Source organism: Prunus dulcis, chromosome 6 (genome assembly GCF_902201215.1).
Source record: "Prunus dulcis chromosome 6, ALMONDv2, whole genome shotgun sequence".
NCBI classification, from domain to species: Eukaryota; Viridiplantae; Streptophyta; class Magnoliopsida; order Rosales; family Rosaceae; genus Prunus; species Prunus dulcis.
Window position 1 is genome coordinate 29,425,096 of NC_047655.1, and position 69,417 is coordinate 29,494,512.

Sequence of the window (69,417 nt, forward strand, 5' to 3'; positions counted from 1 at the left end):
GCCAAATGAATAACATGTCATTCGATTTCACAGACTAGGATATAAAATAGAAAAAGTACAAGTATCATCATCATGTACTGAAACTTGCATGATTTCGGACTCATACTTACTGGTCCACCAAGATATTGATATCCAGCAAGCTCAAGCTCCTTCAAGATACCTTCCTCACCAATCACATAAACCTATAAAAGGCTCGATCATCAGTCTATTATCATCTAAATTCATGATTAACATGCACCCGTTAATTCATTTAGTGCTAATCATGAGGTACCAGATGCAAACCATTCCCTTTTACGAAAATCCCACTTTTAGGCAAAGGGAATTGAAACAAAATTTTCAGCTTTCATTTATTTTTACCAACCAGGCGCATAGTTACCTTTTTATCTTTAGGGAAATTAATGGACTTCAAATAGGCAGCTGCAGCAAAAGATGATGCAAAAATTTCCTCCTGAAATTTTTTAAGTGTGATTAGAATTACTGACGTGCTGAAATTGGTGAACATGGAAAGAAAAAAAAGTGGCACACTGTCAGACTGACCTCATTGACATTCAGACCAAGTGTCTCGAACTTTTTACCATATTGCTTCCGAGACTTTGTTGAGTTGTTGGTAACGAAAACTAATCTTTTGCCCTGAAGGAAAAGACAATATGCAAGTGGTTTGAGGCCACATAACAATGCTTGTCTCTTAAAATTATGTCCCTGTCTTTTTGCTGACAAAGAAGAGAAAATTATGCTACATTTGGATCCAAGAGTAAGGGTAAAGAAATAGTTAAATATAATGTATGAAGTAGAATGATTTTGCTTGTCATATGAATGTGTACAAAACTAGTACAAATACATGACCGCATTCACAGAGAGACCTTAGACCGTAGCAGATCAAGAGTTTCTGGCACGCCATCTATGAGCTTATCTCCTTTCCATATAACTCCTGCAGTTGTTTGGTGATGAGTTCAAACATTAGTAATGGAGCATTACATCCAAAACATAATGAACATTATAAGATTGTCTAAGACATTATTCAAATTTTAATGGAACATGATTGCGTAATCCTAGTTCCCCCTCAAATTTATGTCACCCAATTAGCAATATTTATAAATTGGGTAAGCAACATCCCACAAACACGACACTTTGTTCTGAATATATTGAATTTTCCTTTAAAGAGGTAACCATACAAAGTGGATATCAGATTCAGATAAATGCACAGGAAATCAAATCAATACAATTGCGTTTCATATTTTAAGATCCTAAGCCTAACAGATAGATTAAGATCACCACACAGGAAGCACCTCATCTCAAACATTAACCAACAAAATTATCACCTCTAAACAAACAAACAAAAAAAAGAAAGAAATGCAATTTACTTGAAATGAGCTAAGCCAAGCCAACACACACGGTTAGTACTTGACGCTCAGTTACTTGAAACGATCACACTTTCAGGCCTCCGATATCAAATTTAATCAATATCAATCTAAGTATAAAATAACGAGTTTGGAGTTGAAGGACGAGGTGGGCAGGGCTCACCATCGCAGTCGAAGATGAAAGTCTGGACAGAGTCTATGAGCTCATCAGCATTCGTGAGGGGCTGCGGCGATGCCCGGGTTGTGAACCTCTCCATTCTTGACTTTGTATACTTACTGTTGTTGCTGGTGTTCCATGCGAAGCTCGCAAAGTTGGAGTTGGATGATACAATTACAGGGTTTGAAGCAGTGTAGGAGAGATTGTTGTTGAGCCCCAACAATCGAGAATAGTTTGATTTTGATGGGTTTGCAGAACCAGCAGAGACTGAAAGAGAAGCTGCTATGACTGTTGTTCTGCTCAGCATCTCTCTTTCTTTCTTCTTTCTTTATTACAGAACAGATAGAAATATAGAAAAAATAAATAACAAAAGCTTCTTTCTTTTTCTTCTTTCTTAGGTGTTGGTCGTTTGAAGCCGTTAGCTCGCTTTTCCCTTTGAAGGAGTTGTTTGTCGCCGCGTGGTGGTTTGGGTGGCTGAGCTTGCATTCAATCCGACTGGATGACACTTGTGCCTTCATTTTATTTTATTTTCTTTCTTTTTTTGGGTTATGGCTTTTCCACCTTCATCGTGTTATGTTGAGCTGAGCTGGGCTGAGGCCCTCTAGACTAGTTGTAATTTTTTAAGGGAAAAAGTACACAAAAGAAAGAAGTGTTTTGCTTCGATGTTAATTTTGTGTGTCGTGTGTTTTGGGGTTGGCTGCAACATGGAGCATTTTTCAGCCCAAAAAGAAAAAGGGCCAAGGGGTTGGGAGCCCTATCACATCCATGTATAGGATTTGATATAAGCCCGTTAAAGAAATGTGAGAAGGCCCTTGTCATCTGATCTGAAGTGGGCCTTGTGTAGTTATCAGAGAAAGTTATTTGGAATGAGTGAAATTAATATAAACCACATCAGGGAATAAAGGAGATAATAATAACTAGTCTAACTATTTCCTAATCAATTAAATTCCAGATTTTTCAGATATTAAATCCCGAATTGTAATGTCTATGTGACACATTACATATATATATATATATTATGTTAATAAATAAATAAATGGCAAGTGGTCTCGTTCTCGTCTTATTTGTGTTGATTCTGTGTAGTTGTGTTGTCCCCTTCGGTTCATAAAAAGTGAAAAAAAAAAAAGTCAATAATTGAAATAATTGAAATGTCGGTTCCAAACAATTACAAGATGGTATTAGTCTCACTTGTCACTTTGTCTGCCATTTGCCATGGTTTGCTTTTCCTCTACGAAATGTCAAATCACATGGTACTTGTGTCGTTGTAAATACCAAAGTCAAGCTTCACATGGATGCTTCAATGTTGGCCGTCTAATCTTCAATTGATCGTTGCTTCTGTTTAATTGTGGAATAGTGGACTACTGTATAGAAAAGAATATAGATCATATTCGTATTGGCATTAACACCGAAAAACTTAGCTGGTTTTGTGATAGAAATCGGAAGCTTTTAAGCTCAGCCAGGCCTCATAATATATAGTTTTGTCTCTGTTATGCGGAGTTGTTGTAATTGAACTGCTGATGACCCTTTTGCCTCTACTACTGAGAACCCAAATGGTCCCTTTGTCAATAAATTTGATGTCCACCACATATATCTAAATATAACAATTAAGGTCCACAAAATATTATTTAACATTATATATATATACGAATAAATATTTATTCATACATTGCTTATATCATATCATACAAAAGTTACAACTACAATAAACTATCGCTACTTAGATCGTTATCGTATCATTATCATATGTCTATCTAATATGGTAGTTTGCAAATCTGAAGATGAGTCAATCAATGTCACGATGTTTATCAATTATATATTGATTAAACTAAATAACAATAAGTAATTATTATGTTCGATTATATAAAAAAAAAAGAGTAATCATTATGACATGTTTACATGTTAGTAATAATAAAAATATATACAAAGTCTATGCTAGAGTAAAAACGCTAAAACTTTAGTCCCCTCTCCCTCAAAAACCATTCTACAAACGTTTTCACTTTAAGGAAGGAGGAAGCCACTATTGTTCCTCCCCTCTCTCATTCTCCTTTCCTAAGTATCTTCTCATATACCCCCTCCCCTCTCCCCCACACACCCCCCACCCACCCCACCAACCCCCCCCCCAAATTTTCAAAGACATAAGGTTTTCCTTATTTGTCTTCATTACATAAGGTTTTTCTTATTTGTCTTCATTTTGTAATGATATTCCTCCACTCATCAAAGACAGATACATCTCGAAGCTAGATCTCCACATGCATTTCGGTGTCGGATCTCTATCACAATCATTTTTGCAGTTTCTTTTTATTTGGAATAAGTCGCATAGACTATTTGGGTTATCTATGTAGTTTTCATCTATCCTTTTGTGAGAGTTTTTCACCTCTCATCCTTTATCAGAGCATTCCACATATCCGTTGTGAGAGTTTTATTTGTATTGTTATGGTTTAGTTTTTTCAAGATTTATCTATTATTGGTTATTATGAGTTTGCACTCTTAGTTGGGATGTCTATGCTAAAGTTTCTTCAATCATGCGTGATCGTTAGTGGAGGAGCTCCAGATTGTTTTAATTTTGATGTTAGATCGCTCCGTTATTGTAATGGCCCTTTGTGGCTAATTTGTATTGGTCATTTGTGACTAGTGTTTTTTTGGCTGAATTATGAATACAATTCCAAAATTTCTCCACAAAAAAAAAAAAAAACTAATTGTTTAATGGAGGCGCACCAAATTATCTTAATTTTGATATTAAATAGCTCCATTATTGCAATGGCCCTTTGTGGCTGAATTATGAATGAAATCCTAGAATTTCTATAATAATAAAAGACTACATGTTTAGAACTATTTATAGAAATACTAAAACCAATATAATTTCATATAATCAGACTCGTTTCTAGCATCGTTTTTCAAGATTTACACTTGGACTTTTAATAAAAATTTGAACATATTTATAATAAAAGTATTTTCAACAAAAACGCTTATATAAGATAGGTCAACAAAGAAGCATTGTTCAAGGAAGCTATTCCTACCAAGAGTGGAGTTGTATCATTAACTTTTGAATTTGCCGACTTTCATGTGTGGAAGTGGAGAAAGAGTTCCTTATTATGCTAGTTCCAATTAATAATGTTTTGTTATATGTGTGGAAGCGTTATTATATGTATCATAATACTATTAGTCAAAAATAACAAAATAGTGTTATTTTCATTTAAATTAAGGTTATGTTTGGTTAACGGAATGGATTTGAGGGGAAATCATTTCCCATGTTATTTATCAAGAGATGAGATAACATGAGAAGTGATTTTCCCTACTTTCCCATGTACCAGACAATTATTTCTCATACTCAAACTTACCAAACATAGAAAAGTAATTAATTTTCCATCTTCAAACTTCCTTTCTCATGAACCAAATGGAATCAACTGAGATTTTTTGGAGGGGGGTAGGTGGGTAAGAAGATTGTATGTACTAGATAAAGCGCTAAAGGGCAACCCATGCATATGGGGGGCCACATGGTGAAAGTGCAGGCGGATAAGGAAGATGGATGGATGCTTTATTATTTTGTTTTCTCTGTGGCATATGTGGAGCTTTTGAAGCCTATCAAGCATGCTTTGAATTATTTATGCCCTGACCGACGGGCCTGATATCAAACATATACAGTCCATACATAATGGAGAATCGGATGGTTATCCATGCTTGTAGAGGCAAGGCAGGGAAAGCTACAAGTATACATATATACATGACTCATGAGTGATGAGATGTCAAATTGTCAATGTCGGAGATGATACTTTTTGTTGTATATTCACGTGCTTGAGTTGGATGATGGCTCTCTTCTTCATCAACACGCAAAAGATGGACGCATCACCTACAACAGCTACTGCCAATAAATTCTATGCAAATATGTGTACAAATAATTAAAATTTCAAAACGGCGATGCATGAATAACATTATTGATGATGGATGGTGAAAAGCAATATTTATTAATTAGCTGATGAAAGTGGTTACGGAAGTTAATGCCGACAGCTCCCATTTTCATATAAAGTTTAAAAGTTTAGGGTTTTATTTTATACGTTGAGCAAAGGTCTGCCAGTCCATTATTTGATCGTGATTTGTTGGAACCACGACTATTGATTATTGATATCGACTCAGACTACATTATTGTCTAAACAAGAAAATTAATGTTACACAAATGTGGGTGTAGTAATTAGTCTGACTCTGAATACTGTTTGTTTTGCATTTGAAGATGAGATTATGATTTACAAGTCATATACAGTACGTAGCACTCTACCCTAGCTGCAGTCTTTCATTAAAATCGTCATATTATTATTTGTCATCAGCTCTTAAACATCTTTAATTAATTGGTGCGAAATCATATATATAAATATGAGAGTCGGTTTGATGGATAGATATGATCAGAATCCTACAAGGCAAAAGACAATATTAATTAAGTGAAACATGGGAAGTTTCCATGATCAACTCACTCTCCTCCAAGATCTCAAGGTCACTGTCCACCACTCATGCCTGGTTTTCCCATCCCAACAAACACAGAAAAAAACCGTCTTCTTATCAAACATAGACCAAGTTCTCAATTTCGATGTCCAAACCGTCCATTTCTTTGGCGCACACAAAGATTTTCCTGAATCCCAAATTGTAGCTGAGAAAGTCAAGGATGCCCTTGCCAAGATATTGGTGCCCTATGATTTCTTGGCAGGAAGATTGAAGTTGAACCCCAACACAAGTCGCTTAGAGATCGACTGCAATGCAGCCGGGGCAGGCTTCGTGGTGGCCTCTAGTGAGTATGGTTTAGATGAGATTGGAGACTTGGTTTATCCTAATTCAGCTTTTGCACAACTGGTTTGCACCGCTATGGATTCTCGTATACTGAACCCTGCTGCTGGCGATGATCAGCCACTTTTTATTCTGCAGGTATTAATTTTTATTTTGATCACCATCATTTATCGTGCATAATTCAGTGCCATTTGGTTTTCTATACTTGCTGGCTCATTGAGTGATGTTACACCTTTCAATCTACCACAATATTTATATGAGCCATAATATGTCGCTTGTAAAACTTGGTCTTTGATATTCATCAACCTATAGGAGACTGACAAATATGGCATCCCTTCACTTGCACTGTTGCACATGCATTATTATGACTTTCCGTCCATTGTAACATACACGGGCCATTTCAGTATATATAGAATTAAGAGATCTATATATTAAGCCATTTCAGTATATAACTATATATTTTTTTCACCAACACACGGTAGTTTTGGATATAGGCTAGCTCCTTTGCCGTCAGTTTCTATATGCGTGCACACCTCTCTTCCCTCTCTCATGCTTCTCCATTTTGTTTCGCTTCCTCCTCTCACAGAAAAATTACAAAAAATTAAGTCCCAAATGATCCATGGTAAAAGATTCACAGGGTAAAAAATTCTTTTGACCACTCACTCCTCAGCTGAGTTCAAAGGCTATTTACCACCGGACTACTGAATTTGCGGATGTAGATTGGGCTCCTCACCTTATTGCCCTCTCTAACTCTGTAATAATTGAAAGCTGTTAAGATACCTACAACAAAAACTTGTCGCATTTTTATTATTATTTAAGAACCTTCCTATTGAGAGAGGCTATAGTATACTAATTCACACACACTACACATATGCTAGAATTCAAACTCAGAACTTTAAAGAGTAAATACTCCAAACTAGTACACTAGTAAGTCCTTTACAGTTAATATGTTATATATATATATATATATAGGGAAATATTCAGTCACTGGTGCTTTTAATTAGTTAGTTTGTGGTTTGAACTTAGATTGAAGAATTAATTAATTATGAATTGAACAGGTGACAACATTTAAGTGTGGCGGATTTGCGATGGGCATATCAAACAACCACGCAACATTTGATGGTTTAAGCTTCAGACTGTTCTTGGATAATCTGGCTGCCGTGGCTGCGAACAAGCCCTTGGTAGCCATTCCTTACAATGACCGTCATATCTTAGCTGCTCGATCCCCACCCCATGCCCCATTCCTCCACCCTGAGTTACAAGAGCTCAAGAATATGTCCACCCTCGATGACTTAAACCCTACAGTGTTTGAAGCCACCCAAGAAGAGCTTGACTTCAACATCTTCCGGCTCACTGCCACCGACGTTGCTCGCCTCAAAGACAAGGCGAAATCCACCACTGCTAGTAGTAGCTTTAACGTGGTCACGGCCCTCATTTGGCGGTGCAAGGCACTATCATCGTCATCATCATCAGACGATGACGAAGATGTTAATTACAAGAGGGCGGCAAGTAGTAGTAGTAGTAGAGAATCAAGGATTCTTTATGCAGTGGACATAAGGCCGAGGCTGAAGCCTCCGCTGCCAAAAGCCTACACCGGGAATGCAGTGCTGACTGCCTACGCTTCTGCCAAGTGCAGGGAACTGGAGGAAGTGCCCTTCTCCAGAATGGTGGAGATGGTGTCTGAGGGAGCAACAAGGATGACAGATGAGTATGCAAGATCCGTCATCGACTGGGGAGAGCTACACAAGGGCTTTCCTCACGGGGAGGTGCTGGTCTCATCCTGGTGGAGATTGGGCTTTGCTGACGTGGAGTATCCTTGGGGGAAACCCAGGTACAGCTGTCCCGTTGTGTATCACAGGAAGGATATCATTTTGCTCTTTCCTGAACAACGAGATATGCATGAATATTCATCCTCAGCCTCAACTACTAGTACTACTACTATGGCTGGAAGAGCTGGTGCTGCTGGGGTTAATATTTTGGTGGCGCTTCCTCATAAGGAAATGCAAAAGTTCCAAGCCCTCTTCCACAAGTTCTTATTAGATGATTGAATATATATATATATATATATATATATATATATATAAAGAAAACACATAAATGTTGTAAATAACATGCTTGCATGGAACCATATCTATATGTGTGTAACTAGCTGGGTATTGTATATTGATTACGATTTTCCGAAGATGGAGGCTAAAGTTTAAGAGAAGAACGACCGTGTGGTATTGTATTGTACGCTATATAAGCCTTCTTGAAGCAAATACACATATAATAGTAGATTTGGCTTACCTCCTCCAAATTGAATTTTCCAATTCATTACTTTTTGTTACTGTTACTAAAATCCGTTTTTTTATAAGTAAAAATCCATGACTAGGATCCACTTCATCAAGTTACCTTATCAAGTTCAAGATATGATTTATTGTAATTTTTATATTCCCAAAATACCCCTACATATTTGCAATTGTTGTTTTCTCCATTGATTGTGCTGAATATACTTTGAACATATTTGCTGCAATTCAATATCAGTAATATTCAAATGGTGTTTTGTTGGATAGGAAAATGGTTTTTTAAATTGGCTTAAATTTAGGAATTTTTAGGGTAAGTTTTTTCTCTTTTAAAAATAAAATAAAATTTCAGTATCTAAAAAAGTCACGTTTAGGGCCTATTATGAAGAAACATTTAATATACCTATAACGTTTCAAAATAAAATAATGTACCTTTTTTTTAATGAATAATATACCTATTTTTCGTACTGCATAAATTTTGATTACACAGCGTACCTATTTTCTGGCAAAAATATTTACATATTTTTTAATTAGCATAAATAATGTACCTATTTTTAATTTATAAAATATTTACAGAAATTTCAATTACAAAGTAACGGATTCTTTTTCTTTCTTTTTTAATTTGTAAATAAAGTACCTATATTATATACATATTTATATTTTTTTATAGGTATATTATTTATTGGATATCTAATTTAGGGATTTTTTGTTTGTTTTGAAATTTTGGGGATTGGAGATGTGTAGAGGGAATGCCAACCAAAATAAATGGGGTGATTGATATGCTATTAATAGGAAGTATTAATTATAATTAATGTAGTTAATGACATGGTTGAAAATAAATTATAAATAAAACATACAGGTAGGTGGCATATAATGTAATTTAGTTAATAATACTATGACTGTAATAACCAAAACCTTAATTAATATTTAATTATTAATTTATTAAGAAGAAAAGACAATTTTGCCCTTTAAATAATTTATTACAGAAAAGTTGACTTTTTGACCGAGAAGGAATTTGACAATTCCACACACACCGTTGCGTAGACCACGACGAAACGACTCCGTAGACACGAACTGGGCGCGAATCAGAGCTTTAACGAAGAAAATACGGTCAAAATACGTAGAAGGGCAAAATGGTAATTTGGGAAATCATGATTTTTTTGTTAAAACCTGATCTTCTACTTCTCTCTCCCTCACGATCGCGACACCCCCTGTTTTGTAGCCATCACCTTCTCTCCTCCATAGCCACCGCCACCCTTCCCTCCGAGCTACGAGATCGGACCCAACCGAACCACCGCCGCTTCCTCTTCCTCTCCTGACCGGTCTTTACCCTTGGAACCACCGGTTTTCGCCGGAAAACGTCCGAGAACGCGTCGGTTTTGGCAGATTTTCCAAGCTTTCAAACTTTCTCCTCCGGCCACCAAATTGGTCGAGTAAGGTATGAATCTTTACCTATTTTTCATGACTTAGCTGCTGGTTGGGTAGGATTGGAACGATTTTTAGCCTAGATAGATCAAATCACGAGCCAAAGTTCCACCGGTTTTTAGTTTGCAATTTCGGCCACTTCCGGCCAGTTTTTGGGGTAAGTCCAAGAACAAAAGTGGTTCCAAATAGGGTGTTTTATTTAGGACAGGAGTTTGGGCCAGCGGTTTGGAGATTTTCCGACCGCCAGAAATTTATCAAGCCACCCAAGCGCTGCCGACGTGTGGGCAGTTTAGTGGAGCTCACTTTCGGTCCTAGAATGATCCTCGTGTTGTCACGAGTGCGTCGGAATTCGCGGATCTCAATTTGGATACCGTTTGAACCTCGAATAGATTTTGCATATTGTGCGATTTCCGAGTTCAATATTGTTGAGCCGTTGGATCGTAATCTTTTTCAGATATGTTACTCTAGACAATTCCAGAATCGTATACGATTTGACGGATCGTGAATCGGAGTCCCGGATATTCTGAAATCGCGAATCCTAGGGCTAGGGTTTAGAAATCATGCGAGTGTACGATCGTGATCAATTCGATCGTCCGATCGAGATCAAACCCGCGAGACATGTGTCCTAGGTATATTGGAATTTCTAGAGGCTTCCGGATCACGCAGGGTCCCGGGTTGACTTTTTGGGACTTTAGCGCTTTTTGAGTCCCAAGATACTGCTAAACTATTCCAAGTGGAAGGAAAACTTTTATGGGTATAGGAACAACTTTAATCTAACGCACGTACTTCTAGGAGCTGGGGGTCAGGGTTTTTAACTTAATACTATATTGAGTATTGTATTAATAGAATATTATGGTAATTGAATCACGCACCCAAGCACCAGTTGACCCGCAGGAGGGACCTTCAAGAGGTCCAGCTAGCACAGACTACCAGTGAGTGGACTCTTTATTTTTATAAATGAATTTAAGCAGTTCAGTTACAGTATTTGATCTTGAATAAGTTTATTTAAGGATTAGTGTTTTATAAGCTGTTATATGCTTTTAAATATTTTGTTTTGCATGTTGCTGAGTGGAATTTCTTTTAAAGGATATTGGAAAAGAAATTCTAGTGAATTATCAGATTATCATATAAATGGCAGCAAAATTTTAGAGTTTACAGAAATTCAGTTATTCAATAGAGTTTCTTCATAAACTTTATATTTTCCGAAACCACCTTAGGTACCCAAATATACAATTGTTGCCTTCGAATTTTATTACCGCCTTCTGTTTAGTCAGCATGCTTGACAGTTGACACACGAGTTCTTTGGTACTCGAACTCGTGTGGAGCGAGTAATGAGGATCACACTGACTACGGTCTCCTGAATCTTGCTAGTTGCGGCTCAGACTGACTTGTGTCATTGAGACTTGCGAGTACGTGTCACCCTTTGTGATGCAAGGAATTGACGGATATTAAGAATTGACGGAAATAAGGGGTACACCTAGGTGGTAGTTTTAAACTGTTTTCAATGCCTTAAGAAATTAATGTTGACCATGAGTATGATTGGCATATATATGTAGAATTATATGAGTGCATTGATTTCAGTACGAATAAAATAAAGAGAATAATTTAGTTGTATAACTGGTTTTACAGTGGGGTTAGTATGTTCTTATGTATTTTCTAAACTTGTTTTTGGGTCCACTCACCCTTTCAATGTTTTGCACCCCAGGCAGTAGGCGTGCACAGTGATCCACCACCGAGCCATTTTCCACCTTCCGCGCTTTCCTTTCTGATGTAGGACTTTTTGTTTTGTAAAAGGATTGACTCCTTTGTAAATTCTTAGTAGTCGCTATGATAATTTGCCATATAATCATAATTTAACTATTGGAATGTATATATACATATGCTGGCAGTTGGTTATATATATATACTTGTTTGGCATGTGTAAATGTTTTGGTATTGATCCAGTTACAAGGGGGACTCTGCCGATTTTTTTGTAGGAGTCAACCTTGTTATTTTATCGTGCTTTGTATAGAATGGCAATTAGGTCATTCGTGCCCGACATCCGCCAGGTGTCGGACACACACAGGGTCCGGCTCATATTCCAAAGCGAAATTTAGGTCGGGTCTTGTCAATGACAGATCTATTTCACATAGAAACCTATTTTAAATTTTAGTTTTCAGTAAAATTTTTAAAATAAATAAGTATATAACTAGAATATAGTAGTTATAAGGATCTATATTGGAAGAACTCTACATATAATATATTTGGGCAAAATGTGCATTAATTAAGAGTGCTGCTAAACGAACCCTAAAATTAACTGAGTACACCCTATAATTTAAGTTAACCCTAATATTTTAATCAAAATGTAAAATTAACTAAGTACACCATATTTAACTACCAAAAATAGCCCTAGTACAACACTCTAATACCAATCCTAAACCAGGTTTTTCTTTTTACATGAATTTGTGCCATCTTTTCAGGTTTTGGGTTTCATCAAAATCTTTAATTTCGCAATACCAATCATAAACCAGTACTCGCTACGTTATTCGTGAGCACCAAGCAATATGAAGACTTTTCTACGTCTGATACAAGTTGAATATAGTGAGTAAACCCTAAACCCTAAGGTGTACTTATTAAAATTTTATTTGTTTCACAATTCAATATATCTTTTTTGGTCATTTTATATTCGGGTAAATTAGTAATGCAATAAATAATTTGGTAGTAGGGTGTACTCAGTTAATTTTAATGTTCGTTTAGCAACACTCTTAATTAATGGGTTAATTACAGTTTAGTACCATATGATTACACCATTAAGGCATGTTAGTCTCTATCTTTTCAATTTTAACAATCACATACCGCAGTCTTTTAAATTTGTTACAATGTGGTTCCGCCGTTAGGGTTTCCTTCTGATCTCTCTGTTAGTTGTCTACGTGGCATTATGGGTCCCACATTTTTTACATTTTTTAATTTAAATAAATTAAAATATTAAAAACCAATAAAAATAAAAATTTATCTCTCTCTCTCTCTCTCTCCATTCTCCCGATCAAGCCTCTCTCTTCCTCAATGTTTGTCGACAACCACAAACACTAATCCCTACACTCTGATTCCCAGCCACCACCTCCATCACAACCTCCCTCACCCTCATCCCCAGCAAACCTGTCTCTCGTCTTTGCCATATATTTGGATGGGCCTCCGATTGGAAAACCTCTCAACACCGTGGGTCTTTGCCATATATTAATCTTGATTTCTTCCCCCTCTCCTCTCCATGACCACCACTCGTAAGCTCCAACCTCCAAACTCATCCCACAACCATCCTCCACCCGAGCCTACAACCACGGCCACACGAACCCAAACCCTAGCCCGCAACTACTTAGACCTCCTCCCCCTCATTTCTTCCAATTTCTTCCCCCTCCTCATTCCTCCGATTTCTTCCCCCTCCAAATACCAATAAAGATCTGATCAAACAACCAGTTTTGAAATCACATTAGCCGATTTCTTCCCCAGTTCCTCTGTTTTGATTGTGGCTTGGATGTTGATTTTTTGATGAGGAGAAGAAATCGGAGGGTAAGGGGAGAAGAAATCTGGGTGGGGGAAGAAATTCGGGGGGAACGAAGAAAGCTGGGTGAGGGAAAGAAATCGAGGTAAGGGAAGAATTCAAGAGCCCCAAACCCCGAACCCGATTTCTTCCGTTTCTTCATTTTTGCAAAGTCAGTGTTTGGTTGGTGAGAAAGTGAAGGAAAATGGAGAATCTTTTAATTTTTGTGTTGTATGCTGATCTAAACTAATAGATTAAAATATGTAAATTTAGAAAATCACAAGGGGTGGAGGGAGAAGAAATCACATAGGGTGGGGGAAGAAAAAAATTGCAGGGGGATGAGATATGTGGCTTTTGGGTTCGTCAGGGTTGGGGTTCTGAGTTATGGGTTCGTGGGTTGTCATGGGGCAGGCAACTAAAAAGAGAAATCTGACGAAAACCTAACGGCTGAACCACATTGTAACAAATTTAAAAAATCGGGATATATGATTGTTAAAATTGAAAAGATAGGGACTAATATGTCTTAAAGGTATAACCACATGGTACTAAACTGTAATTAATCCTTAATTAATATATATTACATATAGTTATAGTTTATTTATTTTGCATGGATTCTTTTACAACATGTATAGACGGTAGGTGAACTGTATGGAATGCCATACTGAAAAACATATATTTATTGTGTAAATATATATATATATATATATTTGAATAATTTGCCAGATTCGTAATTGCGTGTTTATTATTATTAGCTAGGTATGACCAAAAAACATATTTTGTTGGTGTTAGTCAAACTAATGGGATGTGAGAATTAGTGGGAATTATAGTGCAGAAGTTGGCACTAATGGTGCCTGAGCTGACCGCAATGTCGTCTGAGTAGCACTAGACGACAACATGTTACATGCATGGAATGGAAAGTACATAATAATTCATCATTCGACAATTGAATTGATCTCTATAATAAATATGGAAAATATAATATAATATGAATATTTGATCGACACTTTTGTATTTATATGGAGTCGACATCCCCTTAGACCGAAGAAGAGAACTTTGACATTTACTTAATTATTATTATATATATAGCTAGTCTTGTTAATTTGAAAGTGGAGACGTACGGATGTAGTCTCAAACGAGCATACAACATGCTGTGCCCTGGTGCCCTGGTGCCCTGGTGCCCTGGTGCCCTAGTGCCTTAGTGCCATGGCATGGACTAGCTAGCTAGTAGGAGATTGATTACCACTAGCTAGCTAAATTATTATTACTATTAGTTTCCACGTTATATATATATATAGATTAACTAGCTTCCTCAATAATATTACAAGTATAACCTGCTTAATAATATCAAACTTAATTATCTTCTCCTTCCTCCAGAGCCGCTCTCCCTTTGGCAGTTAAAATAGACGGCAGATACCGGTAATCCAAGATTGTAAAGCTCCGCAAAGTCTCTAGTATTAAAGTTTTGGCGCCACCCCGGAGCATACACTGTTTGCCTACCCAATTGCCGAAATAACACCAAAACAAAGCGATGAATCCCCACCGTTGGCCGTGGGCTTTCATAACACACAATCTCTTGCCCTACATCAATAAATGTACGTATATGGGGTTTCATTATAAATTGGTCATGCATCCAAAAATATAATCAAATGTTAATTAATTACGCCTTTGTAGATTAGACCAATCGAACATTTCTTTGAAAATTTTATGCACACCTGTCACATTACTATTGGTAAGAATGTAGGAGTTCCTACTTATATGGTAAGGAGTGAAGTATTCCCCCCTCCCCCAAAAAAAAAACCAAGAAAAAATGCCCAGTAACTAGAAGGAAAATGCTAGATTTATCACGTTTTTATACCACATTATGTACAACCTGTTTAATAGATGTGGGCCCCATTGTATTGGTAGGCTCACCTCTATTTGAGAGGTAGTACACGGTGTGGTATAAAAATGTGGTAATTAAGCCTAGCATTACCCTAACTATAATATAATAGGAACTACTCACCAAAGCTTGCCGCCGTTGTTGCTGGTATATCCGTAACCAACCTGAAAAGTTGGCACAATCAGAAGTATAAGACCAACATTTAACTGATATTCCGAAAACAACCAGGAATAAATGAATGAACATTCTTCTTTTTCCTAAGCAAATCCTTCTTCGTCTATATATACTCTTTCTCCAATACATATTTGATCGAAAAATAGATGAAGATTTGAACTCGAAACCTCAACTTTCATGGCAAATTGCTTAAGCCAAAGGGGGAAGATATAGTCAATCCATATAGCTGGGATAGGACAAATTTCTACTGAAAAGAGGGAGAGAGAGAGAGAGAGAGAGAGAGAGAGAGAGAGAGATGTCTTTATTCCTTGGGAGAGAGAAGCTACAAATAATACACACCAATGCAAATATTCCTTTAGGTTGGGGTCACTTGGGCTGGGTGCATCAGGATCCACCATGACCTGCAACAATGAATTAATGTATCATATGTAGTGGAGAGTTGATAAAAAAGCATGCAAGCAAGAGGATGGATTGACCCCGTACGTATGCACTTAATCATGCAAAATAAGATGGAGTGGAAGAAAGTAGATAGAAAGAGCTAATTATAATAAAGTAGTAAAAGTATACTAAACGTTAATTACTTCACTTACCAGAGTGTAGAAAGTCCTAAGATCATCCCCACCAGTATCAACTCTAGGTTGTTGGACAACTTGGGAAGGTTTGAGCTCGCAACCATTGTTAACCTCCTTCATACCGTAAGTGACCCTGAGAGAAACAGACCTTGTAAACGGGTCTAAAACATCACCTACCACTCTTCCAACAACAAGCGGGTCCCTGTCCCTAGGCATTTTCTTCCTTTCTTTCTTTTTATCGTTTGACGAGTAAATATATATATATATATACACGAAGCTCAAACTCGAACTCAAACACAAAGTATCCAAATAACTAGTTGTATTGGATATTGAGAAGATCGAGTTGGTTTGGTGATCCAATTCGAGAGGGCCATTGGCTATTTATATTCTGCTGCCCATTTTGTTTTTCTTCTTGTGCAACCAGTAACTTAAAAAGATATTCTGATTGCTCCGTGGAAAGCTTTTGCCTTTTGCTCGATATTTTTATTTTCTTTTGATTCTTACTAAGTTCCTCTCTTTCATCAACCTGTAAAGTCAAGTAGTGGACCACCACTCTTTATTCTCCAATTCATCAGTTTATGCGTTGTCGGTCCAAAAAGCTCCCCCATCATCGTACATGTTGTCAAAATCTGCTCTTCCCCTCCAGAAGAAAATTCTAGCTACCTGGCAATCTCAAATTATTCAAATTCTTTTTTTCATTACATATATGTATATAATATGAAATAGTCAGCGATTAGAGACTTGTAACTGAATTGGTTAAGAATAATAATTATTCTTACACTTGAGATAATGCTATCTCAAGTGTGAAAGTGTGAGGGGATAAAAAGAGAAAGAGAAATAAACATAAATGCAAATTAAAGCCTAAGTTTTGTTATTGGGTTCTGTGGCATAGGCGAGGCAGTGGCAGATCGCTTTCTCAGGGAATCTTGGTGGATTCAAACAAAGTAGCTAGTCTGGAATGGGTACGTGTGTGGATGTGATGAATTGAACCAAAGGGTTTAGAAGAATCGCGTGAATGTGGTTAATTTTGAGTGTGGACATACATGATTTTATGAGATTCGAAATAGTTGACGATGATGAATACATACATATCTTTCCTCCTTGGAGTCCTTGTATCTGTAGGTGTAGCCCTCTAGCCCTGTAGCTGTAGGCTGTAGTTGGTGGTACTTGTACTATTTGGTAGCTCATGAACTCAAAACTGTAGGTTTCACTGCACACTGCCAACTCGTAAACTATATATTCATCGTATCATCATATCATATCATGTCACTGGTTTATATACATACTTATATATCGTCAGTAGGTGTGAGCAGTGATCAGTCAGTCTCAGTCAGATATATACATCATGAGCAGCGAACTACGCATGCACTTAATTACTGATATCTTCAGGGGGGGATATATCACCCCACACCACCATCACCTAGTACCTACGCATGCACTTCCATTCCATTCCCCACTATACATCGGTTGTCCTGTCTGTCTCTGATCTCATCTGCTAAATATAAGAACGTACATATATTAGTATTATCAACTGCCGAATCTCTCTCCTTTAGAGTGTTAGACTTAGACCCAACGATCCGTCTCCATCTGGTGCCGTGCTCATTTGGACAGGTCAAAAGATCACGACGATCGAGCTATATGGCAGATATTTTCATTACTTTTTTACAACCTTTTTTTCTTTCTTTCTTTCTTTCGTCCTTTCTCAACTGATTATATAGCCCTTGTACGGACTTCTCTTGTCTTACCTTCGCATAGTTATTGTATATATGACCTCATTCCTTCCAGATATATATGTACCAAATTTTCCTTTACTTAAAGAAATTAAAAAATATATATTAATTTTATTGTGATTGAGAGGAAGCAATGAGCAAAGGGCCTTCCTTGCATATTGACAATTTGACATTGTGGTGTGCGCTTGTTACTTTTTTGGGTGTGAGAGTGAGAGGATGAGGCCGCACAAACACAAGAAAAGAAAAAGAGAGATAGAGATACAGGAATTGACTGATGAGCAAGAGAGGGCCTTAGCCCGACTCTTTTTTAGGTACTAGTACTAGTTGTTGAAAGCCCTCGAGTGAATTGGGATCATTCCATTCCATTCATTTCATGATTTCATGATTTCATTATTCTTCTTCCAAGTTCCAACCGATCATTTTTTTAAAATTTAAAAAAAAATTAACCAAAAAAATAAGGACAAGTGAGTGAATCAAAGCTGGACAAAGACTGCGTGCGTCGCCAAAAAACAAAGGAACAAAGGGATACAGAATCGATTTGGATTGGATGTTCAGCAATTGTCGCCCATCAATATATATACTTCGATTTCTCGAGATACATAAAGCATTGGTCACCAGAGAACCTTCCAAATAAGGAAATGATTCGCTTTGTGTTGTGGCCAAACCACAACTCCCTTCTCCTCCTCCGCCTCTCTAAACCTATCCATCGCACACATAAAGCAGGCAGACCGACTTGTTTTTATCTCTTGTAAGTTTTGTCCCGCGTCTTCTTGCCAATCAAATTCCACATATATGATTATAATATAAAACTTTCGCACGTAAATACCATACATATATCATCTTCTTTTTCATGGAGGCGGACACAGAGTCCAGTCCACTTACAAAAGATAAGTGAAAAGCGATCGAGGTGTGCCAACCACCCTTTTTCAAGGTCCAGCACAGCACGGCACCTGATTTTCAATTCATGAATATATTACTATTCTGCAATTTCCAGCTCCTAGTTCTCAAATGGGCCAAACCACAGCAACGGCGACCAACGTATGAATGGGCTTCCAAGCCACAATCACTGAAAATATTATTTCACCTTTTGTTATAACCAAGACAAATGTTTGTTTTGCTAAACAATCAATCTATGGTAATACATTCAAGCAAAAATTAATATGATCAATGAACTAGCCTCTAACTCATGGCATGTTTGATTCAAGGTTTACAAGTTTGAAAAACAGTATCAAATTGCATTTCTATATTTGGCAAGTGCACTATTGAGAATACATGTCATGTGATCATTTTTTCTCATATATACGTATGAAGGAATGTCATGCACTTTTTCTTGTGCTAACTTACCCTTATTCAAATTTTCAAATACCACTTTTCATTAATAACTTTAACAAAATGAAGGGTAATATTGAAAAATTGAACAACTTTTCATTTCTAATACTACATAAATCAAACAAGGGAATTAGATAAAATGACACTTTTCGGTCCTCATTTCTCAGGGTTGCTAAACATATGAGTGAACATCTCCTATTAATACCATCTCATATTAGACATGAGAGTTTTATTCTCAATAAATTTATTTCATGAACCAAACCAACTTTTAGTGGTGTTTATCTTCAAGAAACTACAAGGCCATCTCCAACCAAAATTCCACCATCCAAAATACAACTATTCATGTATTTTTCATACTCAAATAGTTTTTTACTCCAGCCATGCACACTCATAATTTGAGTCCGCAACTTTATTAAATTGTTCAAGAATGGTTAACCTCTAATTTTGTTCTTTCGTTAATTTATCTTGACATTATTTTTGTTTAAATATTTGCGATTTAATTTTATAAACATTTTAACCTAAAAAAATCCAAAATCTAAAGCATAATATAATTTCACTTAAAATGAAAGCAACATTGGATTTGAATGAAAACAAAAACAAAATGTGTCTTGAAATGTAGTCGTTGGATAGCGACTACTTCACTTGATCTTGCCATGTGAAGCCCACTAGTGTTGGTCGATGTCAGTGCTTGCTTTAGACGGGGCCCTCTTTATTCACTTGTTCGTGTGGGCTACTTTTCTTCTCTCCGTGGGGTTCACCAGTTTTCAGTCCATGCAATCCAGTAGACAATATCTAAGCCCATCCAATACATGGGTTGGAGAAGGTTTTTAGGCTAAACCAAAAATGTGACGTTTAGCTCGTTAAAGTTGGAGATGGCCTAAGCAGTGAGCTAAACCCACAAATTTAGTCATTTCACGCCTAAAAGTCATCTCCGACAATTGGGCTAAACATGCAATATCATTGGCCCAAACCTAGTTAGCATGCCAAAGAGGCAAATTGTTGGGCCAAACTTGGCATGATTCTTGGGTGGGCTATTTCAGGCCACTTGACGTCAACTAGCCATTATTATTATTTTTCAAAAAAAAAAACCTAAAAATTGGTTTTTTTTTATATGAAAAAAATCTATAAAAATCCAAATTTTTTTTCTTCTATAAACACCAACCTCATTTCTACATAATTTCCCACGTTATTTTCATCCTTCTATCTAATTTCCTACATTCTTTTCATCCTTCATTTTACATACTATCCTTACTCTTTTCATCATTCTACAAAATTTTCCACAATTTTTTCATCATTTACCTATTATCCTTCCTCCTTTCATACAAAAAAAGTCCCCTCATCTAAAATGTATTTTGAATAGTGTATAAATAATAATTTAATTAAATTAACTAATATATTTAAAATTAATAAAATATTAAGGGGTTATGATTTAGTCATGCACTGGTGGAGACGATAAAAATATAGCCCAATACTATTCTTTAAAAAACTATAAATAATGAACTAAATTTTATGGATTGACTATGTTTAGGCCTCCACTCCTGGAGATGGCCTAAGGGATCCAACTTAGAATATTTGAATCTTCACTATTACTTATTAAAAACAGAAGTAATGAAAGAGGTCCGTTGAGGCTTTATGTTGGTAGACATTTTGAACATAAGATTTTTAAAAAATAAAAATCTCTCTCCCTGTTTCTTGCTATTCTCTTTCTTATTAGTCTTTGACATCCAACAAAACCAGTCTACCTTCGAGTAATAAAGGGAAAATTACTATAAAAAAAGACACATTTTCGAAAAAAAAACATAAATATTTAATTTCAATTATTTTGTGGCAAAATTGTTAACCTTGTTTCTAAATTGTTCTGCGTGGAATTTAATTATACTATCTTCCTCAGGCGCCACGAGTACTGGCAAATGCCATGCGTCCCCCCACGTGTCTCATTTTCCGGTGTCCCGCGCAAACGAACACCAGAGGCGCGAAAAACGAAAATCATAAAAAGCGTTATTTTCGCAATTTTGGAGGCAAACCTTTTTGGCGGGAAAAATAAAAGTATGGCAACCCTTTTGGTAATATTATTCTCCAAGAGCATTTTATTTAATTATTTATAGAAAACAGAAAAAATAAATAAATTTGTTTCGTCTTCAAAATTATTCATAGCTGTTGGAAAAATTGTTACTTTATATATCTGGTTGCCGCTCTGTCTCCACAACTCCCACCCATCTTTTCAGTATCTCCAAGAATTTCTTTGTTTAAAAAAGATAAAAGAAGAAAAGACGGTGAAGATATTTGGAAAAGCCATTCTCTCTCTCATTAGGGTTTCTGAAATACTCAGCTGTTCACTTGTCCTATTCGTTTTCTTCTTAATCCCCCGTCCATTGGACCCAAGCAGCGTCGTTTTTCCGTCTGGTTCAGATTATCTAGGAGTTCGGGCTTTTGATCTGTGAATTTTCATATGTGTTTGAGTGAATCGGACTTTTCTAGCCCTAGAGTTTGAAAATGATGTGTGAAGTGGTAGCAATTGACGGCGGAGATAACCCAATTGGCCGGAAATCCAACGACCAAGATCGAGCGAGGAAGACCCAGAAGCGAAAGAGGGTTAGCTTCAGCCCAGAATGTTTGGGACTTGAGGCAAAAGAGGCTCAGATTGAATCTTTTCGCAAACAACTTGATGGGTTGTTTGGGTTCTACATGGAAGTGATGGGTCAGAGAGTCGATTTAGATGTGAAGCTATGTGGTAACAATTTGAATTCGGTCATTGGGGCTTTGATCGAAGAGAGTGGGCTGCCATTGTCGAAGCTTGTTGAGGAGGTTTTCGAGAAGGTCAAGAACGGAAATGAGGCTTTTGGGAATGTGACTTTGGCCTGTGTGAAGAGCATTGTGCTCTTTGTTGGACAAAGAGTGATGTACGGTGTGCCGAATGTTGATGCTGATGTGTTGGAGGACGAGTCCGAGTCGTGTCTTTGGTGTTGGGAGGTGATGATTCTTTTTACTATTGAATTTTTATGAATGTTCAATTTGTGCCCATTTGTATTGGTTTTGGTTTTTTGATAACTGAGTATGTTCAATTTATGTGATTTCCTGAATTGTTGATAGATTTGTGAACCTTGGTTGTTATGTTTTGGTTAATTTTGTTTAGATTATTGTGCTTCTTTTGTATGTATAGGTCTTCCTCTAATTGCAGTTCTATTGTGGGCGTATTTAATTTGGCGCTGGGAGGGAATACCGAATGCCCCTGTCAGTTTGTCTTTGTTTCTTATTTTCTTTTCTTTGTTTTTGAATACATGAATATTTCATGTTCTTAATTTGATTGCCTTTGATGTGTGTATAAAAGGCTTTTGTTTTTTGACCCACATTTCTTTTTCTTTTTCTGATATGTTGAGTGTTTACCGTTTTCTTGCTTGCATATTTTGTTGGGCATACTAATCCTTGCTGTTTGGCAACTTTCTGTACTTCACTATTTACTTTATCTTTGGTCTATTAAGTTTTTATCTTTTCTTACCTATTGCATAGACAAGGGATGTAAAGTTGATGCCAGCACCTGTGCGCGGAGTGTTGAATATTAGGCGCACTTGTCGAAGAAAGATCCATGAGAGGATTACTGCAGTTTCTGGTACATATATGCTTCCTTAATTAAATGACTGGTTTTGGGTGTCTTGTGCATTACATAATGATGAGCAATAATGCTATGGATTTGTTTGTCTATTTTACTTGTGTTATAATTGAATCACATGATAGTTGTATTGTCATCACATGCCAGATGGGTTTCACCTTAATTCTGATTGTCAACATAAATATTGCCTTCATTATCATTCTCAGTCAATACATCACCAAAATATTTACCTCCATCCTTGAAAACCTTGTAACATGTTACTGCTGTTTGGCTGAAACAGAAGAATGCAATCTAGTTGATTTCCTTGTCCTCTGTTTTTTGTAATTTGAATGCTCCCTGAGACTATATACCAAGAGAAAAATCATATTTTGCTTTGTCATATGCACATGATGCATCTGGGGAGCATTGATGTTCTAACTCAATGCTTACTAGTTGTGATGTGACTAGCCATGCATAAACACCTCTTGAAGCAGAAATAAGAAAAGGGGTTGGCTAGCCTTTCATTTACTTTAAGTTGATTAATGGAAATGTAGAAAAGCAAACGATGCATAGAAATTGAAGAATAAAGACAGGAAGTGACTTGTTTGCTCTAGATTGATGTTTCCAATCAACAATCAGAAATTCCAAAATGCTTCTTTGGGAGGGGTGGTGCCACATTGTTACAGATTATCTTTGTAACTTATATTCAATTTCTTTTATCTTTTTTGGGTAGTGACATGCAATGGTAAAAAAAAAGTCTCTTTATGTTGGGGAAAAGGTTGTTCAATGTTTCCAAGGTCTGAGTGGCTGAGAGTGTGGAGTAATTAAAGGTGGTGCAAACTGGAGTCCTATTCTCTTGTACGCTGATGTGACAAATCTTTTATACCTTTTGACCATGTTTCTTTAAGTTTTAGAGCCCGCATCTAGTGTCTTGTTAGTTTATACACTGTGTACACATAAATTCGGCTCATTGATGTATGTTTTATCTAATTCATTTTCATTTGACTATGAAAAGAAATATAAGTTAGTTTAGTGGTGTCCATGATCCTGACTTGAACATTCTGCACCTTTAAATACTACGTCATCTTTGTTACATTCATTTAGTTTTGGATTGTGAGGTGAGTTACTGACATTTATGTTTGTGCTAGCAATGGCAATGGCATTACAAAAGCCAGAGAGCGATCAAAATTACATACTTGACCTGATGAAGGCATCCGAACAGCTTGATAAAGCGCTGTGCGAGGCAAAGATCCGCTCATTAATGGATCGCTTATCGGTGAAAAATGGTGCAGACATGTATGTATATTCAGTGAGTATGAGTAAAGAGTATATCAAAATTTCAAATTTTTTGTTTCCTATTAAGGTATTTTTTTTTTTTTTGTTTGACTGTTGTCATAGGGCAAAGAAAGAGGCTAAAAGAGAAGAGAAATTATTAATCAAACAAATGGAGAGAGATAAACGAGTGTCTGAGAAAGAGAAAAAAAGATTGGAACGTGAACGTCAAAAGGAAGAATGGTTAAGTGTAAGTTATTTGTTGACACCCTCTGGGCTACCTAGTTTTCTTGTCAGGATTAACTGTAGAAGTATTTCAGGAGAAGGAGCTAAAGCGGCTTCAAGGAGAGTCAGAAAAAGATGAAAAGCGTCGTGAAAAAGAAGAGTCTGAAATGAGGAAACTGCAGAGGAAGCAGCAAGAAGATGCTGAAAAAGAACAACGCCGTCGAGAAAAGGAAGAAGCTGAGTTGAAAAAGCAACTATCCATAAAAAAGCAAGCTTCAATCATGGAACGTTTTGTCAAAAGAAGCAAAACCATCGTGGCATGCCAGAGTGACCAATTTCCAACTAAAGCAACTGTGTCTGATTTGTTGAGTAAAAACAGTGAAAATATGCCTGAGGTAGTCACCCAGTCAATGGATCATACTCTTTCATCTAATGAGGAGATTATTGCTGAGGATATCCGCAGGTTGGCATCATTAATGTTCAAACCATATAACCATTAAAGATGCATTCTTCTCAATTTATAATGATAATTTCTTCATACATTGCAGGTTGCACTTGTGCTCCTGGCGCCACTTAGGCCATTTTATTCGGTCAAACAGAAACCAACACTGGGGCATACGTCAGAAGCCTAAGACTGAACTATTTAAGGAACTTAAGCTCACAACCAGTAAAGGACTAGTTCGTGGTGATGATTTAAGCACAGAGAAACTTGTAGATAGATGGAGAGAACATGTTTCCGATGATAAATCATGTCAGGCTAATACAGATTTTTCTCTTACTGATGTTAAAAAGTGCAAACGGGGAAAGCAGTTGTTACAATTTGATAAGAGCTGTAGACCTGCATTCTATGGTATATGGCCTAAGAAAAGGTGAGTTCATCTCCTTCATGAATTTTAGTTGTGGGAGAGTGAGACTTAAGTGAGATATATTAAGCCCAAATTGTGTCTGAAAGGAGGTGGTCTAAAATAGGCACCCGCAAAGAGTCCACTATTTGATCAGTCAACTTGGACGACTGCTTGAAGTTTAAGAAAGTAACATATCATTTGTCAATTGCCAAGTAATTGGTTGGAAACATGCCATGTTTGTTTATAATATCTGGTAGCTAGGTTACAATAGTAAAAGGGGAGCAAGAAAGTAAAGCATTTGAGTGCTTTACATGTTTTTGTTTGTCTATTTGGATCTGAATTTACACATTGCATATTGTTGTGAATGGGAATTTTCTGTTGTCCTTTTATGCAATAGTGGAATTAACTCATAACACTTTGTGTTATGTTTCAGTATAGGAAGGTTTTTTTTCCTGGTTGCCTAGCACCTAGAAGGCTCGACTAATTGCGGCGGAAATATTAGACTGATTGTATTTGTTATAATGTGGTTTTCAGTCATGTTGTTCGACCCTGTCACCCTTTTAGGAAGGACCCGGACTTGGATTATGATGTGGATAGCGATGAGGAGTGGGAAGAGGTAATATGTGACTCTTTTTCATACCATGTAGTTGATATGTAGGCGATAATTGTCAGTAATGACTGTGTCATTATCCAGGAGGATCCTGGTGAAAGCCTGTCTGATTGTGATAAAGACGATGAAGAGGAAGGCTTAGAAGAAGGGTGTTCAAAAGCTGATGATGAAGATGATAGTGAAGATGGCTTTTTTGTACCTGATGGGTATCTCTCAGAAAATGAGGTCAGTAATTTTGATGATTGAAGTTGCGAAGTTACTTTTTACCCTTGTGATAATGTTTTGGATGATCATTGAGTATGTCTACAAATTTGGTTGGTGTGCTATGTGTGTAGGCCATTGTAAGAACTAATGTCATGGAGTAACTCTTTAGGCATAACATTTTCCTCTCTAAATTGTTCTACTTGTTATTAATGAGTGAAATCTTGTCCCTTCTCATTCATAGAATAAAAGGTAAAGAGTGGTTAATAGTTGTATTTCAGTTTCATGGATGAGTTTTCATTTCGTTACATAATTTTCAGACTTCTATAGGATCGAAATGCTCATAATTCTCATCTAATTGTACTCAACTAGTATTGTACGGAGATATCTAAGTCATTCACATTTTCATTTCCTTTCCTTCTAGTCATTTACAGGTACAATTGGTGAGTATAACGTGAATGATTTACTTTGCAAAAATATTTTATTTGGTGCCTACATTCCTTAAACTTCTTTTTGCTTATCCTAGCTGACTTGTGTAAGCCTTGTGTTTGTATTGTCTTAAGCCATTTGCAAAGTTCCCTTGTCAAATGGTTGAACGTGTCCAACTAAAATTAATTGTTTCAACTCTCCCTTGTGTGATGTTATGATTAATAAAAAAAATCTAATTTTAGCTGACATGGATTCATTTATGTTTCAGTCCCTCAAAAAGAGATTCATGTGTATTGGTCTAAAAAGGTCATAATTGAAACATTTGAGCTGTTCCTTTACTTTCAGAGAATGCCCCATGTAAAACGCTTTTTGGGGCAAGTTTATTCCATAGCTTGGAAATACCTTAACTCGTTACTATAATATAATATATGTACAGTGGGCTTGAGTTGCGGTTCCTCATGTAATACTATTTGTGGGTCCCACTCTGCTTATAAATTGATTATCCGAACTGTCTATTTTTTGAAGTCCATTTAAGGATATTGTTGAAAAAAAGTCAGCCTGACTGGAAACCACTGAGGCATCTGTGTTTGATCAAATAAATAGACGAACAAATTGTTAACGATTTGGCTGAAATGATCACCATGTAATCAAAAAGTCGAAGTACCTATTTATGAAACTTGCCCTTTTTTATGCTTGCAGGGAGTACAAGTTGACAGGATGGAAACTGATATAACATATGAGGAGACCAGAATCTCACCTAGTTTTACGCAAGATTTAGAGAGCGAGAAATTCTCTATTTTGCTTCGACAGCAAAAATATTTAGGAAATTTGACAGAACGCTCTCTTCAGAAAAATCAGCCTTTAATTATATCAAATTTGATGCATGAGAAGGTCTCTTTGCTAACAGCTGAAGATCTTAATGGTATTCTTAAGCTCGAACAGATGTGCTTGCAAGCTCTTAGTATGCATGTATTTCCTGGCAGTTCACCTGTGGAGATATCAGTTGATGGCTTACCAGAAGAAGACCAAGAAGTTTGCCTTTCAAATGGCACGCCCTGTGTTAAATCAATTTCCTCTGTTACTGTTATACCAGAATCGGATTTGCCTACAATAGTAAGTAGTGTTTACATCTTGAATCAGAAACCTTTGTGTGAGGTTTCAATTTTACATGAGCTGTTTCATTAATACTGCATCCAATTTAAACTTAGTGATAGTATGAACTATAAATAGGGAGAGCGTTAGCTTCATAAATATTTTGCTTTGCTTTGAATTTCTTTCTTGTTGACAGTGCCAATAGTTGGTTGCTAAGAATATTATAATCTTGCAATTTTCAGGTGTCTGCCATTCAGTCATGCTCACAGGGCATCAATAAAGTGTTACAAACTTTGCAGAAAAAGTTCCCAGATATGTCGAAGTCTCAGTTAAGGAATAAAGTGCGTGAGATATCAGATTTTGCAGATAACCGATGGCAGGTTAATGACCATAACTTGGTTAATTGCCATTACGCCTCCACACACACACACACACACACACACACACACACACACACACAAAGTCTTGAATATTTGAAATCTCAGAGTTTGGTCACTCAGGAGTGGAGATGTAAAATGGTTTGTGCTGCCATCTGCGTGATATTTCAATTAGGCACAATTGTTTATGGAATTTTTATGTGCCTGTGCCCTGTGGTGCTCTATTGTGTTGAGCTTAGGCCCAGAACAAGCACATTTGGTAGTATCGTGTCTTAAAAAAGGGGCTCATGTAGATACTTATCTTTTTTGCTTAGTTACAATTTGTTATAAAATTTAGTTACTATAGTGGTTAAGGTAACTGTTAAGTTTAGTAGCAATTGAGTTGCTTTGGCTGATGAATGGAGGATATACAACATACAGTAATCTATGTTTGTAGAAAGTTGTGGTTTGCTTAATACATGTTCATCTTGTAATGTAGGTGAAGAAAGAAATTTTGGACAAAGTTGGCTTGTCAATATCTCCTGGTATGTTTGACCTGACCATCCTCAAATTACCGTAATGAATCTGGTTCTTTAAGACTAATATTCCTTTGTGATTAACAGAAAAGAGAGCTGGGCAGACCAAGAGTATTGCTGCATTTTTCTCGAAAAGGTGCTTGCCGCCTACTGGTAAAAGTTTCAATCCTAATGAAAAGTCACCTCAGCCAGCTGTGAAGCCAGGTTGTTTTGGACAAGGGCAGCAGGGTTGCGCATATGAACGCCCGTAGATTGCTGTTTCGTTTTGTTTTTTCTTTTTGTAATATATGGAATGGATTTATGGGCTGTTTTTTCGGTTAATAGCATAGCATATATCCGCTGCAGATACCCAGATTGTCCCAATCCAAATCCCATAGAGGTTTGGTGTAAACTCTTTTTTTTTGTTTGTTTCAGAAAGTAAAACAGATTCAATAGGCTAGGAATTTCTACGTCTGCTGCTTGCTTGATATCTAACTATCATTATACGATTACAAAGACTGACTGACTGATAGACTGACTATGAATGATCAGACTATGTCCTTTTTTTGTGTGTTTTTGGTTGGATACAAAGTATGCCTTTATTAAAGAGCAGCAATTAGTTGTTGAAATAAACATCTACACGTGACTTTTCAACGTAAATTGGCTTTTGGCTTTTGGGAAAGTATCTTGAGTCATTTGCATTTATATATATGGGTACGTTATTGGTGGAAAAGCTTTGACAAGAAACATTCAGGATTTTGTCCATAGTTAATATATATATATATATATAAAGTAATCATGGTTGAAATTATTCCAAACTGCTCTTATTCACCAAATGTTCTTTAAATACTTTTTCTTTATTTTAAAGGGACATACATAAAACAAAAATAAAAGCTTATTGACATTCACCTGAGAGAACTAATTAGACAATTAAAACGGAAGGAAAATATAGGTGGGAGATTGGTTTATTTATTGGCTGTCCTTGCCCCTTGCCCTTGCTCTTGCTTTTGTTCGTAATTCATAGGGGCTGTGCGGGGTGGTGGGCACACACCCAACCCCTAACCTAAAGCTTGGCTTGACTGATTGCCGAAACTAAAGGAAAATGTGATATCACACACACACACACACACAATTATGATGCTGTGGGGATTCGAATATGAGACATAAGATCTAAGCATGTTAAACTAACATATGCTTTTAAATGTCACTAATTGGGGAACTTGGTTCCTTCGTTCGTACAATGTTTAGTATTTACCACAACCATCCATGTCCATCACCATGAAAATTTCTGCTTACTTGCCTTTTGTTTTTCTTGTTACAGTTTTGCTCCTTAAAATAATTTTGTTTATAAAGAGACTGAAATAAAAGAAAAGAATTTATAAAAAAAAAAAAACATCACATTGCATCTCATCTCATATGAGATGTGACAACAAAACGCAAAGAATCAGAGGAGATGAATATTTACTATTCTATTCATTATTGGGTGTCACCTCACCTGGACTGGAGGATATGATACGAGGCTATTGTATTTTGTATGCTATGCTATGCCTTGCACTCTCTGCTGCAACAACCAGCAAGTAACGGATCCATGTGGGAATATTATTTCTTGAGCTTAATCTTCTTTCTTGTTTTGGGTCCCACCCACCGCACCCTTGAAAATGTAGTGGTGGCTGCTTCTGGCTATCTCGGATTTTGTTTACGGAAAAAACAACACATTAATTCATCGGTTATCTTCATCTCACCACATATCTGTCCCTAATTCCAGCTTAATTTACAAGCACGCATCTCCAAACGTTTTCAAGTCATGGATTTACCCCTTAAAGATTTACACTAATTATTGTCAACAACCAAATTAAAACCCCCACACACAGAGACAGACACAGACGGATATATATTTTATGAGCCTTATATCAATCAACGGAAAACTCTAAACTCGAAACATACATGGTGGAGAAATGGAACTGAGAATTGCAACCTGTATTCTTTCTCGGCTTTGTTTCCTGCACTGCTATGTTGTATTATTATTTGAGATTTTTGTTTTTCTGGGATATATATTTGTAGGGGTGGTTGCGATTCGGTAACCGCGAATTTTTGCCTAAACTACAAACCGACTGACTATTTGCGGTATGATGATTTTTGAAACCGCAAACCGAGCAGCAAAAAACGGTCGGTTACCGTGAATTAGCGATTTAAAACTACAAGTTCTTTTTGTGTCATAAAAATCCAATTTTTCACATTTTAGGCCGAATTTTGATGCTTTTTTTAAAGCCTTTTGAGTTCAAGCATACTTTAACCCAAAAATATAAATTCACAACCTCAACTTCTCAAGCATGTATAAATTCATAACCTCCTCAACTTTTCAAGCATTCACAACCTAAAGAAAATTAAAGTTACACTTCCAAGCATTCCAATTAAAGTTAAACTTCTCAAGTATTCACAACCTCAACTTCTCAAGCATTCCAATTCCAAATCTTTAAAGTTACAAACCAAAAGGAAAATGCAATGCAAAATGAATTAAAGTTACAACCCAAAGGAAATATCCAATTCAAAGTTAATTAAAGGTACAAACTAAAAGGAAAATGCAATGCACCAATGTTACAAACTAAAGTTACAAACTCAAGTGTTGGTGGTGGTGAATGGATTTGAAGGATCCTGTTGTGTTGTTTGAGCACCAATGCTATATACAAAATGCAATTAAAAAAAAAAAAATAGTCGCGATTTGCAGTAACCTCAAGTTTTGAAAATCAAATACCATAACCGCAACCAGGGGCGGACGCAGCAAGGGACAAGAGGGGTCAATTGACCCCTTGGCATGCCGGCGTTTGCTGTGGAGCTCGCAGGAGAACAGTTGCAGACCCCTTGGCCAGCAGCTTGTTGACCCCTTGGATGCACTGAACGTGCTCGATGAAAGTCCCCAAAGACAGAGAGAGAGGTTGGTTGATGGTTCTGTTTTTCTAGTGTTATTTTCTTCTAAAAAAATTTCGAAGTTTTTACGCAGTGACCCCTTGGCTCGAGAATCCTGGATCCGCCACTGACCGCAACCGCAAATGCGGTTCGGTTCTTCATACCGCAAATGCGGTTAGTTTTCCGCGATTGCGATTCCATTACGGTAAATTATCGGTTAATTTTTATGATTTTTCAATTTTTGGGTCTAAAATGCCATCCCTAGATATTTGAGATCTACACTCTACAGAATGTAAGACTAGATTTGGCTTGCGTTTCGGCAAGTCGCAAGAAAAACAAAAATCTAAACAATAAAAAGAAATAATCAAAGAAGCAACCAAACCAAACCGACCAAAAATCTAAGTGGCAAGTAACGTAATTAGGTTGGAAATGACTGGTCCTTATGGGAATACGGCAACTTTAATAATGAAGTTTCCGTCTCTCTCGCCAAGCATTTCCTCGTAATCATATTTTGCTTTGTCATATGCACATGATGCATCTGGGGAGCATTGATGTTCTAACTCAATGCTTACTAGTTGTGATGTGACTAGCCATGCATAAACACCTCTTGAAGCAGAAATAAGAAAAGGGGTTGGCTAGCCTTTCATTTACTTTAAGTTGATTAATGGAAATGTAGAAAAGCAAACGATGCATAGAAATTGAAGAATAAAGACAGGAAGTGACTTGTTTGCTCTAGATTGATGTTTCCAATCAACAATCAGAAATTCCAAAATGCTTCTTTGGGAGGGGTGGTGCCACATTGTTACAGATTATCTTTGTAACTTATATTCAATTTCTTTTATCTTTTTTGGGTAGTGACATGCAATGGTAAAAAAAAAGTCTCTTTATGTTGGGGAAAAGGTTGTTCAATGTTTCCAAGGTCTGAGTGGCTGAGAGTGTGGAGTAATTAAAGGTGGTGCAAACTGGAGTCCTATTCTCTTGTACGCTGATGTGACAAATCTTTTATACCTTTTGACCATGTTTCTTTAAGTTTTAGAGCCCGCATCTAGTGTCTTGTTAGTTTATACACTGTGTACACATAAATTCGGCTCATTGATGTATGTTTTATCTAATTCATTTTCATTTGACTATGAAAAGAAATATAAGTTAGTTTAGTGGTGTCCATGATCCTGACTTGAACATTCTGCACCTTTAAATACTACGTCATCTTTGTTACATTCATTTAGTTTTGGATTGTGAGGTGAGTTACTGACATTTATGTTTGTGCTAGCAATGGCAATGGCATTACAAAAGCCAGAGAGCGATCAAAATTACATACTTGACCTGATGAAGGCATCCGAACAGCTTGATAAAGCGCTGTGCGAGGCAAAGATCCGCTCATTAATGGATCGCTTATCGGTGAAAAATGGTGCAGACATGTATGTATATTCAGTGAGTATGAGTAAAGAGTATATCAAAATTTCAAATTTTTTGTTTCCTATTAAGGTATTTTTTTTTTTTTTGTTTGACTGTTGTCATAGGGCAAAGAAAGAGGCTAAAAGAGAAGAGAAATTATTAATCAAACAAATGGAGAGAGATAAACGAGTGTCTGAGAAAGAGAAAAAAAGATTGGAACGTGAACGTCAAAAGGAAGAATGGTTAAGTGTAAGTTATTTGTTGACACCCTCTGGGCTACCTAGTTTTCTTGTCAGGATTAACTGTAGAAGTATTTCAGGAGAAGGAGCTAAAGCGGCTTCAAGGAGAGTCAGAAAAAGATGAAAAGCGTCGTGAAAAAGAAGAGTCTGAAATGAGGAAACTGCAGAGGAAGCAGCAAGAAGATGCTGAAAAAGAACAACGCCGTCGAGAAAAGGAAGAAGCTGAGTTGAAAAAGCAACTATCCATAAAAAAGCAAGCTTCAATCATGGAACGTTTTGTCAAAAGAAGCAAAACCATCGTGGCATGCCAGAGTGACCAATTTCCAACTAAAGCAACTGTGTCTGATTTGTTGAGTAAAAACAGTGAAAATATGCCTGAGGTAGTCACCCAGTCAATGGATCATACTCTTTCATCTAATGAGGAGATTATTGCTGAGGATATCCGCAGGTTGGCATCATTAATGTTCAAACCATATAACCATTAAAGATGCATTCTTCTCAATTTATAATGATAATTTCTTCATACATTGCAGGTTGCACTTGTGCTCCTGGCGCCACTTAGGCCATTTTATTCGGTCAAACAGAAACCAACACTGGGGCATACGTCAGAAGCCTAAGACTGAACTATTTAAGGAACTTAAGCTCACAACCAGTAAAGGACTAGTTCGTGGTGATGATTTAAGCACAGAGAAACTTGTAGATAGATGGAGAGAACATGTTTCCGATGATAAATCATGTCAGGCTAATACAGATTTTTCTCTTACTGATGTTAAAAAGTGCAAACGGGGAAAGCAGTTGTTACAATTTGATAAGAGCTGTAGACCTGCATTCTATGGTATATGGCCTAAGAAAAGGTGAGTTCATCTCCTTCATGAATTTTAGTTGTGGGAGAGTGAGACTTAAGTGAGATATATTAAGCCCAAATTGTGTCTGAAAGGAGGTGGTCTAAAATAGGCACCCGCAAAGAGTCCACTATTTGATCAGTCAACTTGGACGACTGCTTGAAGTTTAAGAAAGTAACATATCATTTGTCAATTGCCAAGTAATTGGTTGGAAACATGCCATGTTTGTTTATAATATCTGGTAGCTAGGTTACAATAGTAAAAGGGGAGCAAGAAAGTAAAGCATTTGAGTGCTTTACATGTTTTTGTTTGTCTATTTGGATCTGAATTTACACATTGCATATTGTTGTGAATGGGAATTTTCTGTTGTCCTTTTATGCAATAGTGGAATTAACTCATAACACTTTGTGTTATGTTTCAGTATAGGAAGGTTTTTTTTCCTGGTTGCCTAGCACCTAGAAGGCTCGACTAATTGCGGCGGAAATATTAGACTGATTGTATTTGTTATAATGTGGTTTTCAGTCATGTTGTTCGACCCTGTCACCCTTTTAGGAAGGACCCGGACTTGGATTATGATGTGGATAGCGATGAGGAGTGGGAAGAGGTAATATGTGACTCTTTTTCATACCATGTAGTTGATATGTAGGCGATAATTGTCAGTAATGACTGTGTCATTATCCAGGAGGATCCTGGTGAAAGCCTGTCTGATTGTGATAAAGACGATGAAGAGGAAGGCTTAGAAGAAGGGTGTTCAAAAGCTGATGATGAAGATGATAGTGAAGATGGCTTTTTTGTACCTGATGGGTATCTCTCAGAAAATGAGGTCAGTAATTTTGATGATTGAAGTTGCGAAGTTACTTTTTACCCTTGTGATAATGTTTTGGATGATCATTGAGTATGTCTACAAATTTGGTTGGTGTGCTATGTGTGTAGGCCATTGTAAGAACTAATGTCATGGAGTAACTCTTTAGGCATAACATTTTCCTCTCTAAATTGTTCTACTTGTTATTAATGAGTGAAATCTTGTCCCTTCTCATTCATAGAATAAAAGGTAAAGAGTGGTTAATAGTTGTATTTCAGTTTCATGGATGAGTTTTCATTTCGTTACATAATTTTCAGACTTCTATAGGATCGAAATGCTCATAATTCTCATCTAATTGTACTCAACTAGTATTGTACGGAGATATCTAAGTCATTCACATTTTCATTTCCTTTCCTTCTAGTCATTTACAGGTACAATTGGTGAGTATAACGTGAATGATTTACTTTGCAAAAATATTTTATTTGGTGCCTACATTCCTTAAACTTCTTTTTGCTTATCCTAGCTGACTTGTGTAAGCCTTGTGTTTGTATTGTCTTAAGCCATTTGCAAAGTTCCCTTGTCAAATGGTTGAACGTGTCCAACTAAAATTAATTGTTTCAACTCTCCCTTGTGTGATGTTATGATTAATAAAAAAAATCTAATTTTAGCTGACATGGATTCATTTATGTTTCAGTCCCTCAAAAAGAGATTCATGTGTATTGGTCTAAAAAGGTCATAATTGAAACATTTGAGCTGTTCCTTTACTTTCAGAGAATGCCCCATGTAAAACGCTTTTTGGGGCAAGTTTATTCCATAGCTTGGAAATACCTTAACTCGTTACTATAATATAATATATGTACAGTGGGCTTGAGTTGCGGTTCCTCATGTAATACTATTTGTGGGTCCCACTCTGCTTATAAATTGATTATCCGAACTGTCTATTTTTTGAAGTCCATTTAAGGATGTTGTTGAAAAAAAGTCAGCCTGACTGGAAACCACTGAGGCATCTGTGTTTGATCAAATAAATAGACGAACAAATTGTTAACGATTTGGCTGAAATGATCACCATGTAATCAAAAAGTCGAAGTACCTATTTATGAAACTTGCCCTTTTTTATGCTTGCAGGGAGTACAAGTTGACAGGATGGAAACTGATATAACATATGAGGAGACCAGAATCTCACCTAGTTTTACGCAAGATTTAGAGAGCGAGAAATTCTCTATTTTGCTTCGACAGCAAAAATATTTAGGAAATTTGACAGAACGCTCTCTTCAGAAAAATCAGCCTTTAATTATATCAAATTTGATGCATGAGAAGGTCTCTTTGCTAACAGCTGAAGATCTTAATGGTATTCTTAAGCTCGAACAGATGTGCTTGCAAGCTCTTAGTATGCATGTATTTCCTGGCAGTTCACCTGTGGAGATATCAGTTGATGGCTTACCAGAAGAAGACCAAGAAGTTTGCCTTTCAAATGGCACGCCCTGTGTTAAATCAATTTCCTCTGTTACTGTTATACCAGAATCGGATTTGCCTACAATAGTAAGTAGTGTTTACATCTTGAATCAGAAACCTTTGTGTGAGGTTTCAATTTTACATGAGCTGTTTCATTAATACTGCATCCAATTTAAACTTAGTGATAGTATGAACTATAAATAGGGAGAGCGTTAGCTTCATAAATATTTTGCTTTGCTTTGAATTTCTTTCTTGTTGACAGTGCCAATAGTTGGTTGCTAAGAATATTATAATCTTGCAATTTTCAGGTGTCTGCCATTCAGTCATGCTCACAGGGCATCAATAAAGTGTTACAAACTTTGCAGAAAAAGTTTCCAGATATGTCGAAGTCTCAGTTAAGGAATAAAGTGCGTGAGATATCAGATTTTGCAGATAACCGATGGCAGGTTAATGACCATAACTTGGTTAATTGCCATTACGCCTCCACACACACACACACACACACACACACACACACACACACACAAAGTCTTGAATATTTGAAATCTCAGAGTTTGGTCACTCAGGAGTGGAGATGTAAAATGGTTTGTGCTGCCATCTGCGTGATATTTCAATTAGGCACAATTGTTTATGGAATTTTTATGTGCCTGTGCCCTGTGGTGCTCTATTGTGTTGAGCTTAGGCCCAGAACAAGCACATTTGGTAGTATCGTGTCTTAAAAAAGGGGCTCATGTAGATACTTATCTTTTTTGCTTAGTTACAATTTGTTATAAAATTTAGTTACTATAGTGGTTAAGGTAACTGTTAAGTTTAGTAGCAATTGAGTTGCTTTGGCTGATGAATGGAGGATATACAACATACAGTAATCTATGTTTGTAGAAAGTTGTGGTTTGCTTAATACATGTTCATCTTGTAATGTAGGTGAAGAAAGAAATTTTGGACAAAGTTGGCTTGTCAATATCTCCTGGTATGTTTGACCTGACCATCCTCAAATTACCGTAATGAATCTGGTTCTTTAAGACTAATATTCCTTTGTGATTAACAGAAAAGAGAGCTGGGCAGACCAAGAGTATTGCTGCATTTTTCTCGAAAAGGTGCTTGCCGCCTACTGGTAAAAGTTTCAATCCTAATGAAAAGTCACCTCAGCCAGCTGTGAAGCCAGGTTGTTTTGGACAAGGGCAGCAGGGTTGCGCATATGAACGCCCGTAGATTGCTGTTTCGTTTTGTTTTTTCTTTTTGTAATATATGGAATGGATTTATGGGCTGTTTTTTCGGTTAATAGCATAGCATATATCCGCTGCAGATACCCAGATTGTCCCAATCCAAATCCCATAGAGGTTTGGTGTAAACTCTTTTTTTTTGTTTGTTTCAGAAAGTAAAACAGATTCAATAGGCTAGGAATTTCTACGTCTGCTGCTTGCTTGATATCTAACTATCATTTTACGATTACAAAGACTGACTGACTGATAGACTGACTATGAATAATCAGACTATGTCCTTTTTTTGTGTGTTTTTGGTTGGATACAAAGTATGCCTTTATTAAAGAGCAGCAATTAGTTGTTGAAATAAACATCTACACGTGACTTTTCAACGTAAATTGGCTTTTGGCTTTTGGGAAAGTATCTTGAGTCATTTGCATTTATATATATGGGTACGTTATTGGTGGAAAAGCTTTGACAAGAAACATTCAGGATTTTGTCCATAGTTAATATATATATATATATATAAAGTAATCATGGTTGAAATTATTCCAAACTGCTCTTATTCACCAAATGTTCTTTAAATACTTTTTCTTTATTTTAAAGGGACATACATAAAACAAAAATAAAAGCTTATTGACATTCACCTGAGAGAACTAATTAGACAATTAAAACGGAAGGAAAATATAGGTGGGAGATTGGTTTATTTATTGGCTGTCCTTGCCCCTTGCCCTTGCTCTTGCTTTTGTTCGTAATTCATAGGGGCTGTGCGGGGTGGTGGGCACACACCCAACCCCTAACCTAAAGCTTGGCTTGACTGATTGCCGAAACTAAAGGAAAATGTGATATCTCACACACACACACACAATTATGATGTTGTGGGGATTCGAATCTGAGACATAAGATCTAAGCATGTTAAACTAACATATGCTTTTAAATGTCACTAATTGGGGAACTTGGTTCCTTCGTTCGTACAATGTTTAGTATTTACCACAACCATCCATGTCCATCACCATGAAAATTTCTGCTTACTTGCCTTTTGTTTTTCTTGTTACAGTTTTGCTCCTTAAAATAATTTTGTTTATAAAGAGACTGAAATAAAAGAAAAGAATTTATATAAAAAAAACATCACATTGCATCTCATCTCATATGAGATGTGACAACAAAACGCAAAGAATCAGAGGAGATGAATATTTACTATTCTATTCATTATTGGGTGTCAGCTCACCTGGACTGGAGGATATGATACGAGGCTATTGTATTTTCTATGCTATGCTATGCCTTGCACTCTCTGCTGCAACAACCAGCATGTAACGGATCCATGTGGGAATATTATTTCTTGAGCTTAATCTTCTTTCTTGTTTTGGGTCCCACCCACCGCACCCTTGAAAATGTAGTGGCGGCTGCTTCTGGCTCTCTCGGATTTTGTTTACGGAAAAAACAACACATTAATTCATCGGTTATCTTCATCTCACCACATATCTGTCCCTAATTCCAGCTTAATTTACAAGCACGCATCTCCAAACGTTTTCAAGTCATGGATTTACCCCTTAAAGATTTACACTAATTATTGTCAACAACCAAATTAAAACCCCCACACACAGAGACAGACACAGACGGATATATATTTTATGAGCCTTATATCAATCAACGGAAAACTCTAAACTCGAAACATACATGGTGGAGAAATGGAACTGAGAATTGCAACCTGTATTCTTTCTCGGCTTTGTTTCCTGCACTGCTATGTTGTATTATTATTTGAGATTTTTGTTTTTCTGGGATATATATTTGTAGGGGTGGTTGCGATTCGGTAACCGCGAATTTTTGCCTAAACTACAAACCGACCGACTATTTGCGGTATGATGATTTTTGAAACCGCAAACCGAGCAGCAAAAAACGGTCGGTTACTGTGAATTAGCGATTTAAAACTACAAGTTCTTTTTGTGTCATAAAAATCCAAATTTTCACATTTTAGGCCTAATTTTGATGCTTTTTTTTAAAGCCTTTTGAGTTCAATCATACTTTAATCCAAAAATATAAATTCACAACCTCAACTTCTCAAGCATGTATAAATTCATAACCTCCTCAACTTTTCAAGCATTCACAACCTAAAGAAAATTAAAGTTACACTTCCAAGCATTCCAATTAAAGTTAAACTTCTCAAGTATTCACAACCTCAACTTCTCAAGCATTCCAATTCCAAATCTTTAAAGTTACAAACCAAAAAGAAAATGCAATGCAAAATGAATTAAAGTTACAACCCAAAGGAAATATCCAATTTAAAGTTAATTAAAGGTACAAACTAAAAGGAAAATGCAATGCACCAATGTTACAAAATAAAGTTACAAACTCAAGTGTTGGTGGTGGTGAGTGGATTTGAAGGACCTTGTTGTGTGGTTTGAGCACCAATGCTATATACAAAATGCAATTAAAAAAAAAAATATAGTCGCGATTTGCAGTAACCTTAAGTTTTGAAAATCAAATACCGTAACTGCAACCGCAAATGCGGTTCGGTTCTTCATACCTCGAATGCGGTTCAGTTTTCCGCGATTGCGGTTCCATTACGGTAAATTGTCGGTTAATTTTTATGATTTTTCAATTTTTGGGTCTAAAATGCCATCCCTAGATATTTGAGATCTACACTCTACAGAATGTAAGACTAGATTTGGCTTGCGTTTCGGCAAGTCGCAAGAAAAACAAAAAGCCTAAACAATAAAATGAAATAATCAAAGAAGCAACCAAACCAAACCGACCAAAAATCTAAGTGGCAAGTAACGTAATTAGGTTGGAAATGACTGGTCCTTATGGGAATACGGCAACTTTAATAATGAAGTTTCCGTCTCTCTCGCCAAGCATTTCCTCGTTTGGTTGCGGTTGTTCCTTTCTCATCTCTTCGTGTTGCCTTCTCCCTCTTTCTCCCACACCCACTTTATAAGAAATAAACACGTCGTATAAGCTGAACTGAAACCAACTCAACAGCAAAGCAATTTTGCAAAGCTCTTTTGGATTCAAGAAAGAGAAAAAGAAAGAAAGCAAGCAAGCAGAAATGGCTCTGAGTCTCAATTCCATGATGACCTTCCCATCTCACAACCTCCCTTCTAAGTCCCACAATCTCAGATCTCCAAAAATCTTCATGGCCTCCACTCTTCACTCCTCCCCTAAGTGAGTTTCCTTCTTTACTTTTGTTTTTTAAATAATTTTTGCGTGACTGATCATGTTGGGTTCTCTGTCCCTTCGCAAAAAATGCAAATGGGTATCTTCAAGAATGATTTTTTAGCCATTCTGTTGATCTGTATTTTTTGAAATTAAAATCTTTTATGCTAATGCAGCTGAATATGGGGTTAATTTCTTAAACTCTATGCGTTGTTTTAGAAAAAAATAAATAAAGAAAAACTCTTCTGTTTCTTATTTTTCTGATGGTGTTTTTTGAATTTTGGGGTTTGTTTTTTAAATAAATCTCATTCAGATTGTATTTTGAGAAATGTAATGTGGTTATTGAGATCGGTGAAACATAATTGAAATTATGTTTTCTTATTCTGTCCTCTCCCTTCAGTTAGCTTTGCAAGTTGCATGATGCTCTATGTAGATATAATTCATGGGCACTTCTTTGATGGGATCAGGTTGTAAGCTAGTTTCTTCTTGTTTATTATTATTTTGGATTTTTCTTTTAACTGCATGCATGTATATCTGTTCAATCCTTGCTGGGGAAACATGCAAAAGAACTTCAAATGATGATTAAATGTTATTTTTTAATCCTATTTTAGTTTCTTTTTCTTGAAGAGAATTATTTTATGCTTTTATTCCTATTGAATTTTATCTGTGTTGATCTAGCGGGTAAGATTTTGAAGGTGATACGGTGATTTTCTTTTTGTTCTTTTCAATCTGAATTCTGAAGGTGTGCTTGTGCTGTCTGTGTAACTATTTCTCACATTTGTTGAGAGGTAGGTCTGATTTCTTGGGTTTATACTTTCTTTTGGAACTAGGTTCTGTAGGTGGACTAGTTTCATTTATTTAACATATTATTTAATAATATGTGATTTCATATACAAACTGTTGTCCCCTGTGCCTTCATTTTCTGGCAGTTTGATGTTTTATATTTTCTCCAATACTTCAATTATTTTTTTATTTCTGTGTTTGAGTAATTATTGTATCCACTACGGATATTAAACTTGTATGATTGACAATTGTCACTCTAGTTGGATCTTTTTCCAATTAAGTTCAGCTACTTTCGTTTGTTTAATGTTTGAGTCTTTGCACTATACTTTTTACTTTTTTCTTTTCTTTTTTTTCAATTGTATATATTGTCATGGATTGGTACAATGTAGGTAGTCAGCTCATTGTATGAATTTCTTAAACTCTATTTCTCTCTCCGTCTTTATGTTCAAGAGTTCTGCTAAACAATTACCATATGCACCTGAATTAATTATCAGTCTATTATTCATATAAATTATAATGCAATATTATTCAAGTATATTTTTCCCTGGTTTCTCATTTATCAAATGTGTAAGCGTCATATTTTTTGACATGTTTAATAGTATTTTGATTGTCATTTGCATTGGTATACATGAAATCTACCTTTGTCATGTTCTCAAGTTTTCTCCTGTGTCTTATTAGATGAGCATACTTTTAAAAGCAAAATGCTCTCTCTCTCTCTCTCTCTCTCTCTCTCTCCCAGTTGGTATTCGTATTCTTTTGCTTGTTTCTTATTTTCATTATCTATTCAAATGCTTCTTGTATATGTACGTTTTCTCCCTCACCTATATAGAATTATATATAGGTGAAATATAAGGTTTCCTAGGAATTTTTATCTAATTGCAATGTAACTTGAAGTATGTTATTTGGGGAATTAGAAAGCTTTTGTAATGGTTGTTAGATTTATCATTTGAAGTATATCATTTTAATATCTTCTTTTTCTGCTTGTTATAGAGAGACCGAGAATCTGAAGAAGTCTTATTGCCCTCCACGTGAGACACATGTTCAAGTGACTCATTCAATGCCTCCTGAACAGATTGAGATCTTCACATCATTAGAAGGTTGGGCTGAGAATAACATCTTGGTGCACCTAAAGCCTGTTGAGAAGTGCTGGCAACCACAAGATTTTCTTCCACTCCCTGAGTCAGATGGATTCTATGAGCAAGTTAAGGAGCTGAGGGAAAGAGCAAAGGAAATTCCTGATGATTATTTTGTTGTGTTGGTTGGAGATATGATCACCGAAGAAGCCCTACCAACATACCAGACAATGCTTAATACCTTAGATGGAGTTCGGGATGAGACTGGTGCAAGCCTTACTTCCTGGGCAGTATGGACCAGGGCCTGGACTGCCGAAGAGAATAGGCATGGTGACCTTCTTCACAAGTATCTTTATCTCTCGGGAAGAGTAGATATGAGACAAATCGAGAAGACAATTCAGTATCTTATTGGATCAGGAATGGTGAGATTTTTTTATATTCTCTCTCTTCTTTTTTTCTTTCTTTCAATTTTGGTTATTTCTGAACAATAATATTTTTTGGGATACTTTTCTGAGTCCACACTTAGGAATTTTGGCATTGTAGGAAAGCTTTTGAAATTATACTAATCATAAAGGATGCTAACTGCTGGACTAGGGTGCAATGTAATTGTTATCTTCTTTTTTCTCGTTTTCCTTTTTTTTTTCTTTTTCTTTTACGTCATTCCCCTTGACTACAGATGAAGAAGCTTAAGACCTTTTAGCTGGTCATAAGTATAGGAAAGACAAGAACCAGTTATATAATGTTAAAAAGTACATCATGATCATAAATTTTCCATGTCATTTCTGTTTATGGAAGTCTCCCTTTATGATCATATCTCCATAATTCTAGTTACTCAGAGAACATCTGCATGTCAGTTAGAGTGGAATTTCAGTCTAGTTTATGCCTGATTCACTGGTACATGACATACACACTTGAAACATAGCTGCACCCTCTTCTCTTCTTATATTTTTATTTTTATGATTATGATTATGATTAGATTCTAGTTTTCAATTATCCGTTCCTTTTTAGGACCCTAAAACAGAAAACAATCCCTACCTTGGGTTCATATATACTTCATTTCAAGAGAGGGCAACATTCATATCCCATGGGAACACAGCCAGGCAAGCCAAAGAGCACGGGGACCTGAAATTGGCTCAGATATGTGGTACCATTGCCTCAGATGAAAAACGCCACGAAACTGCCTATACAAAAATTGTGGAAAAGCTCTTTGAGATTGATCCAGATGGCACTGTCTTGGCTTTAGCTGACATGATGAAGAAAAAAATATCAATGCCAGCCCACTTGATGTACGATGGTCAAGATGATAATCTTTTTGAACATTTCTCGGCTGTTGCCCAGCGGCTTGAAGTGTATACTGCTAGGGATTATGCTGATATTTTGGAGTTTTTGGTTGGAAGATGGAACATAGAGAAGTTGACGGGTCTTTCTGGCGAGGGACGTAGAGCACAAGATTTCGTCTGTGGATTGCCGCCAAGAATTAGAAGGTTGGAGGAGAGGGCTCAGGGAAGGGCGAAGCAAGCAACCACTGTTCCATTCAGCTGGATTTTTGGTAGAGAAATAAAGGTATAAGTGCTGCTGCACGTGGTTAGCACTGGCCCCCATCTTATCTTGTCTCGTAGATTTATAGATAGAATTTGCCAATCTACATTTTGGTCTTGTCATTATGATGCCCCCTTCTCTGTGTGAGATGGTTGGGAAGTTCTGTGTGATGAAGACTTTTGTAGATACTCTGTTGGTCTTGGGTCGAGTGAACTATAGTTGTTCGTACAAGTGTTTATGTTCAACCTAGAAACTAAAAAGAGTAAGTATCTTTCTTTTTCCTTTTAAAATGTGTTTCTGTAAGAGTACCTGCTGCTGCCAATGGTGAGCTTATCTGAAGTAATGGAAGGAATTATCAGTCAAAACATTTCTTTGTCAAGGAAGAATGCTTTTCCGGAAAGCAGACCCTTGTTTTATTATTCTATTTGCAAAATCAACTCATGCTATCTATTATTTGAGCTTTGTGATTTAGACACATACTGCATATATTTGAAGTCCAGCATAATTGTTCTTGTTTGATTGCTTGCTTCATCTATTTCTTCGGCTAGTCGTAAAAGAGAATTCCAATTCTGACCCAATTATCACTATATATGTATGTGTGCGTTGCGTATCATCAATTTTAGGAACAAAAGCCAACCCAAGAGAGAAGTATGCAAAAAGCAGTTGAAGATAAGCCGCTCTAATCACAACTAGATTACCACAATTGAATCAGTTTTTAAAGTGAGTCCCAGATAAGCGTATGTATGTGATTAATTGGAATATCATCGGTATCTCTCTCAATGTCAATCAAAATTCAAAATAGAGGCGCAGCCTAAGAGCTTAGACCGCCAAGATGTGATAGCTGCCACAACCCACCTATGAATATTGCACGCTTACTAGAAGAGCTTAGACCGCCAAGATGGGATAGCTGCCACAACCCACCTATGAATATTGCACGCTTACTAGAGCAAACCATTATGTGCAGAGAGAGAGAGAGAGAGAGAGAGAGGAGAAAGGCTTCTATGAAACTAGGATAGCATTATTTTGCTATCCCAGACCAATAACGTTATAAGTTAAACTTGTGCTTTTAATTTCTTTTGTGTTTATCATTCAGTTCATTGAGCGGTAGAATTGGTGGCTTTGGATAGGAAAAGATGCAAAATGGTGCAAAAATGTGCATACTGAGTTAACAATTCGTTTAAGCCTTAATGCATTACTTTGACCTTGGATTGGTCCAAATGACACGTGGTTGGAAATATGACATTTGGAACTTCAAGATGGACGGCTCAAAGTCATCAATTGCTTAAGAGAAGCCCAATCCGTGAGCCCATGAAGTTGTTGGTCATGCTAACCTAAGGATGAACTGATTGTTGCTTGGTCATGATGAGCTATGCATGAGCTATGGTTTCTGGTGACATTTGTTGGTGAAGTGCAACAGCCAAATAAAAAAGAACTGATTTTCAATTACATTGGTGTGTTAGGTAATGTTGGTGAAGTGGGTGTTGTAGGTGAAAACCATACTCAATTCAGATTTCTCACTTCATTCTCCCTATAAATACCACATCCATTCCATACCAAAGAAAAGCACATATCTTGGGATTCACACTCCCACAATTCATCCATCCTTCATTCCATCCTCCACACTCCCATCATTCCCCAAACACATTGAGAAATCACCTTCAAACACTCGAACAATCCCAAACACTTCAGCAATCAACCCAAAGCTCTAAATAGCCCAAAATTACCAAAACTGTCCCAACAAGCCTATCTTCCATTTCCCTACGAATTTCCTCTTTCTAGACGTGGTGTCCAATGCTTCTCCAAGAGTTTCACCACAAGAACTTTAGAAAAAGGGTTTTCTACTCTTATTGCATTCATTATATTTTCTTATTTCTGTTTAAGTTTCTTTCCCATTATGAGTAGCTAAATCTATTAGGGCTGGGCATGGTCCGGTTTGGACCGATTTTCATATAAAATTTGAATCGAAATCGGTACTGTTCATTGGTCCGGTCTGGTCCAGTTTTTATGAAATTTTAATAACAAACCTGAACCATTCGGTTTTCGGTTTTCCTGGTTTGGACTGACTCCGAAGCCTAATTGATTTTTTTGTTTTTTTGTTTTACATTTCTAGCTTCAAGCCTAATTGATTTTGTTTTTGCTTTTTCTGTGGATATTTCTAGCTTCAAGCCCAATCGAATTTTTAAACTTTTTGGGCTTAAAAATCACAATTGGCCCACTTTCCATATTGAATAAAGCAATCATTCTTTTGCAAAAATAATAAAATAATCCAACATTAAATTTAAAAATTACAACCAAATTTATAATGAAGCAAACTAAATTACGACCAAATTTTAAATTACAGCTCAATTTTCTTTGTTGCCGCATCTCAGAAGCTCCAATGATCCGTTTCTACCAAAAACACAAAAGAACATATTAATAAAAGTTTAAAAGTACCAGTTTATAAGAATAATTTCAAAAGTTGCATTTGGTGAATATGAGATGCAAATCCTCTCAAGATATGTTGGGGCAGTAGAGGAAGAGCCATTAGCCTTAATTCTCTCAAGAAACTGAGAAAATGTAATAACTTCTTGCTTCCGCTCCAGGTATAAATAACTTTTCCCAACCTACAAAGCATTTAAAACTTTATCAATTGTCAGTTATTTAACAAAAGCGAAAGAATAAAGAACTCAAAAGCGAAAGAGATATTCAGGGAAAAATCCCTCCAAAGATAGACCAGATCTCTTCAAAACCATCTTACAAGAAAGTAATAGAAGCATCAGGGAAGAAGGCCAAGAATACATGACATGGACTGCAACTTTGCCATCTCCCTCATGAAATAGCAACCCACTGTTCTAGAAAGATAAATTGAATAGAAATCCTTATTCCAGAAAGAAAAATAAAAATAAAAAAGAAACTCACATGTAAATTAATTGTCAAAAGCATATAACTACGGACTGCAAATTAACCACAAATATTCTCTATTCTTTTGTTGAGAAAGTCATGAACGTATGGACAACCAACATTCCAATATTGATTAATAGAAATTCAGAAAAACAGATTTGAGAAAAATCTTTGGAATCTACTAAAAACAACAAAAAATAAGGGAAAAGAAAGAACTCACCCTCTCGTCGTTACTGTCGTCGTCATCGATGAAGGTATGGGCTCACCCTTATCGTCGTCGTTGTCGATATGTCCCTCACCATCATCATCCCCTTCACCTTCTTCGTCGTCGTCGTCGTCGTAGAGAGAGAGATATATATATATATATATATATATATATATAATAGAGAAAGGGCAGCTAAGAAAATAATGAAGGGGAGGAGAGATGGGGAGAGAGCTGAGTAAGGGTTAGAAACAAAGGATAAATGGGGTGAGGTTATGTGCACTCCTTTTTATACAAAGAATGTAGAATTGGTGCATCAACCAATCATAATATAGCATATTTAAATAATTTTTAAAAACTATATATTTAATAAATAACCGGTCCAATTTTTTAAAACAGCAAACGAAATCAGAATCGGGTTGAACCAGTCCGATTCGATTTTTGGTCAACTTAGTCCAATTTTGGTCAACACGGTTTTTTTTTTCTTCTGATTTTTTCGGGCTTGGTTTGGCTCAGTTCTTCGGTTTGAATGCCCACCCCTAAAATCTATAACTAGGGTTTCGATGTAACCTAACATAAATATTCCGGGTTTATAAATTTCAAGTTTCAAGTTTGATTCATGATTCATGTTCTTATTCATTATGCTTACTTGCCTATATGCTAATCAGAATGCCTATCTACCATTTAGATTTGTGTATCTTGGTTGGAATTAAGAGTAGACACCATATACCTTAATTCCAATTGAATTATGAATAGGAAGAGTACGTATGAACATTCGATAACAAGGATTAGATACATGCTTGGTTGTTTAAAACATTCTTCTATGCTTAATGGATTTCTAATGCTTAATTTAGGTTCGACAACAAGGATATAATTAGGGAATTAGGAATACAAGGCTAAGACCAGACACCATACCTTAATAATACTTTAGGTAGAATCAATCTTTGAATCTGAATAGGCTTGTCACTTGAATCCTTATAACCGAGAATTAGATTGTTATGGTACATCGAATGCCCTAGTCTCCAAATATGTTTTGTGACACCCCGACCCAATTTTAATGATTTATTTAATTCATTTAAACTATTTAATTGTGAAATTACAATTTTGCCCTTGGGGTAGGATCATTTTGGCCACCTTTTAATCCGGTAGAATTTTTGGGAATTGAATAGCACCGTTTCACAGACCTCGTTGATATGAGTTCGTAGACATGTAGTGGGCTCAAATTTGAGTTTTAACGAAGAAATTAAGGTCAACGAAAGTGCAGTCGCACAGCCGTAAATATTTCGAAGTCGGATTTTTAAATAACCAGATCAACTTTTCTCTCCCTTTCTCTCTCTCCCCCGACCTTCTCTCCTTCGTCTTTATAGCCGGAACTTCAGAAGTTGATTCCAGCTTCGTCCGGCCACCGTTTCTGACAAAACGACTTGCAAAATCTTCCTCTCATACTCCTCTACCTGAGAAACCCAATTTCTCCGATCTTAAACCAACGTATCGTCGGCAGGAGTACGAGAAAACTCTGATTTTATTCGAAATTTTTCGGCGTCGTTTCCGACGATTCCGGCCACCATTTTTGTTGATCCAAGTATGTTTTCTTACCCTCTCAATGTGATCTAGTTGATGGTTGGGTTGGTTAGAATCGATTTTGATGTTTTGAAGCTCAATCTTGAACCTAAGTTTTGACCCGTCTTTGGCTTGATTTTTTGGCAAGTTTCGGCTACTTTTTGGCTGTGGTCTAAGAACAAAAGTTGCTCCTCTAGTTGTCACGAACACGTAAGCATAGGTATTGTAGTGTGTTTTGAGAATTTTTTGATAGCCAGAATTTTCTCAAGACACCCACGCTATGGTGTGGAGGCCCATTTTGTCCTAAAATGTTCTCCATGTCGTCCTGAGCACGACGGTATGCTCGGATTTGAATTTCATTTTCGTTTGATGACCGAACAGATTTACGCATATTAGGCGATATCTGGATTCGATATGTTCAGACAATTTAATTGGCTCCATTTCCCGTTATGTTGATCTAGGTACCGCTAGGATCGTGTAGGAACTCACAGATCGAGAATCGAATTCCCGGATACTCCGAATTAATGATTCAAAGATTACGTAAAACGGTGACCGTCCGATCGTGTGATCGAGAGCGATCCGACCCCTCGATCGAGACCAAACTCTCGAGATGTGTTAAATAGACCTTGTTGGACTTGTAGGAACGTTTAGATTGGAAATCGGAGGTTGTGGGCCCCGCGATCCCAAATGGTAAAATTCCGCGATCAGGGTCAAACTGACCGTTGGGTCATGACGAGACTTCTAGAACAGGCCGAAGTCATGGTTGAGGACAACTAGGAATCGTCATATAACAAATTGAGGTCGTGGGCCCTACAGGCCCAGTTGACTTAGATAGCCTATGTCGGCTCGGTTGAGGCCCTTTAGTAGTTGAAATTGTAATTGGAGGTTTGTTTTAAAATGGTATTATGCTTAAAGAGTTTTATTAAATGTTTATGAATTATTGCAATCACTTTTAGTTTCCAAGTATATCATATTATGTTTAATTGTGTGAAGTTGGGAATGGCTTGGTTAACCGGGTTTTGGCGTGAATAAAGAATTAATTAAATGCCTAATTAAATGTCTATATTTTAATATATGCTCAATGGCTTGAAATCGATGAATTATGGATACTAGATCTCTCAATAGTATGTGGTACATATTTAAATGTAGTTGAAAACAGTTTTGAAAGGTTATGTATGGTTAAATTCAATTAAGGAATGTTGGGAATTATCTCGTTTTAAGAAGGGATTTTAGATTATCTATTTAAGAACTTATTTTTGGAAAGTTGAGAAAAGCTTTGGAAATGGATTTGTGAAAGTGGATTTGTGGAATAAAAGAAATTTTAAGAAAAGTTTCGGAAAATGGTTTTCAAACCCACCATAGGAGTACCCCCCAGTTGCCCTTGGAACAGTTTAGTCATTTATGATAATGCTCCACAAGTCTCGGGGACGCATGAATCATGTGGTGCGAGGATTTGCGCTCTCAGGTTGATTATATCTTCCTGAGTTCTATGAGGATATGCTTTCTCGGGCTGAATATGTGTCCCCTGAGTTCTGCGAAGATATGCGTTCCTGGGCTGACCACGTGTCCCCCAAGTTCTGTGAGGATGTAACATACATGGTACTTGGAATTCACGGAATATAATTGGAATTGACGGAATATTAGTGGAATTGACGGATTATGAAGGAGGGTACGCCTAGGTAGAGAGTATTTGAGTTTTGAGATGTTTTAAAATAAAATTTGATGATTTTATCTTGGTACTTATTGGTGAAAGGTTTAACACATGTTTTCCGATTTATGAGACAATGATTGTGAGTTTTCTAAGTTTTAAGGATTTTATATAATTCACAACTATTTTCGTAGGTGATGGGTTTGTTTTTACATGTGAAAGATGGAAGCATGTTTTGTTCAAACCGTTGATATTGATATTAAGGTTTTACGTGGCCAATGTTATTTTAATAATTTTATCATTTTCCTACTTATCTGTAATGAGCTATTATATATATGTATTTGTATATGCACATATGTGATGGGTGGAAGATTGTTATGAAATCAATATCTTTTGCTTAAGTTTCAGCGGATTGATTGGTGGTTGAAGTTTTTGATTTTGGGAATGTCTGAAGGAATATTTAATTCACGTGGTTACATATGGGTTAAACTTTATTTTCTTGTAGAAAAGAACTACGTGTGGCTTGATCCCTCGGTAAGGGTATGTAAGCAACCTAGGTTAACCTAAGTGCAGCCGCAAAATAAACGGTTGAGTTATGCTTTGGAATTTGTGGCTATTTGTAAAGTAAGAAACAAATTCAAAGATTACGTTGACATTGCCCTAGTAAGGTTGAATTCAAGGCTGGTGGCCCATCAGGTAATTGAGTGTGTTAGCATTGTGCATGCTGAAGTTAGGAAATATTAAATTGTGATATTTACAGGTGAAAATAATTTGGTAAATGTCCGATTTTGGACAATTGTGCTGATACCTGCCAAGTGTAATAACCCAAAATAAAATATCTAAAAAGTAGGATTAATATATTCTAGCAAAAAGACGATTTTGCCCTCGCATTATTTAATAGGGAAAAAGTTGACTTTTTGATCGAGCAGGATTTTGGCAATTCCGCTTATGCCGTTGCGTAGAGCACGCTGAAACGAGTCCGTAGACACGGAATAGACCCGAATCGGAGTTGTAACGAAGAAAATACGGTCAAAATACCGCGAAGGGCAAAACGGTAATTTGAACAAAAAGTCAGATTTTTATCCCTTTCTCTCTCTCCTCCCCTCAGCTTTCTCTCTCTCCTCTCTCTCTCTCTCTCCTCCCTCCCGTCGCGCCAGCGACCTCTCCCCCTTCCGATCGAGACAGCGGCCACCACAGGCCGTCTCGATCTCCGCCGTGGGTACCGTTGGAACCGTCACACCCTCGCCGTTCTTCACCGACCGATCTCAGCCACGGCGCCGCTCGGAGTTCGCCGAAAACTGGCGAAAATCGCCGGTTTCCAGTCGAAACTTCTCTCTTCTCGATCTCCTTTGTTTCTCCACCAAATCGTTCGAGTAAGGTATGGATTCTCACCTATTTTTCGTGTTCTAGCTGATGGTGGGCTGAGTTTCGATCGATTTTGGCTCTAGAACACTCGATTTTCAACTTGAAAATCGGCCGAACTTCGGCCGCCGTAATCGGCCATTTTCGGCCACTTTTTGGAGTATGTCCAAGAACAAAAGTGACTCCAAATGGGGTGTTTTACCTAGGATAAGAGATTGGAGTCTTGGTTCCGAGATTTTTCGACCACCCAGTATAGCTTTGGACACCCAAACTGCCCGCGCGTGTGGCAGCGCATGGGTGAGGGTAGTAAAGTGATTCTGTGCAGTTTTGTGATCCTCGTGTTTCCACGAGCGCGTAGGATTTCGCGGATCTCGATTTAGAGTCCGTTTGAGCCCCGAACGGATTTTCCATATTACGCGATCCCGGAGTGCAGTGTCGTCGAGCTGTCGAATCACACTCAATTTTGGATATGTCGTTCTACATGATTTCAGGATTATGTAGGATTTGACGGATTGCGAATCGGAGTCCCAGATACTCCGAAATCGCGAACCCTGGGGCTAGGGTTTGGATTTTAAGCGATAACGCGATTTTGGCTAATCCGACCCTCCGTTTCGGACCAGGCCATCGGAGATCGTGGACCTAACGGGTTCCGGATTGGCCGGTCTGAAAGTTTATCGCTTGGAACAGCTTCGGGTCTTTCAAGACCGTTCTAACTGTCTGAAAAACGAAAGTGGGCATAGGAGTGACTTTAAAGTGAGTGCACGCATTTCTAGGAGCTGGGGGCAGGGTGTTTAATTTAATTCTTTTATCGAGCAGTTTTATTAATTTAATCTTTATGGGTAATCAGGCACCAGAGGCCCGACAGAACCACAGGAGGGACCTTCAAGAGGTCCAGCTAGCTCGGATCAGCAGTGGGTGGACTTTCTTTCATGAATGATTTTATATAAATGAGTTATATAAAGGATTGATATAAATAAGTTTACCTAAATGATTTTATATTAATTTTATATAAATAAGTTTTTATAAATGAGTTTATTTGAATAAATTTTATTATTTGATCTTAAATAAGTTTTATTATGTTTCCGAGCATGATTAGTACAAAATTAGTTCCATAGTTTTGTGCTGCTTACTTACACATGCTAAAAGTTATAGAAAACACAGTTTGAGGCTTATGTCAGAGGAGATAGCAGCATGACTCTAGACTTCAGTTATTGATCAGACTTTTCTAAAAGTAATTTATTTTAAAACCACCACGTACCCATTTTTATTTGGTGATTACCCATAGTTGGACCGATGTCTACGGACATCTAGTCTGATTTCAGTTTCGTCAGTGCACTTGACTTTGCCTCACGAGTTTCGGGGACGCTCGGACCGTGAGTGCCAGGATTTGCGGCTCGGCCGACTTGGTGTCCCGAGACCTGCCAGGATTGCGGCTCGGCTGACTCTGTGTCCCCGAGACCTGCCAGGATTGCGGATCAGGCTGACTACGGTCTCCTGCATCTTGCCAGAGCGGCTCGAGTCGACTTGGTGTCATCGAGACCTGCCGGCGGATCATGCTGACCATAGTCCCCTGAATCCTGCCAGTTTGCGGCTCGGAAAGACTTTGTGTCACCGAGACCTGCTAGGGGAATTGACGGATTTACAGGGGTACACTTAGGTGGTAATTTTAAAGGAATTTCAGTACCTTTATATAATTATTGTTTTCAGTCATTTTAAACTAGTTATCTCGATATTCATGCATGTTTTATATTTCCGTATGTTTGTTCAGCTATACGAACACAAATATATATATATATATATATATATATTTAGGTATGTTTAAATGAAGGCCTCGTGTTTGAATACAGCCGAACTGTAGCCTTACTTATCATTTTATTTTTACCATGGGGGTTATGATGATTATAAATTTGTTTCAAGAATATGATTTTCGTCCACTCACACTTTCAACTTGTTTTTCACCCCCAGGCCGTAGAAGTGCGCAGGGATCCACCACCGGGCCACTCTTAGCTTCCGCATCGCCAAGAAACGTAGGATTTTATTGTAAAAGTTCTTGAAATCTTGTAAATTAGTAGAAAATGCTCTGATATCCAGTTTTAGTGGAAAACTTGAACTGGTGATTGTTTGGTTGTTTATTCTGGCAGTTGGTGAAACGTTATTTGCTTGTTTAACAGGTGGAAGATTTTGGGTTTGGTCAAAATACAGGGGAGACTCTGCCGAATTTTCGGCAGAAGTCCAAAGAAAGTTTTAATAGAAACTGTAGCAGGAAGGGTAAAATGGTCGTTTGTGCCCGACAGTTGCCAGGTGTCGGACACGCACAGGACTTGGTTCGAATTCCAAAGTGGAATTGGGATTGGGTCCTGTCACCAGGTGTTGGACACGCACAGGGTTCGACACAGATTTCAAAGTGGAATTTGGGTCGGGTTCTGTCATGTTTTCCAATCTTTGTTACACTTGTTTGTTTGCTTTCGTTTGTAATTTCATTTTGTTCATTTGTTTTCACAATCACAAGCACTCTCACTTTAAATTCCTATTTCATTTTGCTTCTTTTGTTTCCAAACTCAATCTCACTTTAAAATCTGTTTTAGACTTAACTTCCTATTTTCTAGAATTCGGTAATCTAAGTACATAATTAACCTGAACTTCTTAGTCCTTATGGGTACTACCTCGTTCTTATCTTGCTATACTACTAATTGGCCCGTATAATTGCGAGTAAAACAACAATCTGTTTTAGACTTAACTTCCTATTTTCTAGAATTCGGTAATCTAAGTACATAATTAACCTGAACTTCTTAGTCCTTATGGGTACGACCTCGTACTTATCTTGCTATACTACTAATTGGCCCGTATAATTGCGAGTAAAACAACAATAAGCCTTTCAAGTGGCATAGTTTTATTGGTTGGGATAGCAAAACAATGTTATCCACATTGCAACTAAGTTTTTCTCCAGAAAGGGGGTTGGCCGTGCATGTGAGTGTATGGGGCTTTTTCTTCCGGCAGCTGTAAATGGGCTGGGCTGCCGTAAAGGGCAGACTGATGGAATTATCCCCCTTGTCTGAATTCGAAGATTAAGCCGCGAAAATACTTCGAAAGGGCAGCGGAGCCTTAGGAAGTATTTTGGTTACCTTCACCAACCAAAATAATGACAGCTTACATGTAATTTTTGCATGCTTACAGATAAACTTTTAAGCTTGGCATGAGAGGCATGTGGCATGGACATGAGTTTAGCACTAAGAGAAAAATTTAGGCTTGCTTTGAGGGAAAAGGAAGTGTTAGGGTAAGAAATGAGAAGTTTTGTGAGAGATTTCGCTAAGAGAGAGGAAATAGAGAACAGAGTTCTTCCGGCAGCTTGACAGATGCTCTGTCTGCCAGGAGAGAAGAATAGAGAAGAAAAGTGAATAGTGCATGAGGTTGCTGGGTTTTTTGCAAGTTAGAGAGAAGGCTTGCTTTCTGAATCTGAGTTCCATTGGTTAGGTAGGAGAAGTCTCAAGTTATAGCCGCTGGAAACCACCGCTTCTCAAGAAACCCTAATGACTTCTACCCATTTTGGCCAAGATTTTCCTCTCCTTTCTCATCTCCCTCCTTGACTCTTCCCATTTTGATGAAATCCCTTCTGTCTATTTGCACCAGATCAGAGGTTTTTGGAAGCTTAAGGCCCCCTCTTCCCGCAGCTGTCTCAATGGTAGACTTCCATTTCCAGCCATCTCTTTTATTACTTTCTTCCCTTTTTTCCATGGCCCAGTCTGATGAGAAAATGAGTTGGGATATATATGCTGGTTCGAATGGTGTTTCTCTCTTTGGTATCTTACACGCTAATACCCCTTAGTTCCTTGGATGTTTTGGCTTTGAAACTTGCTCCCTCCATGTGCTGGAACCTCCCAACAGCTCTGTTTAATGATCTTGCAGATCTTCTCTACGTGGCTTCTATTTTTTCCAACAAAGGACTGAGGTTTTTGTGGCTTATTTTGGGGTTTTGTATGGGCCAAGGTGGTTCCTTAAGCAAGTGGGCTATTTTTGTTAAACATTGGGCTTTTTTGGTTGTGTCAATAGGCTATTTTGCTTGGGCTATTGGGCTATTTTTTCTCTCTTGTGCTCACCCACATGTTTGGGCCTAAGAAATAGGCTTGAGTCTCGAGGCTCCCAAGCAACCCGAGATCTTCCATTTCTCGGCCCATCAATAGGCCTCATGTTGATTCATTACCATCCATGCCACAACCCGCTCAAGCAAGCCCCCGGCGTTTGAGTGGCTTGGGCCCACTTAGGCTTGTATCGTGGTTGGGTGTGAGATAACGATTTTGTGCTTGGCATGGCATGTCGCTTGGCATGTTTTAATTATGATGCTTGGTGGGATAACTAGCATGGATGTGAGATCCCACATCGACCAAACGGAGAGGGGGTGATGTGCCTTATATGGCACACCTCGCATCCATCTAGTAGGAGGCCTCTGGGCTGGTGATAACGTAGCCAGGCCCAGAACAAATCCTTGCGGGACACTGTCGAGTGGGCCCAAAGAGGACAATATCTTGCTAGGTGGAGTTGGGCCAGTCCGCTGCGCCACTCTGACCTTCAGGAGGCCTTTTGGGAGCTCACTGGCTTCGGGTTCGTAGGAACTCCGAAGTTAAGCGAGTTGGAGGCTGGAGCAATCCCAGGATGGGTGACCACCCTGGGAAGTTTCTTCGTGAGCTCCCAGAAACAAAACCGTGCGGGCTGGTGAGAATGTAGCCAGGCCCAAAGCGGACAATATCCTGCTACGGCGGAGCCGGTCCGGGGTGTGACAATGGATTTGTAGAGCTAATTCATTTTATAATCTTAATCTCGATTCCTAGCATGATGGATTATTTATTTGGCATGGCATGTAGAGTGTGACTTGTGGATGGCAGACTTTCGTGTGCTCCAAATCGGGTCTTTTCTCAATAATATATTGTTTTGGGCCGAGAATATTTTCGGGCCAAGCCGTGGATTTTTTGGGCCTCAACAGTGAGTTAATAAGTGACAACTTCAACCATTTCCTTGAATTGAAATGGAACATCTTTTAAATAGAGTGCTGCTATTTTCACCCTTGTCCTATTTTCCTACCCACCTTATCTTCTCACCCACCATGTAAATTTGAAAAAACACAATCCTATTTTTTCACCCACCATTATTAATAAAATACCCTTTAATTAATACATCACTTCCCCTCTCTCTTCTTGTCTTCTCTCATGTTTTCTCTCTCAAGCCCCACCATTTCGCCAGCATACCCACAATTTGAATCTACAAAGTATGAAAATTTATTGTCAATTGATGCATCTTATTTTCCATCTCCTAACAACCAAGTGGTTAATTAACAATTTCTAATATTTCAGAATAATTTTTTAGTTGAATCAGAAAACCCAAGGTGGAATTTTATTTAGTTGAATAAGTAACATGGGAAAAATAAATAGAGGAGGTTGGCTAGTGGTGAGGAGCGGAGGAGTTGCTGCCGCTGCAACGTGGTGGGTAACTGACAGGTTCATCATTTTTTCTTTAATTTTTCGTTCAATTTTTATAAGACCTAACATTTTTAAATTGAGGTTTTGTTCAATTCATTGCAGTACTGAATGGGAAGGTGGCGGTTGAGGCTTTGTTGGTGGGGGTTTTGTTCAATGAGATCGTGTTTGACATTAGGGAGCTGGGCCGACAATTGGGAAGGATGAGGTTGATGTATGCACCAGGAGCATGTAACCAAGTTGCCGATTTGGTGGCTTCTTTTGTGTCTAGAGTATTGTTTGTGCAAATAATCTTGCGGGAGAATATTCGCTTCTACATATTCAACCTTCGATCTTCCTTCTCTTTCTTCCTCGATTCATGTAAAAAAGACCACACCCGGGGGGTGTTGGCCAAAGGCCCTCTGATGCCTAAGTTAGTTAGAGTGTTTGTAGGAAAATAATAGCTAATAAAAGGGTACATAGTTGTATGTATGGTGTGAACCGAGAGGTCGGAGCTATGTGTGGTGGCCGGAGTCGTATGGAGAAAATATGGAGAGTGGAGAGGGAGAGAGATTCGGATATTTTTCTCGAGTAATTGGAATAGGTTTTTTTAAGTCCCTTGAATGATGAATGAAGTCATTTCTCGAGTAAGAGGAGTAGGTTTTTTTAAGTCCCTTGAATGATGAATGAAGTCATCTATTTATAGGAGCCTCGGGGCTAGGGTTTTGCAGAGAATAAAATCTTATTAGGAGAAGTTTATTCTTTACCCAAATTTGTAGAGATTGAGTCGGACTTGATTATATCTCTTTATTAGGATAATATCTGAATTAATGATATTATCTTATCCCTATGAATTAATTGGCTAAATAAATTGGTTAAATTAATTAATGTAAAGGATAATCTTCTTTTCCACGTGGCGTGCTGTGATTGGAGTTGAAAATATTTGCTCCCACAAGTATAAGGGTCACACCTGTGGGATGAAGTAGGCACTGAGTGCTTGTTTAATTGTTTGGCTACAGATGCAAAAGTTCATATTCGACTTTAATAAAAGCATCTTTTTTCTTCATGGAAAAAAAAAAAGAACAACTGTCAAAACCTCAAATAAGAGATAAAGGGGCTTAGAAGTAATTTTACAAAGGGTTAAATTTGTATTTAAAATTTTGAATAGAAGGCGGGTGGGGAAATAAGACTGGGTGAAAATAGTAGTACTATATATATTAGCTTAAGCTAAGTTTGCTAGACAGGTTGTGCTCTAAGAGCATTTCCACTCATTTGCCATGGCAAAAGGCAATGAGGGCAAGGGCTGTTACTATTCATGTGAATAGTATCTGGCCTTGCAATTTTTTTGTTGGGTTTCCACCCATTGCCATGACAAAGGACAATTACTATTTACAACAAATTAATTTTATTTTATTTATACTTAAAAGATTAATTTTGATAAGATTTTCGGTTGCCATATGTCAATATTTATTATAAAATTCACATATCATATTTCGGATAAGATTTTCGGTTGCCACGTGTCCATAGTTATTATAAAATTCAGATCTCAGATTTCAAATAAGATTTTTAGTTGCCACGTGTCTATATTTATTATAAAATTCACATCTAAGATTTTCAGTTGCTACAATTGAGACACTTGTCATCTCTATCTTCTAAATCCCTCTATAAAACCACAGCCTCAACTCACACAAATTATCCATATATTCTCTATCCTTTCATTTCTCAAATTTTACAAAACACATTATACTTTCGATGTCTTACACAATGAGGTTGTTGGAGAGAGTCGAGCGAGAAAATGAAGAAAGAATGCGTAAACGTTCTGAAGAAGAAAGAGAATGGGAAGCATATAATGATCAAGTTGCCATGGCAGTGGGTATGCTCAATCAATCAAGCCAACACCACCGTGGTTCACAACCCGGTCGTGGCCCGAACGTGGACAGACATAGACACTTTCGAGGTTAAGAATCTCTTGAAAGATTACTTTATCCCAAATTCGTTGTACTATAGCTTTGATTTTCAAGGTCGATATAGAATGCAGCCCCACTTGTTCAATAAAATTATGCATGATGTTTGTAATTATGGCGTATACTTCGTTCAGAAATACGATGCTACTAGGGTTTTGGATTTTTTTTTGGAGCAAAAACTTACAGTACGGATGCTGACGTTTGGCGCATCTGCAGACCATTGGATGAGATTGCTAGGATGAGAAACACACTATCCTAGAGAGCTTGGTCAGATTCCGTGATGCAATCAAAACTATGTACACTAGGGATTACCTCCGCAAACCTATGCCTAGGGACCTCCAAAGGCTTCTACAAAAAGTTGAGGCTCAAGATTTCCCAAGCATGATTGGAAGCATCGACTGCATGCACTGACAGTGGAAGAATTGCCCAACTGCTTGGCAAGTAGATTATAGGAATATGAAGGCAAAAAAAGTATCATCCTAGAAGCTGTTGCATCATTCAATACCTAGGTTTAACATGCCTTTTTCAGAGTTGTGGGATCTCAAAACAACCTTAATGTGCTTGGTCAATCCCCAATGTTCAACGATGTGTTAAGAGGTCAATCCCCTCAGATCACATATGAAATCAACAATACCATTTACTCGGGTGAATATTACCTACCAGGTGAAATTTACCCAAGGCAAACGACATTCGTCAAAATAATTCCGCATCCCCAATTGGAGAAGGAAAAATACTTTGCTGCATATCAAGATGGTTATAGGAAAGATGTGAAAATGTGTTTTCATATCCTCAAAGCTCGTTGGGCAATCGTTAGGGGGACTACTCATATGTTTGATGAAGAGGTGCTTTGGAGCTTTATAATGACGTGCATCATCCTCCATAACATGATTGTGGAGGATGAGTATGATTGTTCTGAATTAGAGATGTTCGAACCCAATCCCATGAATACGACATTGAAATGAATTTATAAATAGCCCTTGGGAGTAAATGGACAGCCACGGGAGCACAAACCGTTGATTAGGGACAGTGGTTACAACAACTGTATGATTGACCATTATACGGAAATACAATCTTCTTATGTTCACGAAAGACGTCAAGTTGACTTGATGGAGCATCTATGGGCTCAGAGAGACAATCACAGTCAATGAAGTCAAGTTTAGTACTTAATTTTAAATTATGCTTTGTTTGTGTTTTGTAATGAATTATGCTTTATTTTGATGTATGCAATGTTTAAAACAAATAGCTATATTATTGAATACTTTCTTCAACTCTATCAATACAACCTAATGGTTTTTATAATTTAATCAATTCGTGTTGCTAGGTTCATCGTCACGAAAAGCCTTCTTAACAGGACCCGACCCAAATTCCACTTTGAAATCCGGGTCGAACCTTGTGTGTGTCCGACACTAAGTAGGTCTCGTGCACGAATGACCAAAATACCTTTTTTGCCTTGATCCGCAAAACGAAAACACACTTAAGGGTTTAAGCGTTCAGCAAATTCAACTTTATGAAACTAAACATAACATAACAAACCAAACAAAAACTTGCAGTTGCACCTAGGTTAGCCTTGGTTGCCTATGTACCCTTACTGAGGGATTAAGCCACACGTAGTTCTTTTTACCCTGAAACACAATTAAGAAAGTACATAAATATTCAAAATGAAACCAACGAAGAAATTCTGGAATCATTCTTTATCTTGGTCTCCACAAGCTATATAATTGAATATCATGCCATTAACTCATGTACCTAACTGTTCAATTAGTTTATCATTGTACATCCAAATACTTGCATGACCAAACCTTTTACTTAAAAGCCAAACCTGCAATCATCCGCATAGTACATATATCCTGTAATTACCCACCAGGGGGTATATCGAAACACCATCAAATCCAAAGGCAACAGGGGAATGGGAAACTAGCTAACCACCTGTGTAGACAAGTCGGGCAGGTGGCTAGGGATCCTGACCAACCCTGTGTAGATAATATGAGTAGGGTGGGGAATAATATATTGTTAACTGTACCACACGTTGATACTGCACCAATCTTCACATAGATGTACCTCAAACATAATCTATCAATTCCAATAATATACCGTCAATTCCAAGTATTACATATGTGGCCATATGTGTGATACACCCTCGCAGAACTCGGGGGACACGAGGTCAACCCGAGACGCATTCCTAGCAGAACTCAGGGGACACGAGGTCAACCTGAGACGCATTCATCGCAGAACTCAGGGGACCCATGGTCAGTCTGAGACACATTCCTTGCAGAACCCAAGGAAATCCACTCAACCTGAGAAAGCAAATCCTAGCACCACACGGTTCGGGAGTCCCTGCAACTCATGGGCACATTGTCATACGCATGTAGACTAATCCGTCAATTCCCCTCGCAGAACTCAAGAAGACATACTCAACCTGAGAACGCAAATAATCTGTCAATTCCCCTCGCATGACTCAGAGAGATATACGCAAAATAATCCAAAGGCAACCATATGTCCGAAGACATTCCGAACGCAACTCACTCAACGAAAACCATCGCCGAAATCGCCAAAAAATGCAAGAATACCGCAGGAAAAACCTAACCCTTTCTTAGCTTCGATTCGAGCTCACCGTTAACGAATCAGATCTGGTCTTGGATGGGCTTTTTAGGGGAGGATGAGAGGAACATTTTGGTGGTCGGGAATTCGAACAATCACTGTTTGTTATAGTGATTGTTGCGAATGGACAATGGAAGATGAAGTGTCGGGGGGAGGAGGGAAGAAAGAAGAAGGACAAAAAATAAAAAAGAGCCCCGGTTACTGTAGCAGTAACAAATTTGAAAATTCCCTTTACGTCCTTTTCATTTCTAGATCTTTCCTCCTTTGTTACAACTCAGAATTGATCGTGCCGCATCTTTATGAACTCTTATCGTCGAGCCCTATGCAATGGTGCCACTCAATTCCCCAAAATCCTTCCCAAACAAAAAGTGACTAAAGTGCGGCTAAACCTTAGGGCAAAAATGTAGTTTCACAATAAATAATTAATTGAACTGTTATTTTTGGGATGGGGTGTTACACTTCTTCCAATAATATCCCTTCATTCTTGTTTTCAGAATGACGTTGTTTCAAGGGACATATGGCTCATATCCATGACCATGGTTTCTCGATCTTTCTTGTTCATGAGTTGTTTGTGTGCATACTCAATTTCTCTTGCAAATGCTTCATCTCTTGCCTTGTCAGCCTCATCTCTTTTCATGTCTCTCTAAATTCTCAGTGTGTCATTAATAGCAATTTGCTCCAAAATTTTTGCACAATCATTATTCAAAGTGCTCCCTCTCTTGGCCTTTGCCGCCTTCTTCCAATAGGACTCAGCTCCCTTTGGATTGGTGAATCTTGATTCATCGGGTAGTCTAACAGCAAATCTGATCCCCGTGAATCATGGAGTGGAGTCTTACTGAGCCCGTGGGAATAATTTTGAATATCGAACAATTCTTCACAACATTGGTGATTGTTGAAAGATTTTTTGCCTTAGCTAATGCCACCGAACCACATTTGCGCTTGCATAATCAATAATTAAAAAAATTAAAAAAAATAGAAATGCAAGAACATATAAAAAAATATGACATTAAATCTAATAAAATGACACTTACAAAAAATTTACCTCATTGCCAAGATTTTCGTTGCTTTGAACGTTGTCTCTCGCTTTTGCCAACACATCTCTTTATTTCCCTAACTATTTATTCAAAATTTTCCACCTACTAGCCAATGCCATTTCCGTACAAGGCGAACCCGATTTTTCACAAAATTCTCCATGAATTTTCTCCACATATGAGATAACTTCGTCTCATTACCCGTGGTCGGGCAATGACCAACTTGGACCCAACACTCACACAACAATAACATCTTCAATGGTTGTCCATGAGCCTCCAACTTCGATGGAAGAGGCTATTTGTATTTTTACACAAATGAAATTTAGTAGTATAAAATTTGGTGTGAAAAGTTAATAATATTGGAAAGAGAAGAATTTGTATGAAGATTTGGTGTGGAAAGTGAATAATATTGGTAGGTATTTATAGAATTTTTTAGTTTTTTTTTTCCAATTTTTATGTCATCGGATGGTAGTGGAACAATGGATCGAACACCTTAGGTAGTGCCACGTGGCTTTTATCCATTGGGGGAAAGCATGTGTTGATGCCAATGAAAAAAAATCAAATTTTTTTAACCATTGGCGTGCGTGACTAGTGCGGTCCCCTCGTGTACATCACACTCCAAAGGTAAAAAAATTTGAATTCGTGCGTTGACGCCATCTTGACATCAGCGGTGATGTCACAACCTTCAGGCAAGAGAACATATTGATTTTACTTTGGGCCTTGCCCGAATTGGTGAAGCCCAGCGCTTGCCTAGGCAACATTTTGACACTGAAAACGGGATCAAGGGCCTAGGGGGCCTGACTGGGAGAGAACGGTGGAAATGCTCTAAAACTATAAATTGGTAAGGTCAAGGGCCTATGTTTTCAAAACAGCCCCCCTCCTCCCCCACCCACTGGCAGACCTGTTAAGGCCCAAGGAGGTGCATATACACCTCCCATTGCCGGAAAAACCATTGTAGGTGCTTCAAATTGCCCATTTGCTCAGCTGGTGGTGGTGTACAAATTACCTTATGTCTTTGTCCTTTTACTTTCATTTATTTTTATATTACTCTATTTACTTAAGTTTACAATGTAAATAAGGAAGTACCCCCATTTGGTATTCAAATAAAAATACTAAAAACTCAAATTCCCCCCAAATCAAAATATGAAAAATCGGTTTTAGTGCAAAATACGATTTAGGCAAAAAATGATGGCTCATTAAGTCAATATATACTTTATAATAAAATCCCATAAAATCAAGTTTTCTTATTTGAAGTGAAAGGAATAAAAGCCGCCAAAAATTATATTGAGAAAATGATTATTCCGAAAAACTATTTTTCATACTTAGTCAATATTTTTATATAGAACAATTTTTCATGTATGATATGAATGCATAAAGGGACCTAAGGTCAATCGAGGTAAAAAATCTTAGATGTTCAATCAACAAAAAGTTTTAGCCTTTCAAATTTGAACATCCGCTAAAAATTTCCTGGGTCCGCCAGTGCCCCACCCACAAAATGTAACGACGACCTGTAACTAAAGTGGCAGTGACGTAATTAGGTGGGAAATGACTGGTCCTTATCGAAAGGAGGCCAACTTTACCAAGAACCTTCCCGTTTCTCTCTCCAGACATTTCATCGTTTGGTTGCGCGCGGCTGTCTCTCTCCTCTTCTCTTCTCTTCTCTTCTCTTCGTGTTGCTTTCTCCCTCTCTCCCACCAAGAGGTTGAATATAAAGCTGAAACCAACTGAACAGCAACCAACTGAGTAGCAATTTAGCAAAGCTCTTTGGATTCTAGAGATAAATAAACAAGGCAACAACTGAGAAAGAAGAAAAGACAGCAGAATGGCTCTGAGTTTCAATTCCATGATGACTTTCCCATCTCACAACCTCCTTTCTAAGTCCCACAATCTCAGATCTCCAAAAATCTTCATGGCCTCTACTCTTCACTCTTCCGCTAAGTGAGTTTCTTTTTTCTTTTCTTTTTTCCATTCATTTGTATCTTCTGTTTCGTTTTTGCATGACTGTAGTATTACGCCCCTTTACAAAATGCAAATGGGCATCGTCAAGAATGAATTTTTAGCCATTCTGTTGATCTGGGGTTTTTGGTTTTGTGCCAATGCAGTTGAATATGGGGTTAATTTCTTAAACATTGTGCGTTTATTTTTTTACTCTTCTAGTTCTTTTTCTTTTTTTCTTTTTTTTTTTCATGGTGTTTTTTGAAGTTTGGGCTTTGCCACTCATTCATTTTGTTTTCAATTCGAGAAATGTCATGTAGTTACTGAAGTCGGTGATTATTCGAATTCTGTTACTCTTATGTTTTCTTCTCTCTTCATTTAGCTTTGCATGTTGCGTGATGCTCTATGTACGGTTTTTTATTTTATTTTTAATTTTAGTTGTAAGTTATTTTTGTTTGATTTTTACGCTTAGTGTTCAATTTTTGCTTGTGAAGCATGTACAGTTTACTTATGTCGATGATTAAATCTTATTCCCTTATATTTTTCTTTTAAAAAATTCCTTTATTTTATAATTGATATTGAAATAAATTTTGTTTTGATCTCGCTGGGGTTGTCCTAAAAGAGAAAAGAAAATTGCTAGTTAGGTTTTCTGTTTGTCCTTTTCAATATGAAGATATGCGTTTCTTATTTAACTATGTCTCACATCTGTTGAGAGTTAGGTCTGAATTTTTTGTGTTTAATTCTTTCTTTTGGAACTAGGTCCCGTGGTTATTGTAAAACTTGTTTTCCATGTGTCTTCATTTTTTGGCAGTTTGATGTTTTTTATTTGTTTATGTGTTTGAGTAATTATATAGCCCTTTTCCTCATATTCTTTCATAGTGATTACACTTGTTTGACTAACATGAATCTAGTTGGACACTTGGTATTCTTTTCCAACTAAATTCAGCTTCTTTTGTTTATTTAATGTTTAAGTCGATACATTATTCTTGTTTGTGAATTGTTTACTACAATGTAGTCTCCTGATTGTATGGATTTCTGTGTACCTCTCTATCTCTCACTATTCATTTTTGTGTCTAGGACTTGTGTTTGACAATTATCACATGCACTTGAATAATGCGATATTGTTCAAGTTTGTTGCCCCCACTTTCCCTCTTGTCAAATGTGGTAGTGCCGTATTTGTGGACATGTTTAATAGCATTTTGATTGACAGTTGTTTAGAGCATCCACAATGGCTCCCTAAATCACCTCCTTAGACAAATTTTAGGGAGGAATTGGAAAAATACAACTTCAACCATGCTCTCCATCCACCTCCTAAAATAGGGAGACCTCTAGGAGCTCCTAAATTTGAGGAGAGAGAAAGCACTCCTAGTGGCTCCTTATAATTTAATGCTGCTTTTTTTTAGGAGTATTTTAAACCTTTAATTAATACTAACTATTTTTTATATTATTTTTTAATAGAGATGGACCAATTAAAAAAGAGTTATAGCATTTATGACTCCCTAAACTAGAGAGCATGATTGGAGTTTAAATTTTATTAAGAGCTCATAAAATAGCTTTTATATGTTTTTAGCTAAATTTAAACTAAAAAATGGAGAGCATGATTGTGGATGCTCTTACATCTGTGAAATCTACATTTGTCTGTCCTCGTGTTTTCAATTATAGCTGTGGCACTGTCAGCAACAATTAAAGTTTGTTTTGTTCAGTTTTAGTTTTGAATTTGGTAGCTGCCTGTATCTTTGACTTCTCTGTTCTTTATTCGATGGTGGATTATGCTTTGTCTTTTGTTTCTTCATGAGCAGACTTTGGGTTTTTTGTACTCCAATACAATTTTTTTTTTCTCTCTCCCTCTCTCTCCCTAAACCGTGAATACTATTATATGTATATATTTGATGTATGTGGTTTCCTAGGTAAGTTTATCTAATTATGATGTAATCCAAAGTACATGATAGAATACCCTTATAAGTTAGTTATTTGGGGAATAAGAAAGCTTACTTAATGGTTGTTAGATTTGTCATTTGAAGATCTTTTTCTGCTTGTTATAGAGAGATGGAAAATTTGAAGAAGTCTTTTTTGCCTCCACGTGAGGTACATGTTCAAGTGAAACATTCACTGCCTCCTCAACAGATTGAGATCTTCAAATCATTAGAAGATTGGGCTGATAAGAACATCTTGGTACACCTAAAGCCAGTTGAGAAATGCTGGCAACCACAAGATTTTCTTCCAATGCCTGAATCAGATGGATTCTATGATCAAGTTAAGGAGTTGAGGGAAAGAGCAAAGGAAATTCCTGATGATTATTTTGTTGTGTTGGTTGGAGATATGATCACTGAAGAAGCCCTACCAACTTATCAGACAATACTTAATACCTTGGATGGAGTTCGGGATGAGACCGGTGCAAGCCTTACCTCCTGGGCAATATGGACCAGGGCCTGGACTGCTGAAGAGAACAGGCATGGTGACCTTCTAAACAAGTATCTTTATCTCTCGGGACGAGTAGATATGAAACAAATTGAAAAGACAATTCAATATCTTATTGGATCAGGAATGGTGAGATATTTGTTTGTTTGTTTTTCGGTTTTAATTATTTCCTTGATGATGATATTTTTTTGAGTCAATGCTTAGGAATTTGGTATAATAGGAAAGCTTAAGGATTTATATCAATCTTTGAGGAATCTAAGTGCCGGAGTAAGGTGCAATTTCCTTTTTATCTTATGTAGTTGGTCCCGACTCACAAGTATAACACAATAGGAAAGACAATAATGAGTGAAATTTTTTTAACAGTAAATGTTCTTAAATTTGTTTTGTTGCAGTCTAGTCTTTGGTGGTTCCACCAAATTATGAATTCCTTCGTGTCAAAATATGGCATGCTTCAATTTGTGGTGATGATTATGACAGTAACTTGGACAAACTATTGTACAAACTACTGTCTGATATTATATTGTTTTTAATTCAGTCTTATTATATCCTGCTTTTCAATTGTGTGTATTTTGTAGGATCCTAAAACAGAAAACAATCCCTACCTTGGGTTCATATATACTTCATTTCAAGAGAGGGCAACATTCATCTGCCATGGGAACACAGCCAGGCAAGCCAAAGAGCACGGGGACCCAAAATTGGCTCAGATATGTGGTACCATTGCCTCAGATGAAAAACGCCATGAAACTGCCTATACAAAGATTGTGGGAAAGCTCTTTGAGATTGATCCAGATGGCACTGTCTTGGCTTTAGCTGACATGATGAAGAAAAAAATATCAATGCCAGCCCACTTGATGTACGATGGTCAAGATGATAATCTTTTTGAACATTTCTCAGCTGTTGCCCAGCGGCTTGAAGTGTATACTGCTAGGGATTATGCTGATATTTTGGAGTTTTTGGTTGGAAGATGGAACATAGAGAAGTTGACGGGTCTTTCGGGTGAGGGACGTAAAGCTCAGGATTTTGTGTGTAGATTGCCGCCCAGAATTAGAAAGTTGGAGGAGAGGGCTCAGGGAAAGGCCAAGCAATTATCCACTGTTCCAATCAGCTGGCTTTTTGGTAGAGAAGTAAAGGTTTAAGTATATAACTAGAAGAGTGTTTTCGTTTTTCCTTTAGAATGTGTTTCTTCTGTATGCCCTTTCAATGGAATGGTGTGCTTCAAGATACTCTCTTTCTCAAGCAATTTGTCAATAATTTTTTCCCAATTCCGTAATTACGAATGAATTATTGTGGATGAGTTAATAGAAAGAAAGAAATTAATTGAAGGTGAAAAGAAAATAGAACAAAACTTACATATAACAGATGAAGAAAGTACAATTTTCCTGATCTTCACAACAAACAACTGAATTGAATAGAATCGAATCAACAAATTACACACCAAACAACGTGTATATAATTTGATTTAATCAATAGAATAGAATGAAACGAAAGCAGCAGATGGAGATGGATATAATAATTGACTGAATGAATGTTAGACTTGGAATGGCCATGGCCAGTCCTTCAAGTCCTCCTCTTGTTGCACCTTGGAACTCCTCATAGCAGGAGAAGCAGTAGTAGTGCCTTGGACAGAGGCATAGTACTTGAGGAAAAAGGCGAGGGTCAAGACCACCCACTCCAAGCAAAAGATGACGACACTGAGGCCTCCGGCCAATTTGAGTATCACAGCGCCGTCCTCATCCCTCACGTACGACCTCAGCTCCCCAAGAAAGTCACCCGTCCTCGTGAAGATGAGCACTGACACAGACCCCTGAAATATTGCTGTCAGCACTGTGGCCACCATGTGGGCTCCATACCACTTGCCCGACGTCGTCCCCGCGGAGGCTGCCGCGCATCCAGATATTGCCCCCCCAATTGTGAATATGTGGAGGAGGATGAGGAAGAAGCCGCACACTGAGGGGAGCAGCCGCAGAGACAGCGTGAGGAAGATGCAGCTGGAGGCCGCGCCTAGCAAAATATAGTTGCACAACAGGAACACCTTGTGGGTGTGGTACTGGGAAGCAGACCTTGCTCCTCCTGCGCCGTTGGAAATATTCATCGACAGACCACCCATTTTTATACTCTACTTGAGATCCTTACTTTCCTCTGCTTCAACTACTAAATTTACCTTTACTACTCTGCTGGGATTTGGAAGCTCTGATCAGAAACTAAAATGGTGGCTTTTGGAATTTGCAGGTATGTGTGAACCTGATTTTGAGAGAGAGAGAGAGAGAGAGAGAGAGAGAGAGAGGAATGTGATTCAGATTGTGGGGGAAGAGACGTGTATATATAAATATGAATGAGAATAGTACTCAAAAGGGCAGTGAGGCCTAACGGTCATTTTTCCTTTTGCTGTCAAGTGTGTGTTGTGTGAGGGTCAGAATATGACCGTTAGAGTTGGGACCCAACCCCAACCCCACATTAGCATATACATAGCATGCTGTTGTAACGGCTAGTTAATTAATTTTGCTTTTAGTAATTAATTAGGACAAGTCTCACACTCACAGTCCCAGTAGGAGGAGGAGGAGCGTGTGGTTTCCGTTTTCTTATTTCCTTTTCTTTTGGTTGGTGGCATACATTTGATTTTTTTAAAATTTGAATTTTGTTGGTGGGCATACATTTGATTTGAGTTGAGGCCAA

At 37.4% G+C, this 69,417-nt stretch overlaps 8 protein-coding genes and 1 long non-coding RNA gene across 10 annotated transcripts in view; 5 read left to right on the plus strand and 4 right to left on the minus strand.

The window, feature by feature from the left end:
* The window catches only part of LOC117632233 (phosphoglycolate phosphatase 1A, chloroplastic-like), a 5,672-nt gene extending 3,614 nt beyond the window's left edge, over positions 1–2,058 (minus strand). The window contains exons 1-5 of the mRNA XM_034365670.1: positions 1,522–2,058; positions 861–928; positions 538–630; positions 377–448; positions 111–182 (exon numbers count right to left, since the gene is read on the minus strand). Coding sequence (XP_034221561.1) covers positions 111–182; positions 377–448; positions 538–630; positions 861–928; positions 1,522–1,822 — 606 coding nt within the window. The 5' untranslated portion in view covers positions 1,823–2,058. The remainder of the gene's footprint in view (positions 1–110; positions 183–376; positions 449–537; positions 631–860; positions 929–1,521) is intronic.
* Positions 2,059–5,868: 3,810 nt separating this feature from the next.
* On the plus strand, positions 5,869–8,581 carry LOC117633237 (omega-hydroxypalmitate O-feruloyl transferase). Its single transcript, XM_034366957.1, has 2 exons — positions 5,869–6,423; positions 7,344–8,581. Exons 1-2 carry the CDS (start codon positions 5,953–5,955, stop codon positions 8,331–8,333), a joined length of 1,461 nt encoding a protein of 486 aa, XP_034222848.1. The 5' UTR covers positions 5,869–5,952; the 3' UTR covers positions 8,334–8,581.
* Positions 8,582–14,460: 5,879 nt separating this feature from the next.
* LOC117631186 (protein HEADING DATE 3A) lies at positions 14,461–17,323 on the minus strand. 2 transcript variants are annotated; one of them, XM_034364191.1, is made up of 5 exons: positions 17,220–17,323; positions 16,150–16,794; positions 15,899–15,960; positions 15,509–15,549; positions 14,461–15,084 (listed from the first exon to the last, which is right to left on the minus strand). In XM_034364191.1, exons 2-5 carry the CDS (start codon positions 16,345–16,347, stop codon positions 14,861–14,863), a joined length of 525 nt encoding a protein of 174 aa, XP_034220082.1. In that variant the 5' UTR covers positions 16,348–16,794; positions 17,220–17,323; the 3' UTR covers positions 14,461–14,860. The 2 variants fall into 2 exon arrangements, with proteins under 2 accessions (XP_034220082.1, XP_034220083.1); XM_034364192.1 differs by lacking the exon at positions 17,220–17,323 and adding an exon at positions 17,175–17,196.
* A 4,013-nt stretch (positions 17,324–21,336) lies between these two features.
* On the plus strand, positions 21,337–28,791 carry LOC117631185 (chromatin assembly factor 1 subunit FAS1). The gene is made up of 12 exons (XM_034364190.1): positions 21,337–22,160; positions 22,698–22,797; positions 23,925–24,072; positions 24,175–24,298; positions 24,369–24,736; positions 24,822–25,142; positions 25,653–25,734; positions 25,813–25,953; positions 27,058–27,471; positions 27,693–27,830; positions 28,306–28,351; positions 28,430–28,791. Exons 1-12 carry the CDS (start codon positions 21,684–21,686, stop codon positions 28,591–28,593), a joined length of 2,523 nt encoding a protein of 840 aa, XP_034220081.1. The 5' UTR covers positions 21,337–21,683; the 3' UTR covers positions 28,594–28,791.
* A 3,706-nt stretch (positions 28,792–32,497) lies between these two features.
* LOC117631515 (chromatin assembly factor 1 subunit FAS1-like) lies at positions 32,498–37,362 on the plus strand. The gene is made up of 10 exons (XM_034364723.1): positions 32,498–32,643; positions 32,746–32,869; positions 32,940–33,307; positions 33,393–33,713; positions 34,224–34,305; positions 34,384–34,524; positions 35,629–36,042; positions 36,264–36,401; positions 36,877–36,922; positions 37,001–37,362. Exons 1-10 carry the CDS (start codon positions 32,498–32,500, stop codon positions 37,162–37,164), a joined length of 1,944 nt encoding a protein of 647 aa, XP_034220614.1. The 3' UTR covers positions 37,165–37,362.
* A 2,495-nt stretch (positions 37,363–39,857) lies between these two features.
* Positions 39,858–44,219, plus strand: LOC117630747 (stearoyl-[acyl-carrier-protein] 9-desaturase, chloroplastic-like). Its single transcript, XM_034363500.1, has 3 exons — positions 39,858–40,316; positions 42,081–42,585; positions 43,172–44,219. Exons 1-3 carry the CDS (start codon positions 40,201–40,203, stop codon positions 43,730–43,732), a joined length of 1,182 nt encoding a protein of 393 aa, XP_034219391.1. The 5' UTR covers positions 39,858–40,200; the 3' UTR covers positions 43,733–44,219.
* A 1,707-nt stretch (positions 44,220–45,926) lies between these two features.
* On the minus strand, positions 45,927–47,023 carry LOC117630748. The gene is made up of 2 exons (XR_004586248.1): positions 46,803–47,023; positions 45,927–46,305 (listed from the first exon to the last, which is right to left on the minus strand). It is a non-coding gene; the product is annotated as an uncharacterized LOC117630748 (long non-coding RNA).
* Positions 47,024–64,011: 16,988 nt separating this feature from the next.
* LOC117630750 (stearoyl-[acyl-carrier-protein] 9-desaturase, chloroplastic-like) lies at positions 64,012–68,009 on the plus strand. The gene is made up of 3 exons (XM_034363504.1): positions 64,012–64,329; positions 66,369–66,873; positions 67,320–68,009. The coding sequence occupies exons 1-3, from the start codon at positions 64,214–64,216 to the stop codon at positions 67,878–67,880; spliced, it is 1,182 nt and encodes a 393-aa protein (XP_034219395.1). The 5' UTR covers positions 64,012–64,213; the 3' UTR covers positions 67,881–68,009.
* Positions 68,010–68,068: 59 nt separating this feature from the next.
* LOC117630751 lies at positions 68,069–69,043 on the minus strand. The gene has a single exon (XM_034363505.1). The coding sequence runs from the start codon at positions 68,849–68,851 to the stop codon at positions 68,273–68,275; it is 579 nt and encodes a 192-aa protein (XP_034219396.1). The 5' UTR covers positions 68,852–69,043; the 3' UTR covers positions 68,069–68,272.
* Positions 69,044–69,417: the final 374 nt, after the last annotated feature.

What these genes read in the sequence shown, in the direction of transcription:
- LOC117633237 (XM_034366957.1), top strand. Translation starts at nt 5,953, where the DNA reads ATGGGAAGTTTCCATGATCAACTCACTCTCCTCCAAGATCTCAAGGTC. An exon ending in AGCCACTTTTTATTCTGCAG is followed by an intron (nt 6,424 to 7,343) that starts GTATTAATTTTT and finishes TGAATTGAACAG; the next exon opens with GTGACAACATTTAAGTGTGG.
- LOC117631186 (XM_034364191.1), bottom strand. Translation starts at nt 16,347, where the DNA reads ATGCCTAGGGACAGGGACCCGCTTGTTGTTGGAAGAGTGGTAGGTGAT. An exon ending in TTAGGACTTTCTACACTCTG is followed by an intron (nt 15,961 to 16,149) that starts GTAAGTGAAGTA and finishes TCATTGTTGCAG; the next exon opens with GTCATGGTGGATCCTGATGC. An exon ending in CTAAAGGAATATTTGCATTG is followed by an intron (nt 15,550 to 15,898) that starts GTGTGTATTATT and finishes CCAACTTTTCAG; the next exon opens with GTTGGTTACGGATATACCAG.
- LOC117631185 (XM_034364190.1), top strand. Translation starts at nt 21,684, where the DNA reads ATGATGTGTGAAGTGGTAGCAATTGACGGCGGAGATAACCCAATTGGC. An exon ending in GTGAAAAATGGTGCAGACAT is followed by an intron (nt 24,073 to 24,174) that starts GTATGTATATTC and finishes CTGTTGTCATAG; the next exon opens with GGCAAAGAAAGAGGCTAAAA. An exon ending in TTGCAGATAACCGATGGCAG is followed by an intron (nt 27,831 to 28,305) that starts GTTAATGACCAT and finishes CTTGTAATGTAG; the next exon opens with GTGAAGAAAGAAATTTTGGA.
- LOC117631515 (XM_034364723.1), top strand. Translation starts at nt 32,498, where the DNA reads ATGGCAATGGCATTACAAAAGCCAGAGAGCGATCAAAATTACATACTT. An exon ending in GGTATATGGCCTAAGAAAAG is followed by an intron (nt 33,714 to 34,223) that starts GTGAGTTCATCT and finishes TGTGGTTTTCAG; the next exon opens with TCATGTTGTTCGACCCTGTC. An exon ending in TTGCAGATAACCGATGGCAG is followed by an intron (nt 36,402 to 36,876) that starts GTTAATGACCAT and finishes CTTGTAATGTAG; the next exon opens with GTGAAGAAAGAAATTTTGGA.
- LOC117630747 (XM_034363500.1), top strand. Translation starts at nt 40,201, where the DNA reads ATGGCTCTGAGTCTCAATTCCATGATGACCTTCCCATCTCACAACCTC. An exon ending in ACTCTTCACTCCTCCCCTAA is followed by an intron (nt 40,317 to 42,080) that starts GTGAGTTTCCTT and finishes TGCTTGTTATAG; the next exon opens with AGAGACCGAGAATCTGAAGA. An exon ending in ATCTTATTGGATCAGGAATG is followed by an intron (nt 42,586 to 43,171) that starts GTGAGATTTTTT and finishes GTTCCTTTTTAG; the next exon opens with GACCCTAAAACAGAAAACAA.
- LOC117630750 (XM_034363504.1), top strand. Translation starts at nt 64,214, where the DNA reads ATGGCTCTGAGTTTCAATTCCATGATGACTTTCCCATCTCACAACCTC. An exon ending in ACTCTTCACTCTTCCGCTAA is followed by an intron (nt 64,330 to 66,368) that starts GTGAGTTTCTTT and finishes TGCTTGTTATAG; the next exon opens with AGAGATGGAAAATTTGAAGA. An exon ending in ATCTTATTGGATCAGGAATG is followed by an intron (nt 66,874 to 67,319) that starts GTGAGATATTTG and finishes TGTATTTTGTAG; the next exon opens with GATCCTAAAACAGAAAACAA.
- LOC117630751 (XM_034363505.1), bottom strand. Translation starts at nt 68,851, where the DNA reads ATGGGTGGTCTGTCGATGAATATTTCCAACGGCGCAGGAGGAGCAAGG.